The sequence below is a fragment of the Accipiter gentilis genome, unplaced genomic scaffold (assembly GCF_929443795.1).
Source record: "Accipiter gentilis unplaced genomic scaffold, bAccGen1.1, whole genome shotgun sequence".
NCBI classification, from domain to species: Eukaryota; Metazoa; Chordata; class Aves; order Accipitriformes; family Accipitridae; genus Astur; species Astur gentilis.
Genome location: NW_026060868.1, coordinates 6,766,709 through 6,836,170, shown reverse-complemented (window position 1 = coordinate 6,836,170; position 69,462 = coordinate 6,766,709).

Here is a 69,462-nt window from a genome sequence, read left to right as displayed (position 1 = left end):
CTTCCGTGTGGGACAAGGAGCCGGACGTGTGCCTTTTCGGAATCAGGCTCTGCCGAGGACGAGAGCCATGAGATGTTCCTCCTCTGGGCAAGCCCGGGTCCCAGATCCTGTTTTACCTGTGAATAGGCTGCAGGGGGACGGTGAAGACCAGCAACAGCTTTCCGGCCTGCCACCTTCCGTGTGGGACAAGGTGCCGGACGTGTGCCTTTTCGGAAAGAGACTCTACCGAGGACGAGAGCCATGAGATGTTCCTCCTCTGGGCAAGCCCGGGTCCCAGATCCTGTTGTGCCTGTGAATAGGCTGCAGGGGGACGGTGAAGACCAGCAAAATCTTTCAGGGCTGCCACCTTCCATGTGGGACAAGGAGCCGGACGTGTGCCTTTTCGGAAAGAGGCTCTGCCGAGGACGAGAGCCATGATATGTTCCTCCTCTGGGAAAGCCCGGGCCCCAGATCCTGTTTTACCTTTGAATAGGCTGCAGGGGGACGGTGAAGACCAGCAACAGCTTTCCGGCCTGCCACCTTCCGTGTGGGACAAGGAGCCGGACGTGTGACTTTTCAGAAATAGGCTCTGCCGAGGACGAGAGCCATGAGATGTTCCTCCTCTGGGCAAGCCCGGGTCCCAGATCCTGTTGTGCCTGTGAATAGGCTGCAGGGGGACGGTGAAGACCAGCAACAGCTTTCCGGCCTGCCACCTTCCGTGTGGGACAAGGAGCCGGACGTGTGCCTTTTCGGAATCGGGCTCTGCCGAGGACGAGAGCCATGAGATGTTCCTCCTCTGGGCAAGCCCGGGTCCCAGATCCTGTTGTGCCTGTGAATAGGCTGCAGGGGGACGGTGAAGACCAGCAACAGCTTTCCGGCCTGCCACCTTCCGTGTGGGACAAGGAGCCGGACGTGTGCCTTTCCAGAATCAGACTCTGCCGAGGACGAGAGCCATGAGATGTTCCTCCTCTGGGCAAGCCCGGGTCCCAGATCCTGTTGTGCCTGTGAATAGGCTGCAGGGGGACGGTGAAGACCAGCAACAGCTTTCAGGGCTGCCACCTTCCGTGTGGGACAAGGAGCCGGACGTGTGCCTTTTCGGAAAGAGGCTCTGCCGAGGACGAGAGCCATGAGATGTTCCTCCTCTGGGCAAGCCCGGGTCCCAGATCCTGTTGTGCCTGTGAATAGGCTGCAGGGGGACGGTGAAGACCAGCAACAGCTTTCCGGCCTGCCACCTTCCGTGTGGGACAAGGAGCCGGACGTGTGCCTTTCCAGAATCAGACTCTGCCGAGGACGAGAGCCATGAGATGTTCCTCCTCTGGGCAAGCCCGGGTCCCAGATCCTGTTTTACCTGTGAATAGGCTGCAGGGGGACGGTGAAGACCAGCAACAGCTTTCCGGCCTGCCACCTTCCGTGTGGGACAAGGAGCCGGACGTGTGACTTTTCAGTAATAGGCTCTGCCGAGGACGAGATCCATGAGATGTTCCTCCTCTGGGCAAGCCCGTATCCCAGATCCTGTTGTGCCTGTGAATAGGCTGCAGGGGGACGGTGAAGACCAGGAACAGCTTTCAGGGCTGCCACCTTCCTTCTGGGACAAGGAGCCGGACGTGTGCCTTTTCGGAATCGGGCTCTGCCGAGGACGAGAGCCATGAGATGTTCCTCCTCTGGGCAAGCCCGGGTCCCAGATCCTGTTGTGCCTGTGAATAGGCTGCAGGGGGACGGTGAAGACCAGCAACAGCTTTCAGGGCTGCCACCTTCCGTGTGGGACAAGGAGCCGGACGTGTGCCTTTTCGGAAAGTGGCTCTGCCGAGGACGAGAGCCATGAGATGTTCCTCCTCTGGGCAAGCCCGGGTCCCAGATCCTGTTGTGCCTGTGAATAGGCTGCAGGGGGACGGTGAAGACCAGCAACAGCTTTCCGGCCTGCCACCTTCCGTGTGGGACAAGGAGCCGGACGTGTGCCTTTTCGGAATCGGGCTCTGCCGAGGACGAGAGCCATGAGATGTTCCTCCTCTGGGCAAGCCCGGGTCCCAGATCCTGTTGTGCCTGTGAATAGGCTGCAGGGGGACGGTGAAGACCAGCAAGAGCTTTCCGGCCTGCCACCTTCCGTGTGGGACAAGGAGCCGGACATGTGCCTTTCCGGAATCAGGCTCTGCCGAGGACGAGAGCCATGAGATGTTCCTCCTCTGGGCAAGCCCGGGTCCCAGATCCTGTTGTGCCTGTGAATAGGCTGCAGGGGGACGGTGAAGACCAGCAACAGCTTTCAGGGCTGCCACCTTCCGTGTGGTACAAGGAACCGGACGTGTGCCTTTTCGGAAAGAGGCTCTGCCGAGGACGAGAGCCATGAGATGTTCCTCCTCTGGGCAAGCCCGGGACCCAGATCCTGTTGTGCCTGTGAATAGGCTGTAGGGGGACGGTGAAGACCAGCAACATCTTTCAGGGCTGCCACCTTCCGTGTGGGACAAGGAGCCGGACGTGTGCCTTTTCGGAAAGAGGCTCTGCCGAGGACGAGAGCCATGAGATGTTCCTCCTCTGGGCAAGCCCGGGTCCCAGATCCTGTTGTGCCTGTGAATAGGCTGCAGGGGGACGGTGAAGACCAGCAACATCTTTCAGGGCTGCCACCTTCCATGTGGGACAAGGAGCCGGACGTGTGCCTTTTCGGAAAGAGGCTCTGCCGAGGACGAGAGCCATGAGATGTTCCTCCTCTGGGCAAGCCCGGGCCCCAGATCCTGTTGTGCCTGTGAATAGGCTGCAGGGGGACGGTGAAGACCAGCAACAGCTTTCCGGCCTGCCACCTTCCGTGTGGGACAAGGAGCCGGACGTGTGCCTTTTCAGAAATAGGCTCTGCCGAGGACGAGAGCCATGAGATGTTCCTCCTCTGGGCAAGCCTGGGTCCCAGATCCTGTTGTGCCTGTGAATAGGCTGCAGGGGGACGGTGAAGACCAGCAACAGCTTTCCGGCCTGCCACCTTCCGTGTGGGACAAGGAGCCGGACGTGTGCCTTTTCGGAATCGGGCTCTGCCGAGGACGAGATCCATGAGATGTTCCTCCTCTGGGCAAGCCCGGGTCCCAGATCCTGTTGTGCCTGTGAATAGGCTGCAGGGGGACGGTGAAGACCAGCAACAGCTTTCAGGGCTGCCACCTTCCGTGTGGGACAAGGAGCCGGACGTGTGCCTTTTCGGAAAGAGGCTCTGCCGAGGACGAGAGCCATGAGATGTTCCTCCTCTGGGCAAGCCCGGGTCCCAGATCCTGTTGTGCCTGTGAATAGGCTGCAGGGGGACGGTGAAGACCAGCAACAGCTTTCCGGCCTGCCACCTTCCGTGTGGGACAAGGAGCCGGACGTGTGCCTTTTCGGAATCGGGCTCTGCCGAGGACGAGAGCCATGAGATGTTCCTCCTCTGGGCAAGCCCGGGTCCCAGATCCTGTTGTGCCTGTGAATAGGCTGCAGGGGGACGGTGAAGACCAGCAACAGCTTTACGGCCTGCCACCTTCCGTGTGGGACAAGGAGCCGGACATGTGCCTTTTCGGAATCGGGCTCTGCCGAGGACGAGATCCATGAGATGTTCCTCCTCTGGGCAAGCCCGGGTCCCAGATCCTGTTGTGTCTGTGAATAGGCTGCAGGGGGACGGTGAAGACCACCAAGAGCTTTCCGGCCTGCCACCTTCCGTGTGGGACAAGGAGCAGGACGTGTGCCTTTCCGGAATCAGGCTCTGCCGAGGACGAGAGACATGAGATGTTCCTCCTCTGGGCAAGCCCGGGTCCCAGATCCTGTTGTGCCTGTGAATAGGCTGCAGGGGGACGGTGAAGACCAGCAACAGCTTTCAGGGCTGCCACCTTCCGTGTGGGACAAGGAGCCGGACGTGTGCCTTTTCGGAATCAGGCTCTGCCGAGGACGAGAGCCATGAGATGTTCCTCCTCTGGGCAAGCCCGGGTCCCAGATCCTGTTGTGCCTGTGAATAGGCTGCAGGGGGACGGTGAAGACCAGCAACAGCTTTCCGGCCTGCCACCTTCCGTGTGGGACAAGGAGCCGGACGTGTGCCTTTTCGGAATCGGGCTCTGCCGAGGACGAGAGCCATGAGATGTTCCTCCTCTGGGCAAGCCCGGGTCCCAGATCCTGTTGTGCCTGTGAATAGGCTGCAGGGGGACGGTGAAGACCAGCAACAGCTTTCCGGCCTGCCACCTTCCGTGTGGGACAAGGAGCCGGACGTGTGCCTTTCCAGAATCAGGTTCTGCCGAGGACGAGAGCAATGAGATGTTCCTCCTCTGGGCAAACCCCGGTCCCAGATCCTGTTGTGCCTGTGAATAGGCTGCAGGGGGACGGTGAAGACCAGCAACAGCTTTCAGGGCTGCCACCTTCCGTGTGGGACAAGGAGCCGGACGTGTGCCTTTCCAGAATCAGGCTCTGCCGAGGACGAGAGCCATGAGATGTTCCTCCTCTGGGAAAGCCCGGGCCCCAGATCCTGTTTTACCTGTGAATAGGCTGCAGGGGGACGGTGAAGACCAGCAACAGCTTTCCGGCCTGCCACCTTCCGTGTGGGACAAGGTGCCGGACGTGTGCCTTTTCGGAAAGAGACTCTACCGAGGACGAGAGCCATGAGATGTTCCTCCTCTGGGCAAGCCCGGGTCCCAGATCCTGTTGTGCCTGTGAATAGGCTGCAGGGGGACGGTGAAGACCAGCAAAATCTTTCAGGGCTGCCACCTTCCATGTGGGACAAGGAGCCGGACGTGTGCCTTTTCGGAAAGAGGCTCTGCCGAGGACGAGAGCCATGAGATGTTCCTCCTCTGGGCAAGCCCGGGTCCCAGATCCTGTTGTGCCTGTGAATAGGCTGCAGGGGGACGGTGAAGACCAGCAACAGCTTTCAGGGCTGCCACCTTCCATGTGGGACAAGGAGCCGGACGTGTGACTTTTCAGAAATAGGCTCTGCCGAGGACGAGAGCCATGAGATGTTCCTCCTCTGGGCAAGCCCGGGTCCCAGATCCTGTTGTGCCTGTGAATAGGCTGCAGGGGGACGGTGAAGACCAGCAACAGCTTTCCGGCCTGCCACCTTCCGTGTGGGACAAGGAGCCGGACGTGTGCCTTTTCGGAATCGGGCTCTGCCGAGGACGAGAGCCATGAGATGTTCCTCCTCTGGGCAAGCCCGGGTCCCAGATCCTGTTGTGCCTGTGAATAGGCTGCAGGGGGACGGTGAAGACCAGCAACAGCTTTCCGGCCTGCCACCTTCCGTGTGGGACAAGGAGCCGGACGTGTGCCTTTCCAGAATCAGACTCTGCCGAGGACGAGAGCCATGAGATGTTCCTCCTCTGGGCAAGCCCGGGTCCCAGATCCTGTTGTGCCTGTGAATAGGCTGCAGGGGGACGGTGAAGACCAGCAACAGCTTTCAGGGCTGCCACCTTCCGTGTGGGACAAGGAGCCGGACGTGTGCCTTTCCAGAATCAGACTCTGCCGAGGACGAGAGCCATGAGATGTTCCTCCTCTGGGCAAGCCCGGGTCCCAGATCCTGTTTTACCTGTGAATAGGCTGCAGGGGGACGGTGAAGACCAGCAACAGCTTTCCGGCCTGCCACCTTCCGTGTGGGACAAGGAGCCGGACGTGTGACTTTTCAGTAATAGGCTCTGCCGAGGACGAGATCCATGAGATGTTCCTCCTCTGGGCAAGCCCGTATCCCAGATCCTGTTGTGCCTGTGAATAGGCTGCAGGGGGACGGTGAAGACCAGGAACAGCTTTCAGGGCTGCCACCTTCCTTCTGGGACAAGGAGCCGGACGTGTGCCTTTTCGGAATCGGGCTCTGCCGAGGACGAGAGCCATGAGATGTTCCTCCTCTGGGCAAGCCCGGGTCCCAGATCCTGTTGTGCCTGTGAATAGGCTGCAGGGGGACGGTGAAGACCAGCAACAGCTTTCAGGGCTGCCACCTTCCGTGTGGGACAAGGAGCCGGACGTGTGCCTTTTCGGAAAGAGGCTCTGCCGAGGACGAGAGCCATGAGATGTTCCTCCTCTGGGCAAGCCCGGGTCCCAGATCCTGTTGTGCCTGTGAATAGGCTGCAGGGGGACGGTGAAGACCAGCAACAGCTTTCCGGCCTGCCACCTTCCGTGTGGGACAAGGAGCCGGACGTGTGCCTTTTCGGAATCGGGCTCTGCCGAGGACGAGAGCCATGAGATGTTCCTCCTCTGGGCAAGCCCGGGTCCCAGATCCTGTTGTGCCTGTGAATAGGCTGCAGGGGGACGGTGAAGACCAGCAAGAGCTTTCCGGCCTGCCACCTTCCGTGTGGGACAAGGAGCCGGACATGTGCCTTTCCGGAATCAGGCTCTGCCGAGGACGAGAGCCATGAGATGTTCCTCCTCTGGGCAAGCCCGGGTCCCAGATCCTGTTGTGCCTGTGAATAGGCTGCAGGGGGACGGTGAAGACCAGCAACAGCTTTCAGGGCTGCCACCTTCCGTGTGGGACAAGGAACCGGACGTGTGCCTTTTCGGAAAGAGACTCTGCCGAGGACGAGAGCCATGAGATGTTCCTCCTCTGGGCAAGCCCGGGACCCAGATCCTGTTGTGCCTGTGAATAGGCTGCAGGGGGACGGTGAAGACCAGCAACATCTTTCAGGGCTGCCACCTTCCGTGTGGGACAAGGAGCCGGACGTGTGCCTTTTCGGAAAGAGGCTCTGCCGAGGACGAGAGCCATGAGATGTTCCTCCTCTGGGCAAGCCCGGGTCCCAGATCCTGTTGTGCCTGTGAATAGGCTGCAGGGGGACGGTGAAGACCAGCAACAGCTTTCCGGCCTGCCACCTTCCGTGTGGGACAAGGAGCCGGACATGTGCCTTTCCGGAATCAGGCTCTGCCGAGGACGAGAGCCATGAGATGTTCCTCCTCTGGGCAAGCCCGGGTCCCAGATCCTGTTGTGCCTGTGAATAGGCTGCAGGGGGACGGTGAAGACCAGCAACAGCTTTCAGGGCTGCCACCTTCCGTGTGGGACAAGGTGCCGGACGTGTGACTTTTCAGAAATAGGCTCTGCCGAGGACGAGAGCCATGAGATGTTGCTCCTCTGGGCAAGCCCGGGTCCCAGATCCTGTTGTGCCTGTGAATAGGCTGCAGGGGGACGGTGAAGACCAGCAACATCTTTCAGGGCTGCCACCTTCCATGTGGGACAAGGAGCCGGACGTGTGCCTTTTCGGAAAGAGGCTCTGCCGAGGACGAGAGCCATGAGATGTTCCTCCTCTGGGCAAGCCCGGACCCCAGATCCTGTTTTGCCTGTGAATAGGCTGCAGGGGGACGGTGAAGACCAGCAACAGCTTTCCGGCCTGCCACCTTCCGTGTGGGACAAGGAGCCGGACGTGTGCCTTTTCAGAAATAGGCTCTGCCGAGGACGAGAGCCATGAGATGTTCCTCCTCTGGGCAAGCCTGGGTCCCAGATCCTGTTGTGCCTGTGAATAGGCTGCAGGGGGACGGTGAAGACCAGCAACAGCTTTCCGGCCTGCCACCTTCCGTGTGGGACAAGGAGCCGGACGTGTGCCTTTTCGGAATCGGGCTCTGCCGAGGACGAGATCCATGAGATGTTCCTCCTCTGGGCAAGCCCGGGTCCCAGATCCTGTTGTGCCTGTGAATAGGCTGCAGGGGGACGGTGAAGACCAGCAACAGCTTTCAGGGCTGCCACCTTCTGTGTGGGACAAGGAGCCGGACGTGTGCCTTTTCGGAAAGAGGCTCTGCCGAGGACGAGAGCCATGAGATGTTCCTCCTCTGGGCAAGCCCGGGTCCCAGATCCTGTTGTGCCTGTGAATAGGCTGCAGGGGGACGGTGAAGACCAGCAACAGCTTTCCGGCCTGCCACCTTCCGTGTGGGACAAGGAGCCGGACGTGTGCCTTTTCGGAATCGGGCTCTGCCGAGGACGAGAGCCATGAGATGTTCCTCCTCTGGGCAAGCCCGGGTCCCAGACCCTGTTGTGCCTGTGAATAGGCTGCAGGGGGACGGTGAAGACCAGCAACAGCTTTCCGGCCTGCCACCTTCCGTGTGGGACAAGGAGCCGGACGTGTGCCTTTTCGGAATCGGGCTCTGCCGAGGACGAGATCCATGAGATGTTCCTCCTCTGGGCAAGCCCGGGTCCCAGATCCTGTTGTGTCTGTGAATAGGCTGCAGGGGGACGGTGAAGACCACCAAGAGCTTTCCGGCCTGCCACCTTCCGTGTGGGACAAGGAGCAGGACGTGTGCCTTTCCGGAATCAGGCTCTGCCGAGGACGAGAGACATGAGATGTTCCTCCTCTGGGCAAGCCCGGGTCCCAGACCCTGTTGTGCCTGTGAATAGGCTGCAGGGGGACGGTGAAGACCAGCAACAGCTTTCAGGGCTGCCACCTTCCGTGTGGGACAAGGAGCCGGACGTGTGCCTTTTCGGAATCAGGCTCTGCCGAGGACGAGAGCCATGAGATGTTCCTCCTCTGGGCAAGCCCGGGTCCCAGATCCTGTTGTGCCTGTGAATAGGCTGCAGGGGGACGGTGAAGACCAGCAACAGCTTTCCGGCCTGCCACCTTCCGTGTGGGACAAGGAGCCGGACATGTGCCTTTCCGGAATCAGGCTCTGCCGAGGACGAGAGCCATGAGATGTTCCTCCTCTGGGCAAGCCCGGGTCCCAGATCCTGTTGTGCCTGTGAATAGGCTGCAGGGGGACGGTGAAGACCAGCAACAGCTTTCAGGGCTGCCACCTTCCGTGTGGGACAAGGTGCCGGACGTGTGACTTTTCAGAAATAGGCTCTGCCGAGGACGAGAGCCATGAGATGTTGCTCCTCTGGGCAAGCCCGGGTCCCAGATCCTGTTGTGCCTGTGAATAGGCTGCAGGGGGACGGTGAAGACCAGCAACTTCTTTCAGGGCTGCCACCTTCCATGTGGGACAAGGAGCCGGACGTGTGCCTTTTCGGAAAGAGGCTCTGCCGAGGACGAGAGCCATGAGATGTTCCTCCTCTGGGCAAGCCCGGACCCCAGATCCTGTTTTGCCTGTGAATAGGCTGCAGGGGGACGGTGAAGACCAGCAACAGCTTTCCGGCCTGCCACCTTCCGTGTGGGACAAGGAGCCGGACGTGTGCCTTTTCAGAAATAGGCTCTGCCGAGGACGAGAGCCATGAGATGTTCCTCCTCTGGGCAAGCCTGGGTCCCAGATCCTGTTGTGCCTGTGAATAGGCTGCAGGGGGACGGTGAAGACCAGCAACAGCTTTCCGGCCTGCCACCTTCCGTGTGGGACAAGGAGCCGGACGTGTGCCTTTTCGGAATCGGGCTCTGCCGAGGACGAGATCCATGAGATGTTCCTCCTCTGGGCAAGCCCGGGTCCCAGATCCTGTTGTGCCTGTGAATAGGCTGCAGGGGGACGGTGAAGACCAGCAACAGCTTTCAGGGCTGCCACCTTCTGTGTGGGACAAGGAGCCGGACGTGTGCCTTTTCGGAAAGAGGCTCTGCCGAGGACGAGAGCCATGAGATGTTCCTCCTCTGGGCAAGCCCGGGTCCCAGATCCTGTTGTGCCTGTGAATAGGCTGCAGGGGGACGGTGAAGACCAGCAACAGCTTTCCGGCCTGCCACCTTCCGTGTGGGACAAGGAGCCGGACGTGTGCCTTTTCGGAATCGGGCTCTGCCGAGGACGAGAGCCATGAGATGTTCCTCCTCTGGGCAAGCCCGGGTCCCAGACCCTGTTGTGCCTGTGAATAGGCTGCAGGGGGACGGTGAAGACCAGCAACAGCTTTCCGGCCTGCCACCTTCCGTGTGGGACAAGGAGCCGGACGTGTGCCTTTTCGGAATCGGGCTCTGCCGAGGACGAGATCCATGAGATGTTCCTCCTCTGGGCAAGCCCGGGACCCAGATCCTGTTGTGCCTGTGAATAGGCTGCAGGGGGACGGTGAAGACCACCAACATCTTTCAGGGCTGCCACCTTCCGTGTGGGACAAGGAGCCGGACGTGTGCCTTTTCGGAAAGAGGCTCTGCCGAGGACGAGAGCCATGAGATGTTCCTCCTCTGGGCAAGCCCGGGTCCCAGATCCTGTTGTGCCTGTGAATAGGCTGCAGGGGGACGGTGAAGACCAGCAACAGCTTTCAGGGCTGCCACCTTCCGTGTGGGACAAGGAGCCGGACGTGTGCCTTTCCGGAATCAGGCTCTGCCGAGGACGAGAGCCATGAGATGTTCCTCCTCTGGGCAAGCCCGGGTCCCAGATCCTGTTGTGCCTGTGAATAGGCTGCAGGGGGACGGTGAAGACCAGCAACAGCTTTCCGGCCTGCCACCTTCCGTGTGGGACAAGGAGCCGGACGTGTGCCTTTTCGGAATCGGGCTCTGCCGAGGAAGAGAGCCATGAGATGTTCCTCCTCTGGGCAAGCCCGGGTCCCAGATCCTGTTGTGCCTGTGAATAGGCTGCAGGGGGACGGTGAAGACCAGCAACAGCTTTCCGGCCTGCCACCTTCCGTGTGGGACAATGAGCCGGACGTGTGCCTTTCCAGAATCAGGTTCTGCCGAGGACGAGAGCAATGAGATGTTCCTCCTCTGGGCAAACCCCGGTCCCAGATCCTGTTGTGCCTGTGAATAGGCTGCAGGGGGACGGTGAAGACCAGCAACAGCTTTCAGGGCTGCCACCTTCCGTGTGGGACAAGGAGCCGGACGTGTGCCTTTCCAGAATCAGGCTCTGCCGAGGACGAGAGCCATGAGATGTTCCTCCTCTGGGAAAGCCCGGGCCCCAGATCCTGTTTTACCTGTGAATAGGCTGCAGGGGGACGGTGAAGACCAGCAACATCTTTCCGGCCTGCCACCTTCCGTGTGGGACAAGGTGCCGGACGTGTGCCTTTTCGGAAAGAGGCTCTGCCGAGGACGAGAGCCATGAGATGTTCCTCCTCTGGGCAAGCCCGGGACCCAGATCCTGTTGTGCCTGTGAATAGGCTGCAGGGGGACGGTGAAGACCAGCAACATCTTTCAGGGCTGCCACCTTCCGTGTGGGACAAGGAGCCGGACGTGTGCCTTTTCGGAAAGAGGCTCTGCCGAGGACGAGAGCCATGAGATGTTCCTCCTCTGGGCAAGCCCGGGTCCCAGATCCTGTTGTGCCTGTGAATAGGCTGCAGGGGGACGGTGAAGACCAGCAACAGCTTTCAGGGCTGCCACCTTCCGTGTGGGACAAGGTGCCGGACGTGTGACTTTTCAGAAATAGGCTCTGCCGAGGACGAGAGCCATGAGATGTTGCTCCTCTGGGCAAGCCCGGGTCCCAGATCCTGTTGTGCCTGTGAATAGGCTGCAGGGGGACGGTGAAGACCAGCAACATCTTTCAGGGCTGCCACCTTCCATGTGGGACAAGGAGCTGGACGTGTGCCTTTTCGGAAAGAGGCTCTGCCGAGGACGAGAGCCATGAGATGTTCCTCCTCTGGGCAAGCCCGGGCCCCAGATCCTGTTTTGCCTGTGAATAGGCTGCAGGGGGACGGTGAAGACCAGCAACAGCTTTCCGGCCTGCCACCTTCCGTGTGGGACAAGGAGCCGGACGTGTGCCTTTTCAGAAATAGGCTCTGCCGAGGACGAGAGCCATGAGATGTTCCTCCTCTGGGCAAGCCTGGGTCCCAGATCCTGTTGTGCCTGTGAATAGGCTGCAGGGGGACGGTGAAGACCAGCAACAGCTTTCCGGCCTGCCACCTTCCGTGTGGGACAAGGAGCCGGACGTGTGCCTTTTCGGAATCGGGCTCTGCCGAGGACGAGATCCATGAGATGTTCCTCCTCTGGGCAAGCCCGGGTCCCAGATCCTGTTGTGCCTGTGAATAGGCTGCAGGGGGACGGTGAAGACCAGCAACAGCTTTCAGGGCTGCCACCTTCTGTGTGGGACAAGGAGCCGGACATGTGCCTTTCCGGAATCAGGCTCTGCCGAGGACGAGAGCCATGAGATGTTCCTCCTCTGGGCAAGCCCGGGTCCCAGATCCTGTTGTGCCTGTGAATAGGCTGCAGGGGGACGGTGAAGACCAGCAACAGCTTTCCGGCCTGCCACCTTCCGTGTGGGACAAGGAGCCGGACGTGTGCCTTTTCGGAATCGGGCTCTGCCGAGGACGAGAGCCATGAGATGTTCCTCCTCTGGGCAAGCCCGGGTCCCAGATCCTGTTGTGCCTGTGAATAGGCTGCAGGGGGACGGTGAAGACCAGCAACAGCTTTCCGGCCTGCCACCTTCCGTGTGGGACAAGGAGCCGGACGTGTGCCTTTTCGGAATCGGGCTCTGCCGAGGACGAGAGCCATGAGATGTTCCTCCTCTGGGCAAGCCCGGGTCCCAGATCCTGTTGTGTCTGTGAATAGGCTGCAGGGGGACGGTGAAGACCACCAAGAGCTTTCCGGCCTGCCACCTTCCGTGTGGGACAAGGAGCAGGACGTGTGCCTTTCCGGAATCAGGCTGTGCCGAGGACGAGAGACATGAGATGTTCCTCCTCTGGGCAAGCCCGGGTCCCAGATCCTGTTGTGCCTGTGAATAGGCTGCAGGGGGACGGTGAAGACCAGCAACAGCTTTCAGGGCTGCCACCTTCCGTGTGGGACAAGGAGCCGGACGTGTGCCTTTTCGGAATCAGGCTCTGCCGAGGACGAGAGCCATGAGATGTTCCTCCTCTGGGCAAGCCCGGGTCCCAGATCCTGTTGTGCCTGTGAATAGGCTGCAGGGGGACGGTGAAGACCAGCAACAGCTTTCCGGCCTGCCACCTTCCGTGTGGGACAAGGAGCCGGACGTGTGCTATTTCGGAATCGAGCTCTGCCGAGGAAGAGAGCCATGAGATGTTCCTCCTCTGGGCAAGCCCGGGTCCCAGATCCTGTTGTGCCTGTGAATAGGCTGCAGGGGGACGGTGAAGACCAGCAACAGCTTTCCGGCCTGCCACCTTCCGTGTGGGACAAGGAGCCGGACGTGTGCCTTTCCAGAATCAGGTTCTGCCGAGGACGAGAGCAATGAGATGTTCCTCCTCTGGGCAAACCCCGGTCCCAGATCCTGTTGTGCCTGTGAATAGGCTGCAGGGGGACGGTGAAGACCAGCAACAGCTTTCAGGGCTGCCACCTTCTGTGTGGGACAAGGAGCCGGACGTGTGCCTTTCCAGAATCAGGCTCTGCCGAGGACGAGAGCCATGAGATGTTCCTCCTCTGGGAAAGCCCGGGCCCCAGATCCTGTTTTACCTGTGAATAGGCTGCAGGGGGACGGTGAAGACCAGCAACAGCTTTCCGGCCTGCCACCTTCCGTGTGGGACAAGGAGCCGGACGTGTGACTTTTCAGAAATAGGCTCTGCCGAGGACGAGAGCCATGAGATGTTCCTCCTCTGGGCAAGCCCGGGTCCCAGATCCTGTTGTGCCTGTGAATAGGCTGCAGGGGGACGGTGAAGACCAGCAACAGCTTTCCGGCCTGCCACCTTCCGTGTGGGACAAGGAGCCGGACGTGTGCCTTTTCGGAATCGGGCTCTGCCGAGGACGAGAGCCATGAGATGTTCCTCCTCTGGGCAAGCCCGGGTCCCAGATCCTGTTGTGCCTGTGAATAGGCTGCAGGGGGACGGTGAAGACCAGCAACAGCTTTCCGGCCTGCCACCTTCCGTGTGGGACAAGGAGCCGGACGTGTGCCTTTCCAGAATCAGACTCTGCCGAGGACGAGAGCCATGAGATGTTCCTCCTCTGGGCAAGCCCGGGTCCCAGATCCTGTTGTGCCTGTGAATAGGCTGCAGGGGGACGGTGAAGACCAGCAACAGCTTTCCGGCCTGCCACCTTCCGTGTGGGACAAGGAGCCGGACGTGTGCCTTTCCAGAATCAGGTTCTGCCGAGGACGAGAGCAATGAGATGTTCCTCCTCTGGGCAAACCCCGGTCCCAGATCCTGTTGTGCCTGTGAATAGGCTGCAGGGGGACGGTGAAGACCAGCAACAGCTTTCAGGGCTGCCACCTTCTGTGTGGGACAAGGAGCCGGACGTGTGCCTTTCCAGAATCAGGCTCTGCCGAGGACGAGAGCCATGAGATGTTCCTCCTCTGGGAAAGCCCGGGCCCCAGATCCTGTTTTACCTGTGAATAGGCTGCAGGGGGACGGTGAAGACCAGCAACAGCTTTCCGGCCTGCCACCTTCCGTGTGGGACAAGGAGCCGGACGTGTGACTTTTCAGAAATAGGCTCTGCCGAGGACGAGAGCCATGAGATGTTCCTCCTCTGGGCAAGCCCGGGTCCCAGATCCTGTTGTGCCTGTGAATAGGCTGCAGGGGGACGGTGAAGACCAGCAACAGCTTTCCGGCCTGCCACCTTCCGTGTGGGACAAGGAGCCGGACGTGTGCCTTTTCGGAATCGGGCTCTGCCGAGGACGAGAGCCATGAGATGTTCCTCCTCTGGGCAAGCCCGGGTCCCAGATCCTGTTGTGCCTGTGAATAGGCTGCAGGGGGACGGTGAAGACCAGCAACAGCTTTCAGGGCTGCCACCTTCCGTGTGGGACAAGGAGCCGGACGTGTGCCTTTTCGGAAAGAGGCTCTGCCGAGGACGAGAGCCATGAGATGTTCCTCCTCTGGGCAAGCCCGGGTCCCAGACCCTGTTGTGCCTGTGAATACGCTGCAGGGGGACGGTGAAGACCAGCAACAGCTTTCAGGGCTGCCACCTTCCGTGTGGGACAAGGAGCCGGACGTGTGCCTTTTCGGAATCGGGCTCTGCCGAGGATGAGATCCATGAGATGTTCCTCCTCTGGGCAAGCCCGGGTCCCAGATCCTGTTTTGCCTGTGAATAGGCTGCAGGGGGACGGTGAAGACCAGCAACAGCTTTCCGGCCTGCCACCTTCCGTGTGGGACAAGGAGCCGGACGTGTGCCTTTTCAGAAATAGGCTCTGCCGAGGACGAGAGCCATGAGATGTTCCTCCTCTGGGCAAGCCTGGGTCCCAGATCCTGTTGTGCCTGTGAATAGGCTGCAGGGGGACGGTGAAGACCAGCAACAGCTTTCCGGCCTGCCACCTTCCGTGTGGGACAAGGAGCCGGACGTGTGCCTTTTCGGAATCGGGCTCTGCCGAGGACGAGATCCATGAGATGTTCCTCCTCTGGGCAAGCCCGGGTCCCAGATCCTGTTGTGCCTGTGAATAGGCTGCAGGGGGACGGTGAAGACCAGCAACAGCTTTCAGGGCTGCCACCTTCTGTGTGGGACAAGGAGCCGGACGTGTGCCTTTTCGGAATCAGGCTCTGCCGAGGACGAGATCCATGAGATGTTCCTCCTCTGGGCAAGCCCGGGTCCCAGATCCTGTTGTGTCTGTGAATAGGCTGCAGGGGGACGGTGAAGACCACCAAGAGCTTTCCGGCCTGCCACCTTCCGTGTGGGACAAGGAGCCGGACGTGTGCCTTTCCGGAATCAGGCTGTGCCGAGGACGAGAGACATGAGATGTTCCTCCTCTGGGCAAGCCCGGGTCCCAGATCCTGTTGTGCCTGTGAATAGGCTGCAGGGGGACGGTGAAGACCAGCAACAGCTTTCAGGGCTGCCACCTTCCGTGTGGGACAAGGAGCCGGACGTGTGCCTTTTCGGAATCAGGCTCTGCCGAGGACGAGAGCCATGAGATGTTCCTCCTCTGGGCAAACCCCGGTCCCACATCCTGTTGTGCCTGTGAATAGGCTGCAGGGGGACGGTGAAGACCAGCAACAGCTTTCCGGCCTGCCACCTTCCGTGTGGGACAAGGAGCCGGATGTGTGCCTTTCCAGAATCAGACTCTGCCGAGGACGAGAGCCATGAGATGTTCCTCCTCTGGGCAAGCCCGGGTCCCAGATCCTGTTGTGCCTGTGAATAGGCTGCAGGGGGACGGTGAAGACCAGCAACAGCTTTCAGGGCTGCCACCTTCCGTGTGGGACAAGGAGCCGGACGTGTGCCTTTTCGGAAATAGGCTCTGCCGAGGACGAGAGCCATGAGATGTTCCTCCTCTGGGCAAGCCCGGGTCCCAGACCCTGTTGTGCCTGTGAATACGCTGCAGGGGGACGGTGAAGACCAGCAACAGCTTTCCGGCCTGCCACCTTCCGTGTGGGACAAGTAGCCAGACGTGTGCCTTTTCGGAAAGAGGCCCTGCCGAGGACGAGAGCCATGAGATGTTCCTCCTCTGGGCAAGCCCGGGTCCCAGATCCTGTTGTGCCTGTGAATAGGCTGCAGGGGAACGGTGAAGACCAGCAACAGCTTTCAGGGCTGCCACCTTCTGTGTGGGACAAGGAGCCGGACGTGTGCCTTTTCGGAATCGGGCTCTGCCGAGGACGAGAGCCATGAGATGTTCCTCCTCTGGGCAAGCCCGGGTCCCGGATCCTGTTGTGCCTGTGAATACGCTGCAGGGGGACGGTGAAGACAAGCAAGAGCTTTCCGGCCTGCCACATTCCGTGTGGGACAAGTAGCCAGACGTGTGCCTTTTCGGAAAGAGTCCCTGCCGAGGACGAGAGCCATGAGATGTTCCTCCTCTGGGCAAGCCCAGGTCCCAGATCCTTTTGTGCCTGTGAATAGGCTGCAGGGGAACGGTGAAGACCAGCAACAGCTTTCCGGCCTGCCACCTTCCGTGTGGGACAAGGAGCCGGACGTGTGCCTTTTCGGAATCGGGCTCTGCCGAGGACGAGAGCCATGAGATGTTCCTCCTCTGGGCAAGCCCGGGTCCCAGATCCTGTTGTGCCTGTGAATAGGCTGCAGGGGGACGGTGAAGACCAGCAACAGCTTTCCGGCCTGCCACCTTCCGTGTGGGACAAGGAGCCGGACGTGTGCCTTTCCAGAATCAGGTTCTGCCGAGGACGAGAGCCATAAGATTTTCCTTCTCTGGGCAAACCCCGGTCCCACATCCTGTTGTGCCTGTGAATAGGCTGCAGGGGGACGGTGAAGACCAGCAACAGCTTTCCGGCCTGCCACCTTCCGTGTGGGACAAGGAGCCGGATGTGTGCCTTTCCAGAATCAGACTCTGCCGAGGACGAGAGCCATGAGATGTTCCTCCTCTGGGCAAGCCCGGGTCCCAGATCCTGTTGTGCCTGTGAATAGGCTGCAGGGGGACGGTGAAGACCAGCAACAGCTTTCCGGCCTGCCACCTTCCGTGTGGGACAAGGAGCCGGACGTGTGAATTTTCAGAAATAGGCTCTGCCGAGGACGAGAGCCATGAGATGTTCCTCCTCTGGGCAAGCCCGTATCCCAGATCCTGTTGTGCCTGTGAATAGGCTGCAGGGGGACGGTGAAGACCAGGAACAGCTTTCAGGGCTGCCACCTTCCTTCTGGGACAAGGAGCCGGATGTTTTCCTTTTCGGAATCGGGCTCTGCCGAGGACGAGAGCCATGAGATGTTGCTCCTGTGGGCAAGCCCGGGTCCCAGATCCTGTTGTGCCTGTGAATAGGCTGCAGGGGGACGGTGAAGACCAGCAACATCTTTCAGGGCTGCCACCTTCCATGTGGGACAAGGAGCCGGACGTGTGCCTTTTCGGAAAGAGGCTCTGCCGAGGACGAGAGCCATGAGATGTTCCTCCTCTGGGCAAGCCCGGGTCCCAGATCCTGTTTTGCCTGTGAATAGGCTGCAGGGGGACGGTGAAGACCAGCAACAGCTTTCCGGCCTGCCACCTTCCGTGTGGGACAAGGAGCCGGACATGTGCCTTTCCGGAATCAGGCTCTGCCGAGGACGAGAGCCATGAGATGTTCCTCCTCTGGGCAAGCCCGGGTCCCAGATCCTGTTGTGCCTGTGAATAGGCTGCAGGGGGACGGTGAAGACCAGCAACAGCTTTCAGGGCTGCCACCTTCCGTGTGGGACAAGGAGCCGGACGTGTGCCTTTTCGGAAAGAGGCTCTGCCGAGGACGAGAGCCATGAGATGTTCCTCCTCTGGGCAAGCCCGGGTACCGGATCCTGTTGTGCCTGTGAATACGCTGCAGGGGGACGGTGAAGACCAGCAACAGCTTTCCGGCCTGCCACCTTCCGTGTGGGACAAGTAGCCAGACGTGTGCCTTTTCGGAAAGAGGCCCTGCCGAGGACGAGAGCCATGAGATGTTCCTCCTCTGGGCAAGCCCGGGTCCCAGATCCTGTTGTGCCTGTGAATAGGCTGCAGGGGAACGGTGAAGACCAGCAACAGCTTTCAGGGCTGCCACCTTCTGTGTGGGACAAGGAGCCGGACGTGTGCCTTTTCGGAATCGGGCTCTGCCGAGGACGAGAGCCATGAGATGTTCCTCCTCTGGGCAAGCCCGGGTCCCGGATCCTGTTGTGCCTGTGAATACGCTGCAGGGGGACGGTGAAGACAAGCAAGAGCTTTCCGGCCTGCCACATTCCGTGTGGGACAAGTAGCCAGACGTGTGCCTTTTCGGAAAGAGTCCCTGCCGAGGACGAGAGCCATGAGATGTTCCTCCTCTGGGCAAGCCCGGGTCCCGGATCCTGTTGTGCCTGTGAATAGGCTGCAGGGGGACGGTGAAGACCACCAAGACCTTTCCGGCCTGCCACCTTCCGTGTGGGACAAGTAGCCGGACATGTGCCTTTCCGGAAGCAGGCTCTGCCGAGGACAAGAGCCATGAGATGTTCCTCCTCTGGGCAAGCCCGGGTCCCAGATCCTGTTGTGCCTGTGAATAGGCTGCAGGGGGACGGTGAAGACCAGCAACAGCTTTCAGGGCTGCCACCTTCCGTGTGGGACAAGGAACCGGACGTGTGCCTTTTCGGAATCGGGCTCTGCCGAGGACGAGAGCCATGAGATGTTCCTCCTCTGGGCAAGCCCGGGTCCCAGATCCTGTTGTGCCTGTGAATAGGCTGCAGGGGGACGGTGAAGACCAGCAACATCTTTCAGGGCTGCCACCTTCCGTGTGGGACAAGGAGCCGGACGTGTGCCTTTCCAGAATCAGGCTCTGCCGAGGACGAGAGCCATGAGATGTTCCTCCTCTGGGAAAGCCCGGGCCCACATCCTGTTGTGCCTGTGAATAGGCTGCAGGGGGACGGTGAAGACCAGCAACAGCTTTCCGGCCTGCCACCTTCCGTGTGGGACAAGGAGCCGGACGTGTGCCTTTCCAGAATCAGTCTCTGCCGAGGACGAGAGCCATGAGATGTTCCTCCTCTGGGAAAGCCCGGGTCCCAGATCCTGTTGTGCCTGTGAATAGGCTGCAGGGGGACGGTGAAGACCAGCAACAGCTTTCCGGCCTGCCACCTTCCGTGTGGGACAAGGAGCCGGACGTGTGACTTTTCAGAAATAGGCTCTGCCGAGGACGAGAGCCATGAGATGTTCCTCCTCTGGGCAAGCCCGTATCCCAGATCCTGTTGTGCCTGTGAATAGGCTGCAGGGGGACGGTGAAGACCAGGAACAGCTTTCAGGGCTGCCACCTTCCTTCTGGGACAAGGAGCCGGACGTGTGCCTTTTCGGAATCGGGCTCTGCCGAGGACGAGAGCCATGAGATGTTGCTCCTGTGGGCAAGCCCGGGTCCCAGATCCTGTTGTGCCTGTGAATAGGCTGCAGGGGGACGGTGAAGACCAGCAACATCTTTCAGGGCTGCCACCTTCCATGTGGGACAAGGAGCCGGACGTGTGCCTTTTCGGAAAGAGACTCTGCCGAGGACGAGAGCCATGAGATGTTCCTCCTCTGGGCAAGCCCGGGTCCCAGATCCTGTTGTGCCTGTGAATAGGCTGCAGGGGGACGGTGAAGACCAGCAACAGCTTTCCGGCCTGCCACCTTCCGTGTGGGACAAGGAGCCGGACATGTGCCTTTCCGGAATCAGGCTCTGCCGAGGACGAGAGCCATGAGATGTTCCTCCTCTGGGCAAGCCCGGGCCCCAGATCCTGTTTTGCCTGTGAATAGGCTGCAGGGGGACGGTGAAGACCAGCAACAGCTTTCAGGGCTGCCACCTTCCGTGTGGGACAAGGAGCCGGACGTGTGCCTTTTCGGAAAGAGACTCTGCCGAGGACGAGAGCCATGAGATGTTCCTCCTCTGGGCAAGCCCGGGACCCAGATCCTGTTGTGCCTGTGAATAGGCTGCAGGGGGACGGTGAAGACCAGCAACAGCTTTCAGGGCTGCCACCTTCCGTGTGGGACAAGGAGCCGGACGTGTGCCTTTTCGGAAAGAGGCTCTGCCGAGGACGAGAGCCATGAGATGTTCCTCCTCTGGGCAAGCCCGGGTCCCAGATCCTGTTGTGCCTGTGAATAGGCTGCAGGGGGACGGTGAAGACCAGCAACAGCTTTCCGGCCTGCCACCTTCCGTGTGGGACAAGGAGCCGGACGTGTGCCTTTTCGGAATCGGGCTCTGCCGAGGACGAGATCCATGAGATGTTCCTCCTCTGGGCAAGCCCGGGTCCCAGATCCTGTTGTGCCTGTGAATAGGCTGCAGGGGGACGGTGAAGACCAGCAACAGCTTTCAGGGCTGCCACCTTCCGTGTGGGACAAGGAGTCGGACGTGTGCCTTTTCGGAATCGGGCTCTGCCGAGGACGAGAGCCATGAGATGTTCCTCCTCTGGGCAAGCCCGGGTCCCAGATCCTGTTGTGCCTGTGAATAGGCTGCAGGGGGACGGTGAAGACCAGCAACAGCTTTCCGGCCTGCCACCTTCCGTGTGGGACAAGGAGCCGGACGTGTGCCTTTTCGGAATCGGGCTCTGCCGAGGACGAGAGCCATGAGATGTTCGTCCTCTGGGCAAGCCCGGGTCCCAGATCCTGTTGTGCCTGTGAATAGGCTGCAGGGGGACGGTGAAGACCAGCAACAGCTTTCCGGCCTGCCACCTTCCGTGTGGGACAAGGAGCCGGACGTGTGCCTTTTCAGAATCGGGCTCTGCCGAGGACGAGATCCATGAGATGTTCCTCCTCTGGGCAAGCCCGGGTCCCAGATCCTGTTGTGTCTGTGAATAGGCTGCAGGGGGACGGTGAAGACCACCAAGAGCTTTCCGGCCTGCCACCTTTCGTGTGGGACAAGGAGCCGGACGTGTGCCTTTCCGGAATCAGGCTCTGCCGAGGACGAGAGACATGAGATGTTCCTCCTCTGGGCAAGCCCGGGTCCCAGATCCTGTTGTGCCTGTGAATAGGCTGCAGGGGGATGGTGAAGACCAGCAAGAGCTTTCCGGCCTGCCACCTTCCGTGTGGGACAAGTAGCCGGACATGTGCCTTTCCTGAATCAGGCTCTGCCGAGGACAAGAGCCATGAGATGTTCCTCCTCTGGGCAAGCCCGGGTCCCAGATCCTGTTGTGCCTGTGAATAGGCTGCAGGGGGACGGTGAAGACCAGCAACAGCTTTCAGGGCTGCCACCTTCCGTGTGGGACAAGGAACCGGACGTGTGCCTTTTCGGAATCGGGCTCTGCCGAGGACGAGAGCCATGAGATGTTCCTCCTCTGGGCAAGCCCGGATCCCAGATCCTGTTGTGCCTGTGAATACGCTGCAGGGGGACGGTGAAGACCAGCAACAGCTTTCAGGGCTGCCACCTTCCGTGTGGGACAAGGAGCCGGACGTGTGCCTTTACGGAATCAGGCTCTGCCGAGGACGAGAGCCATGAGATGTTCCTCCTCTGGGCAAGCCCGGGTCCCAGATCCTGTTGTGCCTGTGAATAGGCTGCAGGGGGACGGTGAAGACCAGCAACATCTTTCAGGGCTGCCACCTTCCGTGTGGGACAAGGAGCCGGACGTGTGCCTTTCCAGAATCAGGCTCTGCCGAGGACGAGAGCCATGAGATGTTCCTCCTCTGGGAAAGCCCGGGCCCCAGATCCTGTTTTACCTGTGAATAGGCTGCAGGGGGACGGTGAAGACCAGCAACAGCTTTCCGGCCTGCCACCTTCCGTGTGGGACAAGGAGCCGGACGTGTGCCTTTTCGGAAAGAGACTCTGCCGAGGACGAGAGCCATGAGATGTTCCTCCTCTGGGCAAGCCCGGGTCCCAGACCCTGTTGTGCCTGTGAATAGGCTGCAGGGGGACGGTGAAGACCAGCAACAGCTTTCCGGCCTGCCACCTTCCGTGTGGGACAAGGAGCCGGACGTGTGCCTTTTCGGAATCGGGCTCTGCCGAGGACGAGAGCCATGAGATGTTCCTCCTCTGGGCAAGCCCGGGTCCCAGATCCTGTTGTGCCTGTGAATAGGCTGCAGGGGGACGGTGAAGACCAGCAACAGCTTTCCGGCCTGCCACCTTCCGTGTGGGACAAGGAGCCGGACGTGTGCCTTTCCGGAATCAGGCTCTGCCGAGGACGAGAGCCATGAGATGTTCCTCCTCTGGGCAAGCCCGGGTCCCAGATCCTGTTGTGCCTGTGAATAGGCTGCAGGGGAACGGTGAAGACCAGCAACAGCTTTCAGGGCTGCCACCTTCCGTGTGGGACAAGGAGCCGGACGTGTGCCTTTTCGGAATCGGGCTCTGCCGAGGACGAGAGCCATGAGATGTTCCTCCTCTGGGCAAGCCCGGGTCCCGGATCCTGTTGTGCCTGTGAATAGGCTGCAGGGGGACGGTGAAGACAAGCAAGAGCTTTCCGGCCTGCCACATTCCGTGTGGGACAAGTAGCCAGACGTGTGCCTTTTCGGAAAGAGTCCCTGCCGAGGACGAGAGCCATGAGATGTTCCTCCTCTGGGCAAGCCCAGGTCCCAGATCCTTTTGTGCCTGTGAATAGGCTGCAGGGGGACGGTGAAGACCAGCAACAGCTTTCAGGGCTGCCACCTTCCGTGTGGGACAAGGAGCCGGACGTGTGCCTTTTCGGAATCGGGCTCTGCCGAGGACGAGAGCCATGAGATGTTCCTCCTCTGGGCAAGCCCGGGTCCCAGATCCTGTTGTGCCTGTGAATAGGCTGCAGGGGGACGGTGAAGACCAGCAACAGCTTTCCGGCCTGCCACCTTCCGTGTGGGACAAGGAGCCGGACGTGTGCCTTTCCAGAATCAGGTTCTGCCGAGGACGAGAGCCATGAGATTTTCCTTCTCTGGGCAAACCCCGGTCCCACATCCTGTTGTGCCTGTGAATAGGCTGCAGGGGGACGGTGAAGACCAGCAACAGCTTTCCGGCCTGCCACCTTCCGTGTGGGACAAGGAGCCGGACGTGTGCCTTTCCAGAATCAGACTCTGCCGAGGACGAGAGCCATGAGATGTTCCTCCTCTGGGAAAGCCCGGGTCCCAGATCCTGTTGTGCCTGTGAATAGGCTGCAGGGGGACGGTGAAGACCAGCAACAGCTTTCCGGCCTGCCACCTTCCGTGTGGGACAAGGAGCCGGACGTGTGACTTTTCAGAAATAGGCTCTGCCGAGGACGAGAGCCATGAGATGTTCCTCCTCTGGGCAAGCCCGTATCCCAGATCCTGTTGTGCCTGTGAATAGGCTGCAGGGGGACGGTGAAGACCAGGAACAGCTTTCAGGGCTGCCACCTTCCTTCTGGGACAAGGAGACGGACGTGTGCCTTTTCGGAATCGGGCTCTGCCGAGGACGAGAGCCATGAGATGTTGCTCCTGTTGGCAAGCCCGGGTCCCAGATCCTGTTGTGCCTGTGAATAGGCTGCAGGGGGACGGTGAAGACCAGCAACATCTTTCAGGGCTGCCACCTTCCATGTGGGACAAGGAGCCGGACGTGTGCCTTTTCGGAAAGAGGCTGTGCCGAGGACGAGAGCCATGAGATGTTCCTCCTCTGGGCAAGCCCGGGCCCCAGATCCTGTTTTGCCTGTGAATAGGCTGCAGGGGGACGGTGAAGACCAGCAACAGCTTTCCGGCCTGCCACCTTCCGTGTGGGACAAGGAGCCGGACGTGTGCCTTTTCGGAATCGGGCTCTGCCGAGGACGAGAGCCATGAGATGTTCCTCCTCTGGGCAAGCCCGGGTCCCAGATCCTGTTGTGCCTGTGAATAGGCTGCAGGGGGACGGTGAAGACCAGCAAGAGCTTTCCGGCCTGCCACCTTCCGTGTGGGACAAGGAGCCGGACATGTGCCTTTCCGGAATCAGGCTCTGCCGAGGACGAGAGCCATGAGATGTTCCTCCTCTGGGCAAGCCCGGGTCCCAGATCCTGTTGTGCCTGTGAATAGGCTGCAGGGGGACGGTGAAGACCAGCAACAGCTTTCAGGGCTGCCACCTTCCGTGTGGGACAAGGAGCCGGACGTGTGCCTTTTCGGAAAGAGACTCTGCCGAGGACGAGAGCCATGAGATGTTCCTCCTCTGGGCAAGCCCGGGACCCAGATCCTGTTGTGCCTGTGAATAGGCTGCAGGGGGACGGTGAAGACCAGCAACATCTTTCAGGGCTGCCACCTTCCGTGTGGGACAAGGAGCCGGACGTGTGCCTTTTCGGAAAGAGGCTCTGCCGAGGACGAGAGCCATGAGATGTTCCTCCTCTGGGCAAGCCCGGGTCCCAGATCCTGTTGTGCCTGTGAATAGGCTGCAGGGGGACGGTGAAGACCAGCAACAGCTTTCCGGCCTGCCACCTTCCGTGTGGGACAAGGAGCCGGACATGTGCCTTTCCGGAATCAGGCTCTGCCGAGGACGAGAGCCATGAGATGTTCCTCCTCTGGGCAAGCCCGGGCCCCAGACCCTGTTTTGCCTGTGAATAGGCTGCAGGGGGACGGTGAAGACCAGCAACAGCTTTCAGGGCTGCCACCTTCCGTGTGGGACAAGGAGCCGGACGTGTGCCTTTTCGGAAAGAGACTCTGCCGAGGACGAGAGCCATGAGATGTTCCTCCTCTGGGCAAGCCCGGGACCCAGATCCTGTTGTGCCTGTGAATAGGCTGCAGGGGGACGGTGAAGACCAGCAACAGCTTTCAGGGCTGCCACCTTCCGTGTGGGACAAGGAGCCGGACGTGTGCCTTTTCGGAAAGAGGCTCTGCCGAGGACGAGAGCCATGAGATGTTCCTCCTCTGGGCAAGCCCGGGTCCCAGATCCTGTTGTGCCTGTGAATAGGCTGCAGGGGGACGGTGAAGACCAGCAACAGCTTTCCGGCCTGCCACCTTCCGTGTGGGACAAGGAGCCGGACGTGTGCCTTTTCGGAATCGGGCTCTGCCGAGGACGAGATCCATGAGATGTTCCTCCTCTGGGCAAGCCCGGGTCCCAGATCCTGTTGTGCCTGTGAATAGGCTGCAGGGGGACGGTGAAGACCAGCAACAGCTTTCAGGGCTGCCACCTTCTGTGTGGGACAAGGAGCCGGACGTGTGCCTTTTCGGAAAGAGGCTCTGCCGAGGACGAGAGCCATGAGATGTTCCTCCTCTGGGCAAGCCCGGGTCCCAGATCCTGTTGTGCCTGTGAATAGGCTGCAGGGGGACGGTGAAGACCAGCAACAGCTTTCCGGCCTGCCACCTTCCGTGTGGGACAAGGAGCCGGACGTGTGCCTTTTCGGAATCGGGCTCTGCCGAGGACGAGAGCCATGAGATGTTCCTCCTCTGGGCAAGCCCGGGTCCCAGATCCTGTTGTGCCTGTGAATAGGCTGCAGGGGGACGGTGAAGACCAGCAACATCTTTCCAGCCTGCCACCTTCCGTGTGGGACAAGGAGCCGGACGTGTGCCTTTTCGGAATCGGGCTCTGCCGAGGACGAGAGCCATGAGATGTTCCTCCTCTGGGCAAGCCCGGGTCCCAGATCCTGTTGTGTCTGTGAATAGGCTGCAGGGGGACGGTGAAGACCACCAAGAGCTTTCCGGCCTGCCACCTTTCGTGTGGGACAAGGAGCAGGACGTGTGCCTTTCCGGAATCAGGCTCTGCCGAGGACGAGAGACATGAGATGTTCCTCCTCTGGGCAAGCCCGGGTCCCAGATCCTGTTGTGCCTGTGAATAGGCTGCAGGGGGACGGTGAAGACCAGCAACAGCTTTCAGGGCTGCCACCTTCCGTGTGGGACAAGGAGCCGGACGTGTGCCTTTTCGGAAAGAGGCTCTGCCGAGGACGAGAGCCATGAGATGTTCCTCCTCTGGGCAAGCCCGGGTCCCAGATCCTGTTGTGCCTGTGAATAGGCTGCAGGGGGACGGTGAAGACCAGCAACAGCTTTCCGGCCTGCCACCTTCCGTGTGGGACAAGGAGCCGGACGTGTGCCTTTTCGGAATCGGGCTCTGCCGAGGAAGAGAGCCATGAGATGTTCCTCCTCTGGGCAAGCCCGGGTCCCAGATCCTGTTGTGCCTGTGAATAGGCTGCAGGGGGACGGTGAAGACCAGCAACAGCTTTCCGGCCTGCCATCTTCCGTGTGGGACAAGGAGCCGGACGTGTGCCTTTCCAGAATCAGGTTCTGCCGAGGACGAGAGCAATGAGATGTTCCTCCTCTGGGCAAACCCCGGTCCCAGATCCTGTTGTGCCTGTGAATAGGCTGCAGGGGGACGGTGAAGACCAGCAACATCTTTCAGGGCTGCCACCTTCCGTGTGGGACAAGGAGCCGGACGTGTGCCTTTTCGGAATCGGGCTCTGCCGAGGAAGAGAGCCATGAGATGTTCCTCCTCTGGGCAAGCCCGGGTCCCAGATCCTGTTGTGCCTGTGAATAGGCTGCAGGGGGACGGTGAAGACCAGCAAAATCTTTCAGGGCTGCCACCTTCCATGTGGGACAAGGAGCCGGACATGTGCCTTTTCGGAAAGAGGCTCTGCCTAGGACGAGAGGCATGATATGTTCCTCCTCTGGGAAAGCCCGGGCCCCAGATCCTGTTTTACCTTTGAATAGGCTGCAGGGGGACGGTGAAGACCAGCAACAGCTTTCCGGCCTGCCACCTTCCGTGTGGGACAAGGAGCCGGACGTGTGACTTTTCAGAAATAGGCTCTGCCGAGGACGAGAGCCATGAGATGTTCCTCCTCTGGGCAAGCCCGGGTCCCAGATCCTGTTGTGCCTGTGAATAGGCTGCAGGGGGACGGTGAAGACCAGCAACAGCTTTCCGGCCTGCCACCTTCCGTGTGGGACAAGGAGCCGGACGTGTGCCTTTTCGGAATCGGGCTCTGCCGAGGACGAGAGCCATGAGATGTTCCTCCTCTGGGCAAGCCCGGGTCCCAGATCCTGTTGTGCCTGTGAATAGGCTGCAGGGGGACGGTGAAGACCAGCAACAGCTTTCCGGCCTGCCACCTTCCGTGTGGGACAAGGAGCCGGACGTGTGCCTTTCCAGAATCAGACTCTGCCGAGGACGAGAGCCATGAGATGTTCCTCCTCTGGGCAAGCCCGGGTCCCAGATCCTGTTGTGCCTGTGAATAGGCTGCAGGGGGACGGTGAAGACCAGCAACAGCTTTCAGGGCTGCCACCTTCCGTGTGGGACAAGGAGCCGGACGTGTGCCTTTTCGGAAAGAGGCTCTGCCGAGGACGAGAGCCATGAGATGTTCCTCCTCTGGGCAAGCCCGGGTACCGGATCCTGTTGTGCCTGTGAATACGCTGCAGGGGGACGGTGAAGACCAGCAACAGCTTTCCGGCCTGCCACCTTCCGTGTGGGACAAGTAGCCAGACGTGTGCCTTTTCGGAAAGAGGCCCTGCCGAGGACGAGAGCCATGAGATGTTCCTCCTCTGGGCAAGCCCAGGTCCCAGATCCTTTTGTGCCTGTGAATAGGCTGCAGGGGAACGGTGAAGACCAGCAACAGCTTTCAGGGCTGCCACCTTCCGTGTGGGACAAGGAGCCGGACGTGTGCCTTTTCGGAATCGGGCTCTGCCGAGGACGAGAGCCATGAGATGTTCCTCCTCTGGGCAAGCCCGGGTCCCAGATCCTGTTGTGCCTGTGAATAGGCTGCAGGGGGACGGTGAAGACCAGCAACAGCTTTCCGGCCTGCCACCTTCCGTGTGGGACAAGGAGCCGGACGTGTGCCTTTCCAGAATCAGGTTCTGCCGAGGACGAGAGCCATGAGATGTTCCTTCTCTGGGCAAACCCCGGTCCCAGATCCTGTTGTGCCTGTGAATAGGCTGCAGGGGGACGGTGAAGACCAGCAACAGCTTTCCGGCCTGCCACCTTCCGTGTGGGACAAGGAGCCGGACGTGTGCCTTTCCAGAATCAGACTCTGCCGAGGATGAGAGCCATGAGATGTTCCTCCTCTGGGCAAGCCCGGGTCCCAGATCCTGTTGTGCCTGTGAATAGGCTGCAGGGGGACGGTGAAGACCAGCAACAGCTTTCCGGCCTGCCACCTTCCGTGTGGGACAAGGAGCCGGACGTGTGCCTTTTCGACAAGAGGCCCTGCCGAGGACGAGAGCCATGAGATGTTCCTCCTCTGGGAAAGCCCGGGTCCCAGATCCTGTTGTGCCTGTGAATAGGCTGCAGGGGGACGGTGAAGACCAGCAACAGCTTTCCGGCCTGCCACCTTCCGTGTGGGACAAGGAGCCGGACGTGTGCCTTTCCAGAATCAGACTCTGCCGAGGACGAGAGCCATGAGATGTTCCTCCTCTGGGCAAGCCCGGGTCCCAGATCCTGTTGTGCCTGTGAATAGGCTGCAGGGGGACGGTGAAGACCAGCAACAGCTTTCAGGGCTGCCACATTCCGTGTGGGACAAGGAGCCGGACGTGTGCCTTTTCGGAAAGAGGCTCTGCCGAGGACGAGAGCCATGAGATGTTCCTCCTCTGGGCAAGCCCGGGTCCCAGACCCTGTTGTGCCTGTGAATAGGCTGCAGGGGGACGGTGAAGACCAGCAACAGCTTTCAGGGCTGCCACCTTCCGTGTGGGACAAGGAGCCGGACGTGTGCCTTTTCGGAATCGGGCTCTGCCGAGGATGAGATCCATGAGATGTTCCTCCTCTGGGCAAGCCCGGGTCCCAGATCCTGTTGTGCCTGTGAATAGGCTGCAGGGGGACGGTGAAGACCAGCAACAGCTTTCCGGCCTGCCACCTTCCGTGTGGGACAAGGATCCGGACATGTGCCTTTCCGGAATCAGGCTCTGCCGAGGACGAGAGCCATGAGATGTTCCTCCTCTGGGCAAGCCCGGGTCCCAGATCCTGTTGTGCCTGTGAATAGGCTGCAGGGGGACGGTGAAGACCAGCAACAGCTTTCAGGGCTGCCACCTTCCGTGTGGGACAAGGAGCCGGACGTGTGCCTTTTCGGAAAGAGGCTCTGCCGAGGACGAGAGCCATGAGATGTTCCTCCTCTGGGCAAGCCCGGGTACCGGATCCTGTTGTGCCTGTGAATACGCTGCAGGGGGACGGTGAAGACCAGCAACAGCTTTCAGGGCTGCCACCTTCTGTGTGGGACAAGTAGCCAGACGTGTGCCTTTTCGGAAAGAGGCCCTGCCGAGGACGAGAGCCATGAGATGTTCCTCCTCTGGGCAAGCCCAGGTCCCAGATCCTTTTGTGCCTGTGAATAGGCTGCAGGGGAACGGTGAAGACCAGCAACAGCTTTCAGGGCTGCCACCTTCCGTGTGGGACAAGGAGCCGGACGTGTGCCTTTTCGGAATCGGGCTCTGCCGAGGACGAGAGCCATGAGATGTTCCTCCTCTGGGCAAGCCCGGGCCCCAGATCCTGTTTTGCCTGTGAATAGGCTGCAGGGGGACGGTGAAGACCAGCAACAGCTTTCAGGGCTGCCACCTTCCGTGTGGGACAAGGAGCCGGACGTGTGCCTTTCCAGAATCAGGTTCTGCCGAGGACGAGAGCCATGAGATTTCCTTCTCTGGCAAACCCCGGTCCCAGATCCTGTTGTGCCTGTGAATAGGCTGCAGGGGGACGGTGAAGACCAGCAACAGCTTTCCGGCCTGCCACCTTCCGTGTGGGACAAGGAGCCGGACGTGTGACTTTTCAGAAATAGGCTCTGCCGAGGACGAGAGCCATGAGATGTTCCTCCTCTGGGCAAGCCCGGGTCATGAATCCTGTTGTGCCTGTGAATAGGCTGCAGGGGGACGGTGAAGACCAGCAACAGCTTTCCGGCCTGCCACCTTCCGTGTGGGACAAGGAGCCGGACGTGTGCCTTTTCGGAATCGGGCTCTGCCGAGGACGAGATCCATGAGATGTTCCTCCTCTGGGCAAGCCCGGGTCCCAGATCCTGTTGTGCCTGTGAATAGGCTGCAGGGGGACGGTGAAGACCAGCAACAGCTTTCAGGGCTGCCACCTTCCGTGTGGGACAAGGAGCCGGACGTGTGCCTTTTCGGAAAGAGACTCTGCCGAGGACGAGAGCCATGAGATGTTCCTCCTCTGGGCAAGCCCGGGACCCAGATCCTGTTGTGCCTGTGAATAGGCTGCAGGGGGACGGTGAAGACCAGCAACAGCTTTCAGGGCTGCCACCTTCCGTGTGGGACAAGGAGCCGGACGTGTGCCTTTTCGGAAAGAGGCTCTGCCGAGGACGAGAGCCATGAGATGTTCCTCCTCTGGGCAAGCCCGGGCCCCAGATCCTGTTTTGCCTGTGAATAGGCTGCAGGGGGACGGTGAAGACCAGCAACATCTTTCAGGGCTGCCACCTTCCTTGTCGGACAAGGAGCCAGACGTGTGACTTTTCAGAAATAGGCTCTGCCGAGGACGAGATCCATGAGATGTTCCTCCTCTGGGAAAGCCCGGGTCCCAGATCCTGTTGTGCCTGTGAATAGGCTGCAGGGGGACGGTGAAGACCAGCAACAGCTTTCCGGCCTGCCACCTTCCGTGTGGGACAAGGAGCCGGACGTGTGCCTTTTCGGAATCGGGCTCTGCCGAGGACGAGAGCCATGAGATGTTGCTCCTCTGGGCAAGCCCGGGTCCCAGATCCTGTTGTGCCTGTGAATAGGCTGCAGGGGGACGGTGAAGACCAGCAACAGCTTTCAGGGCTGCCACCTTCCGTGTGGGACAAGGAGCCGGACGTGTGCCTTTTCGGAATCGGGCTCTGCCGAGGACGAGATCCATGAGATGTTCCTCCTCTGGGCAAGCCCGGGTCCCAGATCCTGTTGTGCCTGTGAATAGGCTGCAGGGGGACGGTGAAGACCAGCAACAGCTTTCCGGCCTGCCACCTTCCGTGTGGGACAAGGAGCCGGACATGTGCCTTTCCGGAATCAGGCTCTGCCGAGGACGAGAGCCATGAGATGTTCCTCCTCTGGGCAAGCCCGGGTCCCAGATCCTGTTGTGCCTGTGAATAAGCTGCAGGGGGACGGTGAAGACCAGCAACAGCTTTCAGGGCTGCCACCTTCCGTGTGGGACAAGGAGCCGGACGTGTGCCTTTTCGGAAAGAGACTCTGCCGAGGACGAGAGCCATGAGATGTTGCTCCTCTGGGCAAGCCCGGGTCCCAGATCCTGTTGTGCCTGTGAATAGGCTGCAGGGGGACGGTGAAGACCAGCAACAGCTTTCCGGCCTGCCACCTTCCGTGTGGGACAAGGAGCCGGACATGTGCCTTTTCGGAATCAGGCTCTGCCGAGGACGAGAGCCATGAGATGTTCCTCCTCTGGGCAAGCCCGGGTCATGAATCCTGTTGTGCCTGTGAATAGGCTGCAGGGGGACGGTGAAGACCAGCAACATCTTTCAGGGCTGCCACCTTCCATGTGGGACAAGGAGCCGGACGTGTGCCTTTTCGGAAAGAGGCTCTGCCGAGGACGAGAGCCATGAGATGTTCCTCCTCTGGGCAAGCCCGGGCCCCAGATCCTGTTGTGCCTGTGAATAGGCTGCAGGGGGACAGTGAAGACCAGCAACAGCTTTCCGGCCTGCCACCTTCCGTGTGGGACAAGGAGCCGGACGTGTGCCTTTTCAGAAATAGGCTCTGCCGAGGACGAGAGCCATGAGATGTTCCTCCTCTGGGCAAGCCTGGGTCCCAGATCCTGTTGTGCCTGTGAATAGGCTGCAGGGGGACGGTGAAGACCAGCAACAGCTTTCCGGCCTGCCACCTTCCGTGTGGGACAAGGAGCCGGACGTGTGCCTTTTCGTAATCGGGCTCTGCCGAGCACGAGAGCCATGAGATGTTCCTCCTCTGGGCAAGCCCGGGTCCCAGATCCTGTTGTGCCTGTGAATAGGCTGCAGGGGGACGGTGAAGACCAGCAACAGCTTTCAGGGCTGCCACCTTCTGTGTGGGACAAGGAGCCGGACGTGTGACTTTTCGGAAAGAGGCTCTGCCGAGGACGAGAGCCATGAGATGATCCTCCTCTGGGCAAGCCCGGGTCCCAGATCCTGTTGTGCCTGTGAATAGGCTGCGGGGGGACGGTGAAGACCAGCAACAGCTTTCCGGCCTGCCACCTTCCGTGTGGGACAAGGAGCCGGACGTGTGCCTTTTCGGAAAGAGGCTCTGCCGAGGACGAGAGCCATGAGATGTTCCTCCTCTGGGCAAGCCCGGGTCCCGGATCCTGTTGTGCCTGTGAATACGCTGCAGGGGGACGGTGAAGACCAGCAACAGCTTTCCGGCCTGCCACCTTCCGTGTGGGACAAGTAGCCAGACGTGTGCCTTTTCGGAAAGAGGCCCTGCCGAGGACGAGAGCCATGAGATGTTCCTCCTCTGGGCAAGCCCAGGTCCCAGATCCTTTTGTGCCTGTGAATAGGCTGCAGGGGAACGGTGAAGACCAGCAACAGCTTTCAGGGCTGCCACCTTCCGTGTGGGACAAGGAGCCGGACGTGTGCCTTTTCGGAATCGGGCTCTGCCGAGGACGAGAGCCATGAGATGTTCCTCCTCTGGGCAAGCCCGGGTACCGGATCCTGTTGTGCCTGTGAATACGCTGCAGGGGGACGGTGAAGACCAGCAACAGCTTTCCGGCCTGCCACCTTCCGTGTGGGACAAGTAGCCAGACGTGTGCCTTTTCGGAAAGAGGCCCTGCCGAGGACGAGAGCCATGAGATGTTCCTCCTCTGGGCAAGCCCAGGTCCCAGATCCTTTTGTGCCTGTGAATAGGCTGCAGGGGAACGGTGAAGACCAGCAACAGCTTTCAGGGCTGCCACCTTCCGTGTGGGACAAGGAGCCGGACGTGTGCCTTTTCGGAATCGGGCTCTGCCGAGGACGAGAGCCATGAGATGTTCCTCCTCTGGGCAAGCCCGGGTCCCAGATCCTGTTGTGCCTGTGAATAGGCTGCAGGGGGACGGTGAAGACCAGCAACAGCTTTCCGGCCTGCCACCTTCCGTGTGGGACAAGGAGCCGGACGTGTGCCTTTCCAGAATCAGGTTCTGCCGAGGACGAGAGCCATGAGATGTTCCTTCTCTGGGCAAACCCCGGTCCCACATCCTGTTGTGCCTGTGAATAGGCTGCAGGGGGACGGTGAAGACCAGCAACAGCTTTCCGGCCTGCCACCTTCCGTGTGGGACAAGGAGCCGGACGTGTGCCTTTCCAGAATCAGACTCTGCCGAGGATGAGAGCCATGAGATGTTCCTCCTCTGGGCAAGCCCGGGTCCCAGATCCTGTTGTGCCTGTGAATAGGCTGCAGGGGGACGGTGAAGACCAGCAACAGCTTTCCGGCCTGCCACCTTCCGTGTGGGACAAGGAGCCGGACGTGTGCCTTTTCGGAATCGGGCTCTGCCGAGGACGAGAGCCATGAGATGTTCCTCCTCTGGGAAAGCCCGGGTCCCAGATCCTGTTGTGCCTGTGAATAGGCTGCAGGGGGACGGTGAAGACCAGCAACAGCTTTCCGGCCTGCCACCTTCCGTGTGGGACAAGGAGCCGGACGTGTGCCTTTCCAGAATCAGACTCTGCCGAGGACGAGAGCCATGAGATGTTCCTCCTCTGGGCAAGCCCGGGTCCCAGATCCTGTTGTGCCTGTGAATAGGCTGCAGGGGGACGGTGAAGACCAGCAACAGCTTTCAGGGCTGCCACCTTCCGTGTGGGACAAGGAGCCGGACGTGTGCCTTTTCGGAAAGAGGCCCTGCCGAGGACGAGAGCCATGAGATGTTCCTCCTCTGGGCAAGCCCGGGTCCCAGACCCTGTTGTGCCTGTGAATAGGCTGCAGGGGGACGGTGAAGACCAGCAACAGCTTTCAGGGCTGCCACCTTCCGTGTGGAACAAGGAGCCGGACGTGTGCCTTTTCGGAATCGGGCTCTGCCGAGGATGAGATCCATGAGATGTTCCTCCTCTGGGCAAGCCCGGGTCCCAGATCCTGTTGTGCCTGTGAATAGGCTGCAGGGGGATGGTGAAGACCAGCAACAGCTTTCCGGCCTGCCACCTTCCGTGTGGGACAAGGAGCCGGACATGTGCCTTTCCGGAATCAGGCTCTGCCGAGGACGAGAGCCATGAGATGTTCCTCCTCTGGGCAAGCCCGGGTCCCAGATCCTGTTGTGCCTGTGAATAGGCTGCAGGGGGACGGTGAAGACCAGCAACAGCTTTCAGGGCTGCCACCTTCCGTGTGGGACAAGGAGCCGGACGTGTGCCTTTTCGGAAAGAGGCTCTGCCGAGGACGAGAGCCATGAGATGTTCCTCCTCTGGGCAAGCCCGGGTACCGGATCCTGTTGTGCCTGTGAATACGCTGCAGGGGGACGGTGAAGACCAGCAACAGCTTTCAGGGCTGCCACCTTCTGTGTGGGACAAGGAGCCAGACGTGTGCCTTTTCGGAAAGAGGCCCTGCCGAGGACGAGAGCCATGAGATGTTCCTCCTCTGGGCAAGCCCAGGTCGCAGATCCTTTTGTGCCTGTGAATAGGCTGCAGGGGAACGGTGAAGACCAGCAACAGCTTTCAGGGCTGCCACCTTCCGTGTGGGACAAGGAGCCGGACGTGTGCCTTTTCGGAAAGAGGCTCTGCCGAGGACGAGAGCCATGAGATGTTCCTCCTCTGGGCAAGCCCGGGCCCCAGATCCTGTTTTGCCTGTGAATAGGCTGCAGGGGGACGGTGAAGACCAGCAACAGCTTTCCGGCCTGCCACCTTCCGTGTGGGACAAGGAGCCGGACGTGTGCCTTTCCAGAATCAGGTTCTGCCGAGGACGAGAGCCATGAGATGTTCCTTCTCTGGGCAAACCCCGGTCCCACATCCTGTTGTGCCTGTGAATAGGCTGCAGGGGGACGGTGAAGACCAGCAACAGCTTTCCGGCCTGCCACCTTCCGTGTGGGACAAGGAGCCGGACGTGTGCCTTTCCAGAATCAGACTCTGCCGAGGACGAGAGCCATGAGATGTTCCTCCTCTGGGCAAGCCCGGGTCCCAGATCCTGTTGTGCCTGTGAATAGGCTGCAGGGGAACGGTGAAGACCAGCAACAGATTTCAGGGCTGCCACCTTCCGTGTGGGACAAGGAGCCGGACGTGTGACTTTTCAGAAATAGGCTCTGCCGAGGACGAGAGCCATGAGATGTTCCTCCTCTGGGCAAGCCCGGGTCATGAATCCTGTTGTGCCTGTGAATAGGCTGCAGGGGGACGGTGAAGACCAGCAACAGCTTTCCGGCCTGCCACCTTCCGTGTGGGACAAGGAGCCGGACGTGTGCCTTTCCAGAATCAGACTCTGCCGAGGACGAGAGCCATGAGATGTTCCTCCTCTGGGCAAGCCCGGGTCCCAGATCCTGTTGTGCCTGTGAATAGGCTGCAGGGGGACGGTGAAGACCAGCAACAGCTTTCAGGGCTGCCACCTTCCGTGTGGGACAAGGTGCCGGACGTGTGCCTTTTCGGAAAGAGACTCTGCCGAGGACGAGAGCCATGAGATGTTCCTCCCCTGGGCAAGCCCGGGACCCAGATCCTGTTGTGCCTGTGAATAGGCTGCAGGGGGACGGTGAAGACCAGCAACAGCTTTCAGGGCTGCCACCTTCCGTGTGGGACAAGGAGCCGGACGTGTGCCTTTTCGGAAAGAGACTCTGCCGAGGACGAGAGCCATGAGATGTTCCTCCTCTGGGCAAGCCCGGGACCCAGATCCTGTTGTGCCTGTGAATAGGCTGCAGGGGGACGGTGAAGACCAGCAACAGCTTTCAGGGCTGCCACCTTCCGTGTGGGACAAGGAGCCGGACGTGTGCCTTTTCGGAAAGAGGCTCTGCCGAGGACGAGAGCCATGATATGTTCCTCCTCTGGGCAAGCCCGGGCCCCAGATCCTGTTTTGCCTGTGAATAGGCTGCAGGGGGACGGTGAAGACCAGCAACATCTTTCAGGGCTGCCACTTTCCTTGTCGGACAAGGAGCCAGACGTGTGACTTTTCAGAAATAGGCTCTGCCGAGGACGAGAGCCATGAGATGTTCCTCCTCTGGGAAAGCCCGGGTCCCAGATCCTGTTGTGCCTGTGAATAGGCTGCAGGGGGACGGTGAAGACCAGCAACAGCTTTCCGGCCTGCCACCTTCCGTGTGGGACAAGGAGCCGGACGTGTGCCTTTTCGGAATCGGGCTCTGCCGAGAACGAGAGCCATGAGATGTTGCTCCTCTGGGCAAGCCCGGGTCCCAGATCCTGTTGTGCCTGTGAATAGGCTGCAGGGGGACGGTGAAGACCAGCAACAGCTTTCAGGGCTGCCACCTTCCGTGTGGGACAAGGAGCCGGACGTGTGCCTTTTCGGAATCGGGCTCTGCCGAGGACGAGATCCATGAGATGTTCCTCCTCTGGGCAAGCCCGGGTCCCAGATCCTGTTGTGCCTGTGAATAGGCTGCAGGGGGACGGTGAAGACCAGCAACAGCTTTCCGGCCTGCCACCTTCCGTGTGGGACAAGGAGCCGGACATGTGCCTTTCCGGAATCAGGCTCTGCCGAGGACGAGAGCCATGAGATGTTCCTCCTCTGGGCAAGCCCGGGTCCCAGATCCTGTTGTGCCTGTGAATAAGCTGCAGGGGGACGGTGAAGACCAGCAACAGCTTTCAGGGCTGCCACCTTCCGTGTGGGACAAGGAGCCGGACGTGTGCCTTTTCGGAAAGAGACTCTGCCGAGGACGAGAGCCATGAGATGATCCTCCTCTGGGCAAGCCCGGGTCCCAGATCCTGTTGTGCCTGTGAATAGGCTGCAGGGGGACGGTGAAGACCAGCAACAGCTTTCCGGCCTGCCACCTTCCGTGTGGGACAAGGAGCCGGACATGTGCCTTTTCGGAATCAGGCTCTGCCGAGGACGAGAGCCATGAGATGTTCCTCCTCTGGGCAAGCCCGGGTCCCAGATCCTGTTGTGCCTGTGAATAGGCTGCAGGGGGACGGTGAAGACCAGCAACAGCTTTCAGGGCTGCCACCTTCCGTGTGGGACAAGGTGCCGGACGTGTGCCTTTTCGGAAAGAGACTCTGCCGAGGACGAGAGCCATGAGATGTTCCTCCTCTGGGCAAGCCCGGGTCCCAGATCCTGTTGTGCCTGTGAATAGGCTGCAGGGGGACGGTGAAGACCAGCAACATCTTTCAGGGCTGCCACCTTCCGTGTGGGACAAGGAGCCGGACGTGTGCCTTTTCGGAAAGAGGCTCTGCCGAGGACGAGAGCCATGAGATGTTCCTCCTCTGGGCAAGCCCGGGCCCCAGATCCTGTTGTGCCTGTGAATAGGCTGCAGGGGGACGGTGAAGACCAGCAACAGCTTTCCGGCCTGCCACCTTCCGTGTGGGACAAGGAGCCGGACGTGTGCCTTTTCAGAAATAGGCTCTGCCGAGGACGAGAGCCATGAGATGTTCCTCCTCTGGGCAAGCCTGGGTCCCAGATCCTGTTGTGCCTGTGAATAGGCTGCAGGGGGACGGTGAAGACCAGCAACAGCTTTCCGGCCTGCCACCTTCCGTGTGGGACAAGGAGCCGGACGTGTGCCTTTTCGGAATCGGGCTCTGCCGAGGACGAGAGCCATGAGATGTTCCTCCTCTGGGCAAGCCCGGGTCCCAGATCCTGTTGTGCCTGTGAATAGGCTGCAGGGGGACGGTGAAGACCAGCAACAGCTTTCAGGGCTGCCACCTTCTGTGTGGGACAAGGAGCCGGACGTGTGCCTTTTCGGAAAGAGGCTCTGCCGAGGACGAGAGCCATGAGATGATCCTCCTCTGGGCAAGCCCGGGTCCCAGATCCTGTTGTGCCTGTGAATAGGCTGCAGGGGGATGGTGAAGACCAGCAACAGCTTTCAGGGCTGCCACCTTCCGTGTGGGACAAGGAGCCGGACGTGTGCCTTTTCGGAAAGAGACTCTGCCGAGGACGAGAGCCATGAGATGATCCTCCTCTGGGCAAGCCCGGGTCCCAGATCCTGTTGTGCCTGTGAATAGGCTGCAGGGGGACGGTGAAGACCAGCAACAGCTTTCCGGCCTGCCACCTTCCGTGTGGGACAAGGAGCCGGACATGTGCCTTTTCGGAATCAGGCTCTGCCGAGGACGAGAGCCATGAGATGTTCCTCCTCTGGGCAAGCCCGGGTCCCAGATCCTGTTGTGCCTGTGAATAGGCTGCAGGGGGACGGTGAAGACCAGCAACAGCTTTCAGGGCTGCCACCTTCCGTGTGGGACAAGGTGCCGGACGTGTGCCTTTTCGGAAAGAGACTCTGCCGAGGACGAGAGCCATGAGATGTTCCTCCTCTGGGCAAGCCCGGGTCCCAGATCCTGTTGTGCCTGTGAATAGGCTGCAGGGGGACGGTGAAGACCAGCAACATCTTTCAGGGCTGCCACCTTCCGTGTGGGACAAGGAGCCGGACGTGTGCCTTTTCGGAAAGAGGCTCTGCCGAGGACGAGAGCCATGAGATGTTCCTCCTCTGGGCAAGCCCGGGCCCCAGATCCTGTTGTGCCTGTGAATAGGCTGCAGGGGGACGGTGAAGACCAGCAACAGCTTTCCGGCCTGCCACCTTCCGTGTGGGACAAGGAGCCGGACGTGTGCCTTTTCAGAAATAGGCTCTGCCGAGGACGAGAGCCATGAGATGTTCCTCCTCTGGGCAAGCCTGGGTCCCAGATCCTGTTGTGCCTGTGAATAGGCTGCAGGGGGACGGTGAAGACCAGCAACAGCTTTCCGGCCTGCCACCTTCCGTGTGGGACAAGGAGCCGGACGTGTGCCTTTTCGGAATCGGGCTCTGCCGAGGACGAGAGCCATGAGATGTTCCTCCTCTGGGCAAGCCCGGGTCCCAGATCCTGTTGTGCCTGTGAATAGGCTGCAGGGGGACGGTGAAGACCAGCAACAGCTTTCAGGGCTGCCACCTTCTGTGTGGGACAAGGAGCCGGACGTGTGCCTTTTCGGAAAGAGGCTCTGCCGAGGACGAGAGCCATGAGATGATCCTCCTCTGGGCAAGCCCGGGTCCCAGATCCTGTTGTGCCTGTGAATAGGCTGCAGGGGGATGGTGAAGACCAGCAACAGCTTTCCGGCCTGCCACCTTCCGTGTGGGACAAGGAGCCAGACGTGTGCCTTTTCGGAATCGGGCTCTGCCGAGGACGAGAGCCATGAGATGTTCCTCCTCTGGGCAAGCCCGGGTCCCAGATCCTGTTGTGCCTGTGAATAGGCTGCAGGGGGACGGTGAAGACCAGCAACAGCTTTCAGGGCTGCCACCTTCCGTGTGGGACAAGGAGCCGGACGTGTTCCTTTCCAGAATCAGACTCTGCCGAGGACGAGAGCCATGAGATGTTCCTCCTCTGGGCAAGCCCGGGTCCCAGATCCTGTTGTGCCTGTGAATAGGCTGCAGGGGGACGGTGAAGACCAGCAACAGCTTTCCGGCCTGCCACCTTCCGTGTGGGACAAGGAGCCGGACGTGTGACTTTTCTGAAATAGGCTCTGCCGAGGACGAGAGCCATGAGATGTTCCTCCTCTGGGCAAGCCCGGGTCCCAGATCCTGTTGTGCCTGTGAATAGGCTGCAGGGGAACGGTGAAGACCAGCAACAGCTTTCAGGGCTGCCACCTTCCGTGTGGGACAAGGAGCCGGACGTGTGCCTTTCCGGAATCAGACTCTGCCGAGGACGAGAGCCATGAGATGTTCCTCCTCTGGGCAAGCCCGGGTCCCAGATCCTGTTGTGCCTGTGAATAGGCTGCAGGGGGACGGTGAAGACCAGCAACAGCTTTCCGGCCTGCCACCTTCCGTGTGGGACAAGGAGCCGGACGTGTGACTTTTCAGAAATAGGCTCTGCCGAGGACGAGAGCCATGAGATGTTCCTCCTCTGGGCAAGCCCGGGTCCCAGATCCTGTTGTGCCTGTGAATAGGCTGCAGGGGGACGGTGAAGACCAGCAACAGCTTTCCGGCCTGCCACCTTCCGTGTGGGACAAGGAGCCGGACGTGTGCCTTTTCGGAATCGGGCTCTGCCGAGGACGAGAGCCATGAGATGTTCCTCCTCTGGGCAAGCCCGGGTCCCAGATCCTGTTGTGCCTGTGAATAGGCTGCAGGGGGACGGTGAAGACCAGCAACATCTTTCAGGGCTGCCACCTTCCGTGTGGGACAAGGAGCCGGACGTGTGCCTTTTCGGAAAGAGGCTCTGCCGAGGACGAGAGCCATGAGATGTTCCTCCTCTGGGCAAGCCCGGGTCCCAGATCCTGTTGTGCCTGTGAATAGGCTGCAGGGGGACGGTGAAGACCAGCAACAGCTTTCCGGCCTGCCACCTTCTGTGTGGGATAAGGAGCCGGACGTGTGCCTTTTCGGAATCGGGCTCTGCCGAGGACGAGAGCCATGAGATGTTCCTCCTCTGGGCAAGCCCGGGTCCCAGATCCTGTTGTGCCTGTGAATAGGCTGCAGGGGGACGGTGAAGACCAGCAACAGCTTTCCGGCCTGCCACCATCCGTGTGGGACAAGGAGCCGGACGTGTGCGTTTTCGGAATCGGGCTCTGCCGAGGACGAGAGCCATGAGATGTTGCTCCTCTGGGCAAGCCCGGGTCCCAGATCCTGTTGTGCCTGTGAATAGGCTGCAGGGGGACGGTGAAGACCAGCAACAGCTTTCAGGGCTGCCACCTTCCGTGTGGGACAAGGAGCCGGACGTGTGCCTTTTCGGAATCAGGCTCTGCCGAGGACGAGAGCCATGAGATGTTCCTCCTCTGGGCAAGCCCGGGTCCCAGATCCTGTTGTGCCTGTGAATAAGCTGCAGGGGGACGGTGAAGACCAGCAACAGCTTTCAGGGCTGCCACCTTCCGTGTGGGACAAGGAGCCGGACGTGTGCCTTTTCGGAAAGAGACTCTGCCGAGGACGAGAGCCATGAGATGATCCTCCTCTGGGCAAGCCCGGGTCCCAGATCCTGTTGTGCCTGTGAATAGGCTGCAGGGGGACGGTGAAGACCAGCAACAGCTTTCCGGCCTGCCACCTTCCGTGTGGGACAAGGAGCCGGACGTGTGCCTTTCCGGAATCAGGCTCTGCCGAGGACGAGAGCCATGAGATGTTCCTCCTCTGGGCAAGCCCGGGTCCCAGATCCTGTTGTGCCTGTGAATAGGCTGCAGGGGGACGGTGAAGACCAGCAACAGCTTTCCGGCCTGCCACCTTCCGTGTGGGACAAGGAGCCGGACGTGTGCCTTTTCAGAAATAGGCTCTGCCGAGGACGAGAGCCATGAGATGTTCCTCCTCTGGGCAAGCCTGGGTCCCAGATCCTGTTGTGCCTGTGAATAGGCTGCAGGGGGACGGTGAAGACCAGCAACAGCTTTCAGGGCTGCCACCTTCTGTGTGGGACAAGGAGCCGGACGTGTGCCTTTTCGGAAAGAGGCTCTGCCGAGGACGAGAGCCATGAGATGTTCCTCCTCTGGGCAAGCCCGGGTCCCAGATCCTGTTGTGCCTGTGAATAGGCTGCAGGGGGACGGTGAAGACCAGCAACAGCTTTCCGGCCTGCCACCTTCCGTGTGGGACAAGGAGCCGGACGTGTGCCTTTCCGGAATCAGGCTCTGCCGAGGACGAGAGCCATGAGATGTTCCTCCTCTGGGCAAGCCCGGGTCCCAGATCCTGTTGTGCCTGTGAATAGGCTGCAGGGGGACGGTGAAGACCAGCAACAGCTTTCAGGGCTGCCACCTTCCGTGTGGGACAAGGAGCCTGACGTGTGCCTTTTCGGAAAGAGACTCTGCCGAGGACGAGAGCCATGAGATGTTCCTCCTCTGGGCAAGCCCGGGCCCCAGATCCTGTTGTGCCTGTGAATAGGCTGCAGGGGGACGGTGAAGACCAGCAAGAGCTTTCCGGCCTGCCACCTTCCGTGTGGGACAAGGAGCCGGACGTGTGACTTTTCAGAAATAGGCTCTGCCGAGGACAAGAGCCATGAGATGTTTCTCCTCTGGGCAAGCCTGGGTCCCAGATCCTGTTGTGCCTGTGAATAGGCTGCAGGGGGACGGTGAAGACCAGCAACAGCTTTCCGGCCTGCCACCTTCCGTGTGGGACAAGCAGCCGGACGTGTGCCTTTTCGGAAATAGGCTCTGCCGAGGACGAGAGCCATGAGATGTTCCTCCTCTGGGCAAGCCCGGGTCCCAGATCCTGTTGTGCCTGTGAATAGGCTGCAGGGGGACGGTGAAGACCAGCAACAGCTTTCCGGCCTGCCACCTTCCGTGTGGGACAAGGAGCCGGACGTGTGCCTTTCCAAAATCAGGTTCTGCCGAGGACGAGAGCCATGAGATGTTCCTCCTCTGGGCAAACCCCGGTCCCAGATCCTGTAGTGCCTGTGAATAGGCTGCAGGGGGACGGTGAAGACCAGCAACATCTTTCCGGCCTGCCACCTTCCGTGTGGGACAAGGAGCCGGACGTGTGTCTTTCCAGAATCAGACTCTGCCGAGGACGAGAGCCATGAGATGTTCCTCCTCTGGGCAAGCCCGGGTCCCAGATCCTGTTGTGCCTGTGAATAGGCTGCAGGGGGACGGTGAAGCCCAGCAACAGCTTTCAGGGCTGCCACCTTCCGTGTGGGACAAGGAGCCGGACGTGTGCCTTTTCGGAAAGAGACTCTGCCGAGGACGAGAGCCATGAGATGTTCCTCCTCTGGGCAAGCCCGGGTCCCAGATCCTGTTGTGCCTGTGCATACGCTGCAGGGGGACGGTGAAGACCAGCAACAGCTTTCTGGCCTGTCACCTTCCGTGTGGGACAAGTAGCCAGACGTGTCCCTTTTCGGAAAGAGGCCCTGCCGAGGACGAGAGCCATGAGATGTTCCTCCTCTAGGCAAGCCCGGGTCCCAGATCCTGTTGTGCCTGTGAATAGGCTGCAGGGGGACGGTGAAGACCAGCAACAGCTTTCCGGCCTGCCACCTTCCGTGTGGGACAAGGAGCCGGACGTGTGCCTTTTCGGAATCGGGCTCTGCCGAGGACGAGAGCCATGAGATGTTCCTCCTCTGGGCAAGCCCGGGTCCCAGATCTTGTTATGCCTGTGAATAGGCTGCAGGGGGACGGTGAAGGCCAGCAACAGTTTTCCGGCCTGCCACCTTCCGTGTGGGACAAGGAGCCGGACGTGTGCCTTTTCGGAAACAGGCCCTGCCGAGGACGAGAGCCATGAGATATTCCTCCTCTGGGCAAGCCCGGGTCCCAGATCCTGTTGGGACTGTGAATAGGCTGCAGGGGGACGGTGAAGACCAGCAACATCTTTCTGGGCTGCCACATTCCGTGTGGGACAAGGAGCCGGACGCGTGCCTTTTTGCAATCGGGCTCTGCCGAGGACGAGAGCCATGAGATGTTCCTCCTCTGGGCAAGCCCGGGTCCCAGATCCTGTTGTACCTGTGAATATGCTGCAGGGTGACGGTGAAGACCAGCAACAGCTTTCAGGGCTGCCACCTTCCGTGTGGGACAAGGAGCCGAACGTTTGCCTTTCCGGAATCAGGCTCTGCCGAGGACGAGAGCCATGAGATGTTCCTCCTCTGGCAAGCCCGGGTCCCAGATCCTGTTGTGCCTGTGAATAGGCTGCAGGGGGACGGTGAAGACCAGCAACAGCTTTCCGGCCTGCCACCTTCCGTGTGGGACAAGGAGCCGGACGTGTGCGTTTTCGGGAATCGGGCTCTGCCGAGGACGAGAGCCATGAGATGTTCCTCCTCTGGGCAAGCCCGGGTCCCAGATCCTGTTGTGCCTGTGAATAGGCTGCAGGAGGACGGTGAAGACGAGCAACAGCTTTCAGGGCTGCCACCTTCCGTGTGGGACAAGGAGCCGGACATGTGCCTTTCCGGAATCAGGCTCTGCCGAGGACGAGAGCCATGAGATGTTCCTCCTCTGGGCAAGCCCGGGTCCCAGATCCTGTTGTGCCTGTGAATAGGCTGCAGGGGGACGGTGAAGACCAGCAACAGCTTTCAGGGCTGCCACCTTCCGTGTGGACAAGGAGCCGGACGTGTGCCTTTTCGGAAAGAGACTCTGCCGAGGACGAGAGCCATGAGATGTTCCTCCTCTGGGCAAGCCCGGGACCCAGATCCTGTTGTGCCTGTGAATAGGCTGCAGGGGGACGGTGAAGACCAGCAACAGCTTTCAGGGCTGCCACCTTCCTTGTGGGACAAGGAGCCGGACGTGTGCCTTTTCGGAAAGAGGCTCTGCCGAGGACGAGAGCCATGAGATGTTCCTCCTCTGGGCAAGCCCGGGCCCCAGATCCTGTTTTGCCTGTGAATAGGCTGCAGGGGGACGGTGAAGACCAGCAACATCTTTCAGGGCTGCCACCTTCCTTGTCGGACAAGTAGCCAGACGTGTGACTTTTCAGAAATAGGCTCTGCCGAGGACGAGAGCCATGAGATGTTCCTCCTCTGGGAAAGCCCGGGTCCCAGATCCTGTTGTGCCTGTGAATAGGCTGCAGGGGGACGGTGAAGACCAGCAACAGCTTTCCGGCCTGCCACCTTCCGTGTGGGACAAGGAGCCGGACGTGTGCGTTTTCGGAATCGGGCTCTGCCGAGGACGAGAGCCATGAGATGTTGCTCCTCTGGGCAAGCCCGGGTCCCAGATCCTGTTGTGCCTGTGAATAGGCTGCAGGGGGACGGTGAAGACCAGCAACAGCTTTCAGGGCTGCCACCTTCCGTGTGGGACAAGGAGCCGGACGTGTGCCTTTTCGGAATCGGGCTCTGCCGAGGACGAGATCCATGAGATGTTCCTCCTCTGGGCAAGCCCGGGTCCCAGACCCTGTTGTGCCTGTGAATAGGCTGCAGGGGGACGGTGAAGACCAGCAACAGCTTTCCGGCCTGCCACCTTCCGTGTGGGACAAGGAGCCGGACATGTGCCTTTCCGGAATCAGGCTCTGCCGAGGACGAGAGCCATGAGATGTTCCTCCTCTGGGCAAGCCCGGGTCCCAGATCCTGTTGTGCCTGTGAATAAGCTGCAGGGGGACGGTGAAGACCAGCAACAGCTTTCAGGGCTGCCACCTTCCGTGTGGGACAAGGAGCCGGATGTGTGCCTTTTCGGAAAGAGACTCTGCCGAGGACGAGAGCCATGAGATGATCCTCCTCTGGGCAAGCCCGGGTCCCAGATCCTGTTGTGCCTGTGAATAGGCTGCAGGGGGACGCTGAAGACCAGCAACAGCTTTCCGGCCTGCCACCTTCCGTGTGGGACAAGGAGCCGGACGTGTGCCTTTTCGGAAAGAGACTCTGCCGAGGACGAGAGCCATGAGATGTTCCTCCTCTGGGCAAGCCCGGGTCCCAGATCCTGTTGTGCCTGTGAATAGGCTGCAGGGGGACGGTGAAGACCAGCAACAGCTTTCAGGGCTGCCACCTTCCGTGTGGGACAAGGTGCCGGACGTGTGCCTTTTCGGAAAGAGACTCTGCCGAGGACGAGAGCCATGAGATGTTCCTCCTCTGGGCAAGCCCGGGTCCCAGATCCTGTTGTGCCTGTGAATAGGCTGCAGGGGGACGGTGAAGACCAGCAACATCTTTCAGGGCTGCCACCTTCCATGTGGGACAAGGAGCCGGACGTGTGCCTTTTCGGAAAGAGGCTCTGCCGAGGACGAGAGCCATGAGATGTTCCTCCTCTGGGCAAGCCCGGGCCCCAGATCCTGTTTTGCCTGTGAATAGGCTGCAGGGGGACGGTGAAGACCAGCAACAGCTTTCCGGCCTGCCACCTTCCGTGTGGGACAAGGAGCCGGACGTGTGCCTTTTCAGAAATAGGCTCTGCCGAGGACGAGAGCCATGAGATGTTCCTCCTCTGGGCAAGCCTGGGTCCCAGATCCTGTTGTGCCTGTGAATAGGCTGCAGGGGGACGGTGAAGACCAGCAACAGCTTTCCGGCCTGCCACCTTCCGTGTGGGACAAGGAGCCGGACGTGTGCCTTTCCAGAATCAGGTTCTGCCGAGGACGAGAGCCATGAGATTTCCTTCTCTGGCAAACCCTGGTCCCACATCCTGTTGTGCCTGTGAATAGGCTGCAGGGGGACGGTGAAGACCAGCAACAGCTTTCCGGCCTGCCACCTTCCGTGTGGGACAAGGAGCCGGACGTGTGCCTTTCCAGAATCAGGCTCTGCCGAGGACGAGAGCCATGAGATGTTCCTCCTCTGGGCAAGCCCGGGTCCCAGATCCTGTTGTGCCTGTGAATAGGCTGCAGGGGGACGGTGAAGACCAGCAACAGCTTTCCGGCCTGCCACCTTCCGTGTGGGACAAGGAGCCGGACGTGTGACTTTTCAGAAATAGGCTCTGCCGAGGACGAGAGCCATGAGATGTTCCTCCTCTGGGCAAGCCCGGGTCATGAATCCTGTTGTGCCTGTGAATAGGCTGCAGGGGGACGGTGAAGACCAGCAACAGCTTTCCGGCCTGCCACCTTCCGTGTGGGACAAGGAGCCGGACGTGTGCCTTTTCGGAATCGGGCTCTGCCGAGGACGAGAGCCATGAGATGTTGCTCCTGTGGGCAAGCCCGGGTCCCAGATCCTGTTGTGCCTGTGAATAGGCTGCAGGGGGACGGTGAAGACCAGCAACAGCTTTCAGGGCTGCCACCTTCCGTGTGGGACAAGGAGCCGGACGTGTGCCTTTTCGGAAAGAGGCTCTGCCGAGGACGAGAGCCATGAGATGTTCCTCCTCTGGGCAAGCCCGGGTCCCAGATCCTGTTGTGCCTGTGAATAGGCTGCAGGGGGACGGTGAAGACCAGCAACAGCTTTCCGGCCTGCCACCTTCCGTGTGGGACAAGGAGCCGGACGTGTGCGTTTTCGGAATCGGGCTCTGCCGAGGACGAGAGCCATGAGATGTTGCTCCTCTGGGCAAGCCCGGGTCCCAGATCCTGTTGTGCCTGTGAATAGGCTGCAGGGGGACGGTGAAGACCAGCAACAGCTTTCAGGGCTGCCACCTTCCGTGTGGGACAAGGAGCCGGACGTGTGCCTTTTCGGAATCGGGCTCTGCCGAGGACGAGATCCATGAGATGTTCCTCCTCTGGGCAAGCCCGGGTCCCAGATCCTGTTGTGCCTGTGAATAGGCTGCAGGGGGACGGTGAAGACCAGCAACAGCTTTCCGGCCTGCCACCTTCCGTGTGGGACAAGGAGCCGGACTTGTGCCTTTCCGGAATCAGGCTCTGCCGAGGACGAGAGCCATGAGATGTTCCTCCTCTGGGCAAGCCCGGGTCCCAGATCCTGTTGTGCCTGTGAATAAGCTGCAGGGGGACGGTGAAGACCAGCAACAGCTTTCAGGGCTGCCACCTTCCGTGTGGGACAAGGAGCCGGATGTGTGCCTTTTCGGAAAGAGACTCTGCCGAGGACGAGAGCCATGAGATGTTCCTCCTCTGGGCAAGCCCGGGTCCCAGATCCTGTTGTGCCTGTGAATAGGCTGCAGGGGGACGGTGAAGACCAGCAACAGCTTTCCGGCCTGCCACCTTCCGTGTGGGACAAGGAGCCGGACGTGTGCCTTTCCGGAATCAGGCTCTGCCGAGGACGAGAGCCATGAGATGTTCCTCCTCTGGGCAAGCCCGGGTCCCAGATCCTGTTGTGCCTGTGAATAGGCTGCAGGGGGACGGTGAAGACCAGCAACAGCTTTCAGGGCTGCCACCTTCCGTGTGGGACAAGGTGCCGGACGTGTGCCTTTTCGGAAAGAGACTCTGCCGAGGACGAGAGCCATGAGATGTTCCTCCTCTGGGCAAGCCCGGGTCCCAGATCCTGTTGTGCCTGTGAATAGGCTGCAGGGGGACGGTGAAGACCAGCAACATCTTTCAGGGCTGCCACCTTCCATGTGGGACAAGGAGCCGGACGTGTGCCTTTTCGGAAAGAGGCTCTGCCGAGGACGAGAGCCATGAGATGTTCCTCCTCTGGGCAAGCCCGGGCCCCAGATCCTGTTTTGCCTGTGAATAGGCTGCAGGGGGACGGTGAAGACCAGCAACAGCTTTCCGGCCTGCCACCTTCCGTGTGGGACAAGGAGCCGGACGTGTGCCTTTTCAGAAATAGGCTCTGCCGAGGACGAGAGCCATGAGATGTTCCTCCTCTGGGCAAGCCTGGGTCCCAGATCCTGTTGTGCCTGTGAATAGGCTGCAGGGGGACGGTGAAGACCAGCAACAGCTTTCCGGCCTGCCACCTTCCGTGTGGGACAAGGAGCCGGACGTGTGACTTTTCAGAAATAGGCTCTGCCGAGGACGAGAGCCATGAGATGTTCCTCCTCTGGGCAAGCCCGGGTCATGAATCCTGTTGTGCCTGTGAATAGGCTGCAGGGGGACGGTGAAGACCAGCAACAGCTTTCCGGCCTGCCACCTTCCGTGTGGGACAAGGAGCCGGACGTGTGCCTTTTCGGAATCGGGCTCTGCCGAGGACGAGAGCCATGAGATGTTGCTCCTGTGGGCAAGCCCGGGTCCCAGATCCTGTTGTGCCTGTGAATAGGCTGCAGGGGGACGGTGAAGACCAGCAACAGCTTTCAGGGCTGCCACCTTCCGTGTGGGACAAGGAGCCGGACGTGTGCCTTTTCGGAAAGAGGCTCTGCCGAGGACGAGAGCCATGAGATGTTCCTCCTCTGGGCAAGCCCGGGTCCCAGATCCTGTTGTGCCTGTGAATAGGCTGCAGGGGGACGGTGAAGACCAGCAACAGCTTTCCGGCCTGCCACCTTCCGTGTGGGACAAGTAGCCGGACATGTGCCTTTCCGGAATCAGGCTCTGCCGAGGACGAGAGCCATGAGATGTTCCTCCTCTGGGCAAGCCCGGGTCCCAGATCCTGTTGTGCCTGTGAATAGGCTGCAGGGGGACGGTGAAGACCAGCAACAGCTTTCAGGGCTGCCACCTTCCGTGTGGGACAAGGAGCCAGACGTGTGCCTTTTCGGAAAGAGACTCTGCCGAGGACGAGAGCCATGAGATGTTCCTCCTCTGGGCAAGCCCGGGACCCAGATCCTGTTGTGCCTGTGAATAGGCTGCAGGGGGACGGTGAAGACCAGCAACAGCTTTCAGGGCTGCCACCTTCCGTGTGGGACAAGGAGCCGGACGTGTGCCTTTTCGGAAAGAGGCTCTGCCGAGGACGAGAGCCATGAGATGTTCCTCCTCTGGGCAAGCCCGGGCCCCAGATCCTGTTTTGCCTGTGAATAGGCTGAAGGGGGACGGTGAATACCAGCAACATCTTTCAGGGCTGCCACCTTCCTTGTCGGACAAGGAGCCAGACGTGTGACTTTTCAGAAATAGGCTCTGCCGAGGACGAGAGCCATGAGATGTTCCTCCTCTGGGCAAGCCCGGGTCCCAGATCCTGTTGTGCCTGTGAATAGGCTGCAGGGGGACGGTGAAGACCAGCAACAGCTTTCCGGCCTGCCACCTTCCGTGTGGGACAAGGAGCCGGACGTGTGCCTTTTCGGAATCGGGCTCTGCCGAGGACGAGATCCATGAGATGTTCCTCCTCTGGGCAAGCCCGGGTCCCAGATCCTGTTGTGCCTGTGAATAGGCTGCAGGGGGACGGTGAAGACCAGCAACAGCTTTCCGGCCTGCCACCTTCCGTGTGGGACAAGGAGCCGGACATGTGCCTTTCCGGAATCAGGCTCTGCCGAGGACGAGAGCCATGAGATGTTCCTCCTCTGGGCAAGCCCGGGTCCCAGATCCTGTTGTGCCTGTGAATAAGCTGCAGGGGGACGGTGAAGACCAGCAACAGCTTTCAGGGCTGCCACCTTCCGTGTGGGACAAGGAGCCGGACGTGTGCCTTTTCGGAAAGAGACTCTGCCGAGGACGAGAGCCATGAGATGTTCCTCCTCTGGGCAAGCCCGGGTCCCAGATCCTGTTGTGCCTGTGAATAGGCTGCAGGGGGACGGTGAAGACCAGCAACATCTTTCAGGGCTGCCACCTTCCATGTGGGACAAGGAGCCGGACGTGTGCCTTTTCGGAAAGAGGCTCTGCCGAGGACGAGAGCCATGAGATGTTCCTCCTCTGGGCAAGCCCGGGCCCCAGATCCTGTTTTGCCTGTGAATAGGCTGCAGGGGGACAGTGAAGACCAGCAACAGCTTTCCGGCCTGCCACCTTCCGTGTGGGACAAGGAGCCGGACGTGTGCCTTTTCAGAAATAGGCTCTGCCGTGGACGAGAGCCATGAGATGTTCCTCCTCTGGGCAAGCCTGGGTCCCAGATCCTGTTGTGCCTGTGAATAGGCTGCAGGGGGACGGTGAAGACCAGCAACAGCTTTCCGGCCTGCCACCTTCCGTGTGGGACAAGGAGCCGGACGTGTGCCTTTTCGGAATCGGGCTCTGCCGAGGACGAGAGCCATGAGATGTTCCTCCTCTGGGCAAGCCCGGGTCCCAGATCCTGTTGTGCCTGTGAATAGGCTGCAGGGGGACGGTGAAGACCAGCAACAGCTTTCAGGGCTGCCACCTTCTGTGTGGGACAAGGAGCCGGACGTGTGCCTTTTCGGAAAGAGACTCTGCCGAGGACGAGAGCCATGAGATGTTCCTCCTCTGGGCAAGCCCGGGTCCCAGATCCTGTTGTGCCTGTGAATAGGCTGCAGGGGGACGGTGAAGACCAGCAACAGCTTTCAGGGCTGCCACCTTCCGTGTGGGACAAGGAGCCTGACGTGTGCCTTTTCGGAAAGAGACTCTGCCGAGGACGAGAGCCATGAGATGTTCCTCCTCTGGGCAAGCCCGGGCCCCAGATCCTGTTGTGCCTGTGAATAGGCTGCAGGGGGACGGTGAAGACCAGCAACAGCTTTCCGGCCTGCCACCTTCCGTGTGGGACAAGGAGCCGGACGTGTGCCTTTCCAGAATCAGGTTCTGCCGAGGACGAGAGCCATGAGATGTTCCTTCTCTGGGCAAACCCCGGTCCCACATCCTGTTGTGCCTGTGAATAGGCTGCAGGGGGACGGTGAAGACCAGCAACAGCTTTCCGGCCTGCCACCTTCCGTGTGGGACAAGGAGCCGGACGTGTGCCTTTCCAGAATCAGACTCTGCCGAGGACGAGAGCCATGAGATGTTCCTCCTCTGGGCAAGCCCGGGTCCCAGATCCTGTTGTGCCTGTGAATAGGCTGCAGGGGGACGGTGAAGACCAGCAACATCTTTCAGGGCTGCCACCTTCCGTGTGGGACAAGGAGCCGGACGTGTGCCTTTTCGGAAAGAGGCTCTGCCGAGGACGAGAGCCATGAGATGTTCCTCCTCTGGGCAAGCCCGGGTCCCAGATCCTGTTGTGCCTGTGAATAGGCTGCAGGGGGACGGTGAAGACCAGCAACAGCTTTCCGGCCTGCCACCTTCCGTGTGGGATAAGGAGCCGGACGTGTGCCTTTTCGGAATCGGGCTCTGCCGAGGACGAGAGCCATGAGATGTTCCTCCTCTGGGCAAGCCCGGGTCCCAGATCCTGTTGTGCCTGTGAATAGGCTGCAGGGGGACGGTGAAGACCAGCAACAGCTTTCCGGCCTGCCACCATCCGTGTGGGACAAGGAGCCGGACGTGTGCGTTTTCGGAATCGGGCTCTGCCGAGGACGAGAGCCATGAGATGTTGCTCCTCTGGGCAAGCCCGGGTCCCAGATCCTGTTGTGCCTGTGAATAGGCTGCAGGGGGACGGTGAAGACCAGCAACAGCTTTCAGGGCTGCCACCTTCCGTGTGGGACAAGGAGCCGGACGTGTGCCTTTTCGGAATCAGGCTCTGCCGAGGACGAGAGCCATGAGATGTTCCTCCTCTGGGCAAGCCCGGGTCCCAGATCCTGTTGTGCCTGTGAATAAGCTGCAGGGGGACGGTGAAGACCAGCAACAGCTTTCAGGGCTGCCACCTTCCGTGTGGGACAAGGAGCCGGACGTGTGCCTTTTCGGAAAGAGACTCTGCCGAGGACGAGAGCCATGAGATGATCCTCCTCTGGGCAAGCCCGGGTCCCAGATCCTGTTGTGCCTGTGAATAGGCTGCAGGGGGACGGTGAAGACCAGCAACAGCTTTCCGGCCTGCCACCTTCCGTGTGGGACAAGGAGCCGGACGTGTGCCTTTCCAGAATCAGGCTCTGCCGAGGACGAGAGCCATGAGATGTTCCTCCTCTGGGCAAGCCCGGGTCCCAGATCCTGTTGTGCCTGTGAATAGGCTGCAGGGGGACGGTGAAGACCAGCAACAGCTTTCCGGCCTGCCACCTTCCGTGTGGGACAAGGAGCCGGACGTGTGCCTTTTCAGAAATAGGCTCTGCCGAGGACGAGAGCCATGAGATGTTCCTCCTCTGGGCAAGCCCGTATCCCAGATCCTGTTGTGCCTGTGAATAGGCTGCAGGGGGACGGTGAAGACCAGGAACAGCTTTCAGGGCTGCCACCTTCCTTCTGGGACAAGGAGCCGGACGTGTGCCTTTTCGGAAAGAGGCTCTGCCGAGGACGAGAGCCATGAGATGTTCCTCCTCTGGGCAAGCCCGGGTCCCAGATCCTGTTGTGCCTGTGAATAGGCTGCAGGGGGACGGTGAAGACCAGCAACAGCTTTCCGGCCTGCCACCTTCCGTGTGGGACAAGGAGCCGGACGTGTGCCTTTCCGGAATCAGGCTCTGCCGAGGACGAGAGCCATGAGATGTTCCTCCTCTGGGCAAGCCCGGGTCCCAGATCCTGTTGTGCCTGTGAATAGGCTGCAGGGGGACGGTGAAGACCAGCAACAGCTTTCAGGGCTGCCACCTTCCGTGTGGGACAAGGAGCCTGACGTGTGCCTTTTCGGAAAGAGACTCTGCCGAGGACGAGAGCCATGAGATGTTCCTCCTCTGGGCAAGCCCGGGCCCCAGATCCTGTTGTGCCTGTGAATAGGCTGCAGGGGGACGGTGAAGACCAGCAACAGCTTTCCGGCCTGCCACCTTCCGTGTGGGACAAGGAGCCGGACGTGTGACTTTTCAGAAATAGGCTCTGCCGAGGACAAGAGCCATGAGATGTTTCTCCTCTGGGCAAGCCTGGGTCCCAGATCCTGTTGTGCCTGTGAATAGGCTGCAGGGGGACGGTGAAGACCAGCAACAGCTTTCCGGCCTGCCACCTTCCGTGTGGGACAAGCAGCCGGACGTGTGCCTTTTCGGAAATAGGCTCTGCCGAGGACGAGAGCCATGAGATGTTCCTCCTCTGGGCAAGCCCGGGTCCCAGATCCTGTTGTGCCTGTGAATAGGCTGCAGGGGGACGGTGAAGACCAGCAACAGCTTTCCGGCCTGCCACCTTCCGTGTGGGACAAGGAGCCGGACGTGTGCCTTTCCAAAATCAGGTTCTGCCGAGGACGAGAGCCATGAGATGTTCCTCCTCTGGGCAAACCCCGGTCCCAGATCCTGTAGTGCCTGTGAATAGGCTGCAGGGGGACGGTGAAGACCAGCAACATCTTTCCGGCCTGCCACCTTCCGTGTGGGACAAGGAGCCGGACGTGTGTCTTTCCAGAATCAGACTCTGCCGAGGACGAGAGCCATGAGATGTTCCTCCTCTGGGCAAGCCCGGGTCATGAATCCTGTTGTGCCTGTGAATAGGCTGCAGGGGGACGGTGAAGCCCAGCAACAGCTTTCAGGGCTGCCACCTTCCGTGTGGGACAAGGAGCCGGACGTGTGCCTTTTCGGAAAGAGACTCTGCCGAGGACGAGAGCCATGAGATGTTCCTCCTCTGGGCAAGCCCGGGTCCCAGATCCTGTTGTGCCTGTGCATACGCTGCAGGGGGACGGTGAAGACCAGCAACAGCTTTCTGGCCTGTCACCTTCCGTGTGGGACAAGTAGCCAGACGTGTCCCTTTTCGGAAAGAGGCCCTGCCGAGGACGAGAGCCATGAGATGTTCCTCCTCTGGGCAAGCCCGGGTCCCAGATCCTGTTGTGCCTGTGAATAGGCTGCAGGGGGACGGTGAAGGCCAGCAACAGTTTTCCGGCCTGCCACCTTCCGTGTGGGACAAGGAGCCGGACGTGTGCCTTTTCGGAAACAGGCCCTGCCGAGGACGAGAGCCATGAGATATTCCTCCTCTGGGCAAGCCCGGGTCCCAGATCCTGTTGGGACTGTGAATAGGCTGCAGGGGGACGGTGAAGACCAGCAACATCTTTCTGGGCTGCCACATTCCGTGTGGGACAAGGAGCCGGACGCGTGCCTTTTTGCAATCGGGCTCTGCCGAGGAAGAGAGCCATGAGATGTTCCTCCTCTGGGCAAGCCCGGGTCCCAGATCCTGTTGTACCTGTGAATATGCTGCAGGGTGACGGTGAAGACCAGCAACAGCTTTCAGGGCTGCCACCTTCCGTGTGGGACAAGGAGCCGAACGTTTGCCTTTCCGGAATCAGGCTCTGCCGAGGACGAGAGCCATGAGATGTTCCTCCTCTGGCAAGCCCGGGTCCCAGATCCTGTTGTGCCTGTGAATAGGCTGCAGGGGGACGGTGAAGACCAGCAACAGCTTTCCGGCCTGCCACCTTCCGTGTGGGACAAGGAGCCGGACGTGTGCGTTTTCGGGAATCGGGCTCTGCCGAGGACGAGAGCCATGAGATGTTCCTCCTCTGGGCAAGCCCGGGTCCCAGATCCTGTTGTGCCTGTGAATAGGCTGCAGGAGGACGGTGAAGACGAGCAACAGCTTTCAGGGCTGCCACCTTCCGTGTGGGACAAGTAGCCGGACATGTGCCTTTCCGGAATCAGGCTCTGCCGAGGACGAGAGCCATGAGATGTTCCTCCTCTGGGCAAGCCCGGGTCCCAGATCCTGTTGTGCCTGTGAATAGGCTGCAGGGGGACGGTGAAGACCAGCAACAGCTTTCAGGGCTGCCACCTTCCGTGTGGGACAAGGAGCCGGACGTGTGCCTTTTCGGAAAGAGACTCTGCCGAGGACGAGAGCCATGAGATGTTCCTCCTCTGGGCAAGCCCGGGACCCAGATCCTGTTGTGCCTGTGAATAGGCTGCAGGGGGACGGTGAAGACCAGCAACAGCTTTCAGGGCTGCCACCTTCCTTGTGGGACAAGGAGCCGGACGTGTGCCTTTTCGGAATCGGGCTCTGCCGAGGACGAGAGCCATGAGATGTTCCTCCTCTGGGCAAGCCCGGGCCCCAGATCCTGTTTTGCCTGTGAATAGGCTGCAGGGGGACGGTGAAGACCAGCAACATCTTTCAGGGCTGCCACCTTCCTTGTCGGACAAGGAGCCAGACGTGTGACTTTTCAGAAATAGGCTCTGCCGAGGACGAGAGCCATGAGATGTTCCTCCTCTGGGAAAGCCCGGGTCCCAGATCCTGTTGTGCCTGTGAATAGGCTGCAGGGGGACGGTGAAGACCAGCAACAGCTTTCCGGCCTGCCACCTTCCGTGTGGGACAAGGAGCCGGACGTGTGCGTTTTCGGAATCGGGCTCTGCCGAGGACGAGAGCCATGAGATGTTGCTCCTCTGGGCAAGCCCGGGTCCCAGATCCTGTTGTGCCTGTGAATAGGCTGCAGGGGGACGGTGAAGACCAGCAACAGCTTTCAGGGCTGCCACCTTCCGTGTGGGACAAGGAGCCGGACGTGTGCCTTTTCGGAATCGGGCTCTGCCGAGGACGAGATCCATGAGATGTTCCTCCTCTGGGCAAGCCCGGGTCCCAGATCCTGTTGTGCCTGTGAATAGGCTGCAGGGGGACGGTGAAGACCAGCAACAGCTTTCCGGCCTGCCACCTTCCGTGTGGGACAAGGAGCCGGACATGTGCCTTTCCGGAATCAGGCTCTGCCGAGGACGAGAGCCATGAGATGTTCCTCCTCTGGGCAAGCCCGGGTCCCAGATCCTGTTGTGCCTGTGAATAAGCTGCAGGGGGACGGTGAAGACCAGCAACAGCTTTCAGGGCTGCCACCTTCCGTGTGGGACAAGGAGCCGGATGTGTGCCTTTTCGGAAAGAGACTCTGCCGAGGACGAGAGCCATGAGATGATCCTCCTCTGGGCAAACCCGGGTCCCAGATCCTGTAGTGCCTGTGAATAGGCTGCAGGGGGACGGTGAAGACCAGCAACAGCTTTCCGGCCTGCCACCTTCCGTGTGGGACAAGGAGCCGGACGTGTGCCTTTTCGGAAAGAGACTCTGCCGAGGACGAGAGCCATGAGATGTTCCTCCTCTGGGCAAGCCCGGGTCCCAGATCCTGTTGTGCCTGTGAATAGGCTGCAGGGGGACGGTGAAGACCAGCAACAGCTTTCAGGGCTGCCACCTTCCGTGTGGGACAAGGTGCCGGACGTGTGCCTTTTCGGAAAGAGACTCTGCCGAGGACGAGAGCCATGAGATGTTCCTCCTCTGGGCAAGCCCGGGTCCCAGATCCTGTTGTGCCTGTGAATAGGCTGCAGGGGGACGGTGAAGACCAGCAACATCTTTCAGGGCTGCCACCTTCCATGTGGGACAAGGAGCCGGACGTGTGCCTTTTCGGAAAGAGGCTCTGCCGAGGACGAGAGCCATGAGATGTTCCTCCTCTGGGCAAGCCCGGTCCCCAGATCCTGTTTTGCCTGTGAATAGGCTGCAGGGGGACGGTGAAGACCAGCAACAGCTTTCCGGCCTGCCACCTTCCGTGTGGGACAAGGAGCCGGACGTGTGCCTTTTCAGAAATAGGCTCTGCCGAGGACGAGAGCCATGAGATGTTCCTCCTCTGGGCAAGCCTGGGTCCCAGATCCTGTTGTGCCTGTGAATAGGCTGCAGGGGGACGGTGAAGACAAGCAACAGCTTTCCGGCCTGCCACCTTCCGTGTGGGACAAGGAGCCGGACGTGTGCCTTTCCAGAATCAGGTTCTGCCGAGGACGAGAGCCATGAGATGTTCCTTCTCTGGGCAAACCCCGGTCCCAAATACTGTTGTGCCTGTGAATAGGCTGCAGGGGGACGGTGAAGACCAGCAACAGCTTTCCGGCCTGCCACCTTCCGTGTGGGACAAGGAGCCGGACGTGTGCCTTTCCAGAATCAGACTCTGCCGAGGACGAGAGCCATGAGATGTTCCTCCTCTGGGCAAGCCCGGGTCCCAGATCCTTTTGTGCCTGTGAATAGGCTGCAGGGGAACGGTGAAGACCAGCAACAGCTTTCAGGGCTGCCACCTTCCGTGTGGGACAAGGAGCCGGACGTGTGCCTTTCCAGAATCAGGTTCTGCCGAGGACGAGAGCCATGAGATTTCCTTCTCTGGCAAACCCCGGTCCCACATCCTGTTGTGCCTGTGAATAGGCTGCAGGGGGACGGTGAAGACCAGCAACAGCTTTCCGGCCTGCCACCTTCCGTGTGGGACAAGGAGCCGGACGTGTGCCTTTCCAGAATCAGGCTCTGCCGAGGACGAGAGCCATGAGATGTTCCTCCTCTGGGCAAGCCCGGGTCCCAGATCCTGTTGTGCCTGTGAATAGGCTGCAGGGGGACGGTGAAGACCAGCAACAGCTTTCCGGCCTGCCACCTTCCGTGTGGGACAAGGAGCCGGACGTGTGACTTTTCAGAAATAGGCTCTGCCGAGGACGAGAGCCATGAGATGTTCCTCCTCTGGGCAAGCCCGGGTCATGAATCCTGTTGTGCCTGTGAATAGGCTGCAGGGGGACGGTGAAGACCAGCAACAGCTTTCCGGCCTGCCACCTTCCGTGTGGGACAAGGAGCCGGACGTGTGCCTTTTCGGAATCGGGCTCTGCCGAGGACGAGAGCCATGAGATGTTGCTCCTGTGGGCAAGCCCGGGTCCCAGATCCTGTTGTGCCTGTGAATAGGCTGCAGGGGGACGGTGAAGACCAGCAACAGCTTTCAGGGCTGCCACCTTCCGTGTGGGACAAGGAGCCGGACGTGTGCCTTTTCGGAAAGAGGCTCTGCCGAGGACGAGAGCCATGAGATGTTCCTCCTCTGGGCAAGCCCGGGTCCCAGATCCTGTTGTGCCTGTGAATAGGCTGCAGGGGGACGGTGAAGACCAGCAACAGCTTTCCGGCCTGCCACCTTCCGTGTGGGACAAGGAGCCGGACGTGTGCGTTTTCGGAATCGGGCTCTGCCGAGGACGAGAGCCATGAGATGTTGCTCCTCTGGGCAAGCCCGGGTCCCAGATCCTGTTGTGCCTGTGAATAGGCTGCAGGGGGACGGTGAAGACCAGCAACAGCTTTCAGGGCTGCCACCTTCCGTGTGGGACAAGGAGCCGGACGTGTGCCTTTTCGGAATCGGGCTCTGCCGAGGACGAGAGCCATGAGATGTTCCTCCTCTGGGCAAGCCCGGGTCCCAGATCCTGTTGTGCCTGTGAATAGGCTGCAGGGGGACGGTGAAGACCAGCAACAGCTTTCCGGCCTGCCACCTTCCGTGTGGGACAAGGAGCCGGACATGTGCCTTTCCGGAATCAGGCTCTGCCGAGGACGAGAGCCATGAGATGTTCCTCCTCTGGGCAAGCCCGGGTCCCAGATCCTGTTGTGCCTGTGAATAAGCTGCAGGGGGACGGTGAAGACCAGCAACAGCTTTCAGGGCTGCCACCTTCCGTGTGGGACAAGGAGCCGGATGTGTGCCTTTTCGGAAAGAGACTCTGCCGAGGACGAGAGCCATGAGATGATCCTCCTCTGGGCAAGCCCGGGTCCCAGATCCTGTTGTGCCTGTGAATAGGCTGCAGGGGGACGGTGAAGACCAGCAACAGCTTTCCGGCCTGCCACCTTCCGTGTGGGACAAGGAGCCGGACGTGTGCCTTTTCGGAAAGAGACTCTGCCGAGGACGAGAGCCATGAGATGTTCCTCCTCTGGGCAAGCCCGGGTCCCAGATCCTGTTGTGCCTGTGAATAGGCTGCAGGGGGACGGTGAAGACCAGCAACAGCTTTCAGGGCTGCCACCTTCCGTGTGGGACAAGGTGCCGGACGTGTGCCTTTTCGGAAAGAGACTCTGCCGAGGACGAGAGCCATGAGATGTTCCTCCTCTGGGCAAGCCCGGGTCCCAGATCCTGTTGTGCCTGTGAATAGGCTGCAGGGGGACGGTGAAGACCAGCAACATCTTTCAGGGCTGCCACCTTCCATGTGGGACAAGGAGCCGGACGTGTGCCTTTTCGGAAAGAGGCTCTGCCGAGGACGAGAGCCATGAGATGTTCCTCCTCTGGGCAAGCCCGGGCCCCAGATCCTGTTTTGCCTGTGAATAGGCTGCAGGGGGACGGTGAAGACCAGCAACAGCTTTCCGGCCTGCCACCTTCCGTGTGGGACAAGGAGCCGGACGTGTGCCTTTCCAGAATCAGGTTCTGCCGAGGACGAGAGCCATGAGATGTTCCTTCTCTGGGCAAACCCCGGTCCCAAATCCTGTTGTGCCTGTGAATAGGCTGAAGGGGGACGGTGAAGACCAGCAACAGCTTTCCGGCCTGCCACCTTCCGTGTGGGACAAGGAGCCGGACGTGTGCCTTTCCAGAATCAGACTCTGCCGAGGACGAGAGCCATGAGATGTTCCTCCTCTGGGCAAGCCCGGGTCCCAGATCCTTTTGTGCCTGTGAATAGGCTGCAGGGGAACGGTGAAGACCAGCAACAGCTTTCAGGGCTGCCACCTTCCGTGTGGGACAAGGAGCCGGACGTGTGCCTTTCCAGAATCAGGTTCTGCCGAGGACGAGAGCCATGAGATTTCCTTCTCTGGCAAACCCCGGTCCCACATCCTGTTGTGCCTGTGAATAGGCTGCAGGGGGACGGTGAAGACCAGCAACAGCTTTCCGGCCTGCCACCTCCGTGTGGGACAAGGAGCCGGACGTGTGCCTTTCCAGAATCAGGCTCTGCCGAGGACGAGAGCCATGAGATGTTCCTCCTCTGGGCAAGCCCGGGTCCCAGATCCTGTTGTGCCTGTGAATAGGCTGCAGGGGGACGGTGAAGACCAGCAACAGCTTTCCGGCCTGCCACCTTCCGTGTGGGACAAGGAGCCGGACGTGTGCCTTTTCGGAATCGGGCTCTGCCGAGGACGAGAGCCATGAGATGTTCCTCCTCTGGGCAAGCCCGGGTCCCAGATCCTGTTGTGCCTGTGAATAGGCTGCAGGGGGACGGTGAAGACCAGCAACAGCTTTCCGGCCTGCCACCTTCCGTGTGGGACAAGGAGCCGGACGTGTGCCTTTTCGGAATCTGGCTCTGCCGAGGACGAGAGCCATGAGATGTTGCTCCTGTGGGCAAGCCCGGGTCCCAGATCCTGTTGTGCCTGTGAATAGGCTGCAGGGGGACGGTGAAGACCAGCAACAGCTTTCAGGGCTGCCACCTTCCGTGTGGGACAAGGAGCCGGACGTGTGCCTTTTCGGAAAGAGGCTCTGCCGAGGACGAGAGCCATGAGATGTTCCTCCTCTGGGCAAGCCCGGGTCCCAGATCCTGTTGTGCCTGTGAATAGGCTGCAGGGGGACGGTGAAGACCAGCAACAGCTTTCCGGCCTGCCACCTTCCGTGTGGGACAAGTAGCCGGACATGTGCCTTTCCGGAATCAGGCTCTGCCGAGGACGAGAGCCATGAGATGTTCCTCCTCTGGGCAAGCCCGGGTCCCAGATCCTGTTGTGCCTGTGAATAGGCTGCAGGGGGACGGTGAAGACCAGCAACAGCTTTCAGGGCTGCCACCTTCCGTGTGGGACAAGGAGCCGGACGTGTGCCTTTTCGGAAAGAGACTCTGCCGAGGACGAGAGCCATGAGATGTTCCTCCTCTGGGCAAGCCCGGGACCCAGATCCTGTTGTGCCTGTGAATAGGCTGCAGGGGGACGGTGAAGACCAGCAACATCTTTCAGGGCTGCCACCTTCCGTGTGGGACAAGGAGCCGGACGTGTGCCTTTTCGGAAAGAGGCTCTGCCGAGGACGAGAGCCATGAGATGTTCCTCCTCTGGGCAAGCCCGGGCCCCAGATCCTGTTTTGCCTGTGAATAGGCTGAAGGGGGACGGTGAATACCAGCAACATCTTTCAGGGCTGCCACCTTCCTTGTCGGACAAGGAGCCAGACGTGTGACTTTTCAGAAATAGGCTCTGCCGAGGACGAGAGCCATGAGATGTTCCTCCTCTGGGCAAGCCCGGGTCCCAGATCCTGTTGTGCCTGTGAATAGGCTGCAGGGGGACGGTGAAGACCAGCAACAGCTTTCCGGCCTGCCACCTTCCGTGTGGGACAAGGAGCCGGACGTGTGCCTTTTCGGAATCGGGCTCTGCCGAGGACGAGATCCATGAGATGTTCCTCCTCTGGGCAAGCCCGGGTCCCAGATCCTGTTGTGCCTGTGAATAGGCTGCAGGGGGACGGTGAAGACCAGCAACAGCTTTCCGGCCTGCCACCTTCCGTGTGGGACAAGGAGCCGGACATGTGCCTTTCCGGAATCAGGCTCTGCCGAGGACGAGAGCCATGAGATGTTCCTCCTCTGGGCAAGCCCGGGTCCCAGATCCTGTTGTGCCTGTGAATAGGCTGCAGGGGGACGGTGAAGACCAGCAACATCTTTCAGGGCTGCCACCTTCCATGTGGGACAAGGAGCCGGACGTGTGCCTTTTCGGAAAGAGGCTCTGCCGTGGACGAGAGCCATGAGATGTTCCTCCTCTGGGCAAGCCCGGGCCCCAGATCCTGTTTTGCCTGTGAATAGGCTGCAGGGGGACAGTGAAGACCAGCAACAACTTTCCGGCCTGCCACCTTCCGTGTGGGACAAGGAGACGGACGTGTGCCTTTTCAGAAATAGGCTCTGCCGTGGACGAGAGCCATGAGATGTTCCTCCTCTGGGCAAGCCTGGGTCCCAGATCCTGTTGTGCCTGTGAATAGGCTGCAGGGGGACGGTGAAGACCAGCAACAGCTTTCCGGCCTGCCACCTTCCGTGTGGGACAAGGAGCCGGACGTGTGCCTTTTCGGAATCGGGCTCTGCCGAGGACGAGAGCCATGAGATGTTCCTCCTCTGGGCAAGCCCGGGTCCCAGATCCTGTTGTGCCTGTGAATAGGCTGCAGGGGGACGGTGAAGACCAGCAACAGCTTTCAGGGCTGCCACCTTCTGTGTGGGACAAGGAGCCGGACGTGTGCCTTTTCGGAAAGAGACTCTGCCGAGGACGAGAGCCATGAGATGTTCCTCCTCTGGGCAAGCCCGGGTCCCAGATCCTGTTGTGCCTGTGAATAGGCTGCAGGGGGACGGTGAAGGCCAGCAACAGCTTTCCGGCCTGCCACCTTCCGTGTGGGACAAGGAGCCGGACGTGTGCCTTTTCGGAATCGGGCTCTGCCGAGGACGAGAGCCATGAGATGTTCCTCCTCTGGGCAAGCCCGGGTCCCAGATCCTGTTGTGCCTGTGAATAGGCTGCAGGGGGACGGTGAAGACCAGCAACAGCTTTCCGGCCTGCCACCTTCCGTGTGGGACAAGGAGCCGGACGTGTGCCTTTCCAGAATCAGGTTCTGCCGAGGACGAGAGCCATGAGATGTTCCTTCTCTGGGCAAACCCCGGTCCCACATCCTGTTGTGCCTGTGAATAGGCTGCAGGGGGACGGTGAAGACCAGCAACAGCTTTCCGGCCTGCCACCTTCCGTGTGGGACAAGGAGCCGGACGTGTGCCTTTCCAGAATCAGACTCTGCCGAGGACGAGAGCCATGAGATGTTCCTCCTCTGGGCAAGCCCGGGTCCCAGATCCTGTTGTGCCTGTGAATAGGCTGCAGGGGGACGGTGAAGACCAGCAACAGCTTTCCGGCCTGCCACCTTCCGTGTGGGACAAGGAGCCGGACGTGTGACTTTTCAGAAATAGGCTCTGCCGAGGACGAGAGCCATGAGATGTTCCTCCTCTGGGCAAGCCCGGGTCCCAGATCCTGTTGTGCCTGTGAATAGGCTGCAGGGGGACGGTGAAGACCAGCAACAGCTTTCCGGCCTGCCACCTTCCGTGTGGGACAAGGAGCCGGACGTGTGCCTTTTCGGAATCGGGCTCTGCCGAGGACGAGAGCCATGAGATGTTCCTCCTCTGGGAAAGCCCGGGTCCCAGATCCTGTTGTGCCTGTGAATAGGCTGCAGGGGGACGGTGAAGACCAGCAACAGCTTTCCGGCCTGCCACCTTCCGTGTGGGACAAGGAGCCGGACGTGTGCCTTTCCAGAATCAGACTCTGCCGAGGACGAGAGCCATGAGATGTTCCTCCTCTGGGCAAGCCCGGGTCCCAGATCCTGTTGTGCCTGTGAATAGGCTGCAGGGGGACGGTGAAGACCAGCAACAGCTTTCCGGCCTGCCACCTTCCGTGTGGGACAAGGAGCCGGACGTGTGACTTTTCAGAAATAGGCTCTGCCGAGGACGAGAGCCATGAGATGTTCCTCCTCTGGGCAAGCCCGGGTCCCAGATCCTGTTGTGCCTGTGAATAGGCTGCAGGGGGACGGTGAAGACCAGCAACAGCTTTCCGGCCTGCCACCTTCCGTGTGGGACAAGGAGCCGGACGTGTGCCTTTTCGGAATCGGGCTCTGCCGAGGACGAGAGCCATGAGATGTTCCTCCTCTGGGCAAGCCCGGGTCCCAGATCCTGTTGTGCCTGTGAATAGGCTGCAGGGGGACGGTGAAGACCAGCAACATCTTTCAGGGCTGCCACCTTCCGTGTGGGACAAGGAGCCGGACGTGTGCCTTTTCGGAAAGAGGCTCTGCCGAGGACGAGAGCCATGAGATGTTCCTCCTCTGGGCAAGCCCGGGTCCCAGATCCTGTTGTGCCTGTGAATAGGCTGCAGGGGGACGGTGAAGACCAGCAACAGCTTTCCGGCCTGCCACCTTCCGTGTGGGACAAGGAGCCGGACGTGTGCCTTTTCGGAATCGGGCTCTGCCGAGGACGAGAGCCATGAGATGTTCCTCCTCTGGGCAAGCCCGGGTCCCAGATCCTGTTGTGCCTGTGAATAGGCTGCAGGGGGACGGTGAAGACCAGCAACAGCTTTCCGGCCTGCCACCTTCCGTGTGGGACAAGGAGCCGGACGTGTGCCTTTTCGGAATCGGGCTCTGCCGAGGACGAGAGCCATGAGATGTTGCTCCTCTGGGCAAGCCCGGGTACCGGATCCTGTTGTGCCTGTGAATAGGCTGCAGGGGGACGGTGAAGACCAGCAACAGCTTTCAGGGCTGCCACCTTCCGTGTGGGACAAGGAGCCGGACGTGTGCCTTTTCGGAATCAGGCTCTGCCGAGGACGAGAGCCATGAGATGTTCCTCCTCTGGGCAAGCCCGGGTCCCAGATCCTGTTGTGCCTGTGTATAAGCTGCAGGGGGACGGTGAAGACCAGCAACAGCTTTCAGGGCTGCCACCTTCCGTGTGGGACAAGGAGCCGGACGTGTGCCTTTTCGGAAAGAGACTCTGCCGAGGACGAGAGCCATGAGATGATCCTCCTCTGGGCAAGCCCGGGTCCCAGATCCTGTTGTGCCTGTGAATAGGCTGCAGGGGGACGGTGAAGACCAGCAACAGCTTTCCGGCCTGCCACCTTCCGTGTGGGACAAGGAGCCGGACGTGTGCCTTTTCGGAATAGGGCTCTGCCGAGGACGAGAGCCATGAGATGTTCCTCCTCTGGGCAAGCCCGGGTCCCAGATCCTGTTGTGCCTGTGAATAGGCTGCAGGGGGACGGTGAAGACCAGCAACAGCTTTCAGGGCTGCCACCTTCCGTGTGGGACAAGGAGCCGGACGTGTGCGTTTTCGGAATCGGGCTCTGCCGAGGACGAGAGCCATGAGATTTCCTTCTCTGGCAAACCCCGGTCCCACATCCTGTTGTGCCTGTGAATAGGCTGCAGGGGGACGGTGAAGACCAGCAACAGCTTTCCGGCCTGCCACCTTCCGTGTGGGACAAGGAGCCGGACGTGTGCCTTTCCAGAATCAGGCTCTGCCGAGGACGAGAGCCATGAGATGTTCCTCCTCTGGGCAAGCCCGGGTCCCAGATCCTGTTGTGCCTGTGAATAGGCTGCAGGGGGACGGTGAAGACCAGCAACAGCTTTCCGGCCTGCCACCTTCCGTGTGGGACAAGGAGCCGGACGTGTGACTTTTCAGAAATAGGCTCTGCCGAGGACGAGAGCCATGAGATGTTCCTCCTCTGGGCAAGCCCGGGTCATGAATCCTGTTGTGCCTGTGAATAGGCTGCAGGGGGACGGTGAAGACCAGCAACAGCTTTCCGGCCTGCCACCTTCCGTGTGGGACAAGGAGCCGGACGTGTGCCTTTTCGGAATCGGGCTCTGCCGAGGACGAGAGCCATGAGATGTTGCTCCTGTGGGCAAGCCCGGGTCCCAGATCCTGTTGTGCCTGTGAATAGGCTGCAGGGGGACGGTGAAGACCAGCAACAGCTTTCAGGGCTGCCACCTTCCGTGTGGGACAAGGAGCCGGACGTGTGCCTTTTCGGAAAGAGGCTCTGCCGAGGACGAGAGCCATGAGATGTTCCTCCTCTGGGCAAGCCCGGGTCCCAGATCCTGTTGTGCCTGTGAATAGGCTGCAGGGGGACGGTGAAGACCAGCAACAGCTTTCCGGCCTGCCACCTTCCGTGTGGGACAAGGAGCCGGACGTGTGCGTTTTCGGAATCGGGCTCTGCCGAGGACGAGAGCCATGAGATGTTGCTCCTCTGGGCAAGCCCGGGTCCCAGATCCTGTTGTGCCTGTGAATAGGCTGCAGGGGGACGGTGAAGACCAGCAACAGCTTTCAGGGCTGCCACCTTCCGTGTGGGACAAGGAGCCGGACGTGTGCCTTTTCGGAATCGGGCTCTGCCGAGGACGAGATCCATGAGATGTTCCTCCTCTGGGCAAGCCCGGGTCCCAGATCCTGTTGTGCCTGTGAATAGGCTGCAGGGGGACGGTGAAGACCAGCAACAGCTTTCCGGCCTGCCACCTTCCGTGTGGGACAAGGAGCCGGACATGTGCCTTTCCGGAATCAGGCTCTGCCGAGGACGAGAGCCATGAGATGTTCCTCCTCTGGGCAAGCCCGGGTCCCAGATCCTGTTGTGCCTGTGAATAAGCTGCAGGGGGACGGTGAAGACCAGCAACAGCTTTCAGGGCTGCCACCTTCCGTGTGGGACAAGGAGCCGGATGTGTGCCTTTTCGGAAAGAGACTCTGCCGAGGACGAGAGCCATGAGATGATCCTCCTCTGGGCAAGCCCGGGTCCCAGATCCTGTTGTGCCTGTGAATAGGCTGCAGGGGGACGGTGAAGACCAGCAACAGCTTTCCGGCCTGCCACCTTCCGTGTGGGACAAGGAGCCGGACGTGTGCCTTTTCGGAAAGAGACTCTGCCGAGGACGAGAGCCATGAGATGTTCCTCCTCTGGGCAAGCCCGGGTCCCAGATCCTGTTGTGCCTGTGAATAGGCTGCAGGGGGACGGTGAAGACCAGCAACAGCTTTCAGGGCTGCCACCTTCCGTGTGGGACAAGGTGCCGGACGTGTGCCTTTTCGGAAAGAGACTCTGCCGAGGACGAGAGCCATGAGATGTTCCTCCTCTGGGCAAGCCCGGGTCCCAGATCCTGTTGTGCCTGTGAATAGGCTGCAGGGGGACGGTGAAGACCAGCAACATCTTTCAGGGCTGCCACCTTCCATGTGGGACAAGGAGCCGGACGTGTGCCTTTTCGGAAAGAGGCTCTGCCGAGGACGAGAGCCATGAGATGTTCCTCCTCTGGGCAAGCCCGGGCCCCAGATCCTGTTTTGCCTGTGAATAGGCTGCAGGGGGACGGTGAAGACCAGCAACAGCTTTCCGGCCTGCCACCTTCCGTGTGGGACAAGGAGCCGGACGTGTGCCTTTCCAGAATCAGGTTCTGCCGAGGACGAGAGCCATGAGATGTTCCTTCTCTGGGCAAACCCCGGTCCCAAATCCTGTTGTGCCTGTGAATAGGCTGAAGGGGGACGGTGAAGACCAGCAACAGCTTTCCGGCCTGCCACCTTCCGTGTGGGACAAGGAGCCGGACGTGTGCCTTTCCAGAATCAGACTCTGCCGAGGACGAGAGCCATGAGATGTTCCTCCTCTGGGCAAGCCCGGGTCCCAGATCCTGTTGTGCCTGTGAATAGGCTGCAGGGGGACGGTGAAGACCAGCAACAGCTTTCAGGGCTGCCACCTTCCGTGTCGGACAAGGAGCCGGACGTGTGCCTTTCCAGAATCAGGTTCTGCCGAGGACGAGAGCCATGAGATTTCCTTCTCTGGCAAACCCCGGTCCCACATCCTGTTGTGCCTGTGAATAGGCTGCAGGGGGACGGTGAAGACCAGCAACAGCTTTCCGGCCTGCCACCTCCGTGTGGGACAAGGAGCCGGACGTGTGCCTTTCCAGAATCAGGCTCTGCCGAGGACGAGAGCCATGAGATGTTCCTCCTCTGGGCAAGCCCGGGTCCCAGATCCTGTTGTGCCTGTGAATAGGCTGCAGGGGGACGGTGAAGACCAGCAACAGCTTTCCGGCCTGCCACCTTCCGTGTGGGACAAGGAGCCGGACGTGTGCCTTTTCGGAATCGGGCTCTGCCGAGGACGAGAGCCATGAGATGTTCCTCCTCTGGGCAAGCCCGGGTCCCAGATCCTGTTGTGCCTGTGAATAGGCTGCAGGGGGACGGTGAAGACCAGCAACAGCTTTCCGGCCTGCCACCTTCCGTGTGGGACAAGGAGCCGGACGTGTGCCTTTTCGGAATCGGGCTCTGCCGAGGACGAGAGCCATGAGATGTTGCTCCTGTGGGCAAGCCCGGGTCCCAGATCCTGTTGTGCCTGTGAATAGGCTGCAGGGGGACGGTGAAGACCAGCAACAGCTTTCAGGGCTGCCACCTTCCGTGTGGGTCAAGGAGCCGGACGTGTGCCTTTTCGGAAAGAGGCTCTGCCGAGGACGAGAGCCATGAGATGTTCCTCCTCTGGGCAAGCCCGGGTCCCAGATCCTGTTGTGCCTGTGAATAGGCTGCAGGGGGACGGTGAAGACCAGCAACAGCTTTCCGGCCTGCCACCTTCCGTGTGGGACAAGTAGCCGGACATGTGCCTTTCCGGAATCAGGCTCTGCCGAGGACGAGAGCCATGAGATGTTCCTCCTCTGGGCAAGCCCGGGTCCCAGATCCTGTTGTGCCTGTGAATAGGCTGCAGGGGGACGGTGAAGACCAGCAACAGCTTTCAGGGCTGCCACCTTCCGTGTGGGACAAGGAGCCGGACGTGTGCCTTTTCGGAAAGAGACTCTGCCGAGGACGAGAGCCATGAGATGTTCCTCCTCTGGGCAAGCCCGGGACCCAGATCCTGTTGTGCCTGTGAATAGGCTGCAGGGGGACGGTGAAGACCAGCAACAGCTTTCAGGGCTGCCACCTTCCGTGTGGGACAAGGAGCCGGACGTGTGCCTTTTCGGAAAGAGGCTCTGCCGAGGACGAGAGCCATGAGATGTTCCTCCTCTGGGCAAGCCCGGGCCCCAGATCCTGTTTTGCCTGTGAATAGGCTGAAGGGGGACGGTGAATACCAGCAACATCTTTCAGGGCTGCCACCTTCCTTGTCGGACAAGGAGCCAGACGTGTGACTTTTCAGAAATAGGCTCTGCCGAGGACGAGAGCCATGAGATGTTCCTCCTCTGGGCAAGCCCGGGTCCCAGATCCTGTTGTGCCTGTGAATAGGCTGCAGGGGGACGGTGAAGACCAGCAACAGCTTTCCGGCCTGCCACCTTCCGTGTGGGACAAGGAGCCGGACGTGTGCCTTTTCGGAATCGGGCTCTGCCGAGGACGAGATCCATGAGATGTTCCTCCTCTGGGCAAGCCCGGGTCCCAGATCCTGTTGTGCCTGTGAATAGGCTGCAGGGGGACGGTGAAGACCAGCAACAGCTTTCCGGCCTGCCACCTTCCGTGTGGGACAAGGAGCCGGACATGTGCCTTTCCGGAATCAGGCTCTGCCGAGGACGAGAGCCATGAGATGTTCCTCCTCTGGGCAAGCCCGGGTCCCAGATCCTGTTGTGCCTGTGAATAAGCTGCAGGGGGACGGTGAAGACCAGCAACAGCTTTCAGGGCTGCCACCTTCCGTGTGGGACAAGGAGCCGGACGTGTGCCTTTTCGGAAAGAGACTCTGCCGAGGACGAGAGCCATGAGATGTTCCTCCTCTGGGCAAGCCCGGGTCCCAGATCCTGTTGTGCCTGTGAATAGGCTGCAGGGGGACGGTGAAGACCAGCAACATCTTTCAGGGCTGCCACCTTCCATGTGGGACAAGGAGCCGGACGTGTGCCTTTTCGGAAAGAGGCTCTGCCGTGGACGAGAGCCATGAGATGTTCCTCCTCTGGGCAAGCCCGGGCCCCAGATCCTGTTTTGCCTGTGAATAGGCTGCAGGGGGACAGTGAAGACCAGCAACAGCTTTCCGGCCTGCCACCTTCCGTGTGGGACAAGGAGCCGGACGTGTGCCTTTTCAGAAATAGGCTCTGCCGTGGACGAGAGCCATGAGATGTTCCTCCTCTGGGCAAGCCTGGGTCCCAGATCCTGTTGTGCCTGTGAATAGGCTGCAGGGGGACGGTGAAGACCAGCAACAGCTTTCCGGCCTGCCACCTTCCGTGTGGGACAAGGAGCCGGACGTGTGCCTTTTCGGAATCGGGCTCTGCCGAGGACGAGAGCCATGAGATGTTCCTCCTCTGGGCAAGCCCGGGTCCCAGATCCTGTTGTGCCTGTGAATAGGCTGCAGGGGGACGGTGAAGACCAGCAACAGCTTTCAGGGCTGCCACCTTCTGTGTGGGACAAGGAGCCGGACGTGTGCCTTTTCGGAAAGAGACTCTGCCGAGGACGAGAGCCATGAGATGTTCCTCCTCTGGGCAAGCCCGGGTCCCAGATCCTGTTGTGCCTGTGAATAGGCTGCAGGGGGACGGTGAAGGCCAGCAACAGCTTTCCGGCCTGCCACCTTCCGTGTGGGACAAGGAGCCGGACGTGTGCCTTTTCGGAATCGGGCTCTGCCGAGGACGAGAGCCATGAGATGTTCCTCCTCTGGGCAAGCCCGGGTCCCAGATCCTGTTGTGCCTGTGAATAGGCTGCAGGGGGACGGTGAAGACCAGCAACAGCTTTCCGGCCTGCCACCTTCCGTGTGGGACAAGGAGCCGGACGTGTGCCTTTCCAGAATCAGGTTCTGCCGAGGACGAGAGCCATGAGATGTTCCTTCTCTGGGCAAACCCCGGTCCCACA